At 42.6% G+C, this 67,710-nt stretch overlaps 3 protein-coding genes and 1 pseudogene across 4 annotated transcripts; all 4 read right to left on the bottom strand.

Moving 5' to 3' along the window:
- Positions 1-11,896: 11,896 nt before the first annotated feature.
- Positions 11,897-13,900, bottom strand: LOC125524570 (F-box protein At2g02240-like). The gene is made up of 3 exons (XM_048689603.2): positions 13,076-13,900; positions 12,857-12,975; positions 11,897-12,392 (listed from the first exon to the last, which is right to left on the bottom strand). Exons 1-3 carry the CDS (start codon positions 13,295-13,297, stop codon positions 11,990-11,992), a joined length of 744 nt encoding a protein of 247 aa, XP_048545560.1. The 5' UTR covers positions 13,298-13,900; the 3' UTR covers positions 11,897-11,989.
- A 1,824-nt stretch (positions 13,901-15,724) lies between these two features.
- On the bottom strand, positions 15,725-16,563 carry LOC147957489 (citrate-binding protein-like). The gene is made up of 2 exons (XM_087536898.1): positions 16,248-16,563; positions 15,725-16,145 (listed from the first exon to the last, which is right to left on the bottom strand). The coding sequence occupies exons 1-2, from the start codon at positions 16,518-16,520 to the stop codon at positions 15,753-15,755; spliced, it is 666 nt and encodes a 221-aa protein (XP_087393024.1). The 5' UTR covers positions 16,521-16,563; the 3' UTR covers positions 15,725-15,752.
- Positions 16,564-19,624: 3,061 nt separating this feature from the next.
- LOC125525846 (F-box protein PP2-B10-like) lies at positions 19,625-21,328 on the bottom strand (annotated as a pseudogene). Its single transcript, XR_015610738.1, has 3 exons — positions 20,961-21,328; positions 20,753-20,878; positions 19,625-20,287 (listed from the first exon to the last, which is right to left on the bottom strand). The product of XR_015610738.1 is annotated as an F-box protein PP2-B10-like (transcript).
- A 5,455-nt stretch (positions 21,329-26,783) lies between these two features.
- LOC125525021 (putative F-box protein PP2-B12) lies at positions 26,784-28,272 on the bottom strand. Its single transcript, XM_048690048.2, has 3 exons — positions 27,937-28,272; positions 27,767-27,858; positions 26,784-27,432 (listed from the first exon to the last, which is right to left on the bottom strand). Exons 1-3 carry the CDS (start codon positions 28,246-28,248, stop codon positions 27,000-27,002), a joined length of 837 nt encoding a protein of 278 aa, XP_048546005.1. The 5' UTR covers positions 28,249-28,272; the 3' UTR covers positions 26,784-26,999.
- Positions 28,273-67,710: the final 39,438 nt, after the last annotated feature.

Genomic DNA, 67,710 nt, shown 5'->3' with positions numbered 1-67,710 from the left:
GCTAAGCCCCCGAGTGGGAGGGTTGCTCTCCACTCGGTATGATTTTTTAAACTTAGGCGAGTACTGGACTACAGCTAAGCCCCCGAGCGGGAGGCATGCTCACCACTCGGTAGGAGTTTTTAAACTTAGGCGAGTACTGGACTACAGCTAAGCCCCCGAGTGGGAGGGTTGCTCACCACTCGGTAGAATTTTTTGAAACTTAGGCGAGTACTGGACTGCAGCTAAGCCCCCGAGTGGGAGGGTTGCTCTCCACTCGGTAGGATTTTTTAAACTTAGGTGAGTACTGGACTGGAGCTAAGCCCCCGAGTGGGAGGGTTGCTCACCACTCGGTAGGATTTTTGGAAACTTATGCGAGTACTGGACTGCAGCTAAGCCCCTGAGTGGGAGGGTTGCTCACCACTCGGTGGGATTTTTTGAAACTTAGGCGAGTACTGGACTACAGCTAAGCCCCCGAGTGGGAGGGTTGGTCACCACTCGGTAGGATTTTTTGAAACTTAGGCGAGTACAGGACTGCAGGTAAGCCCCCGAGTGGGAGAGTTGCTCACCACTCGGTACAATTTTTTAAACTTAGGCGAATCAGGTTCGCAGCTAAGCCCTCGGAGTGAGAGGATTGTTCCTCACTCGGTGGGATTTTGTTTTTTGAAACTTAGGCGAATAGGATTCGCGGCTAAGCCACCAACTGGAGGATTTTTAACACATGTATTAATTAATAACAATCATTTAGGAGACTGCAAAACCATGTCTTTGATAAACAAACTAAAAGGTACTTCTTATTACATCTCGACAGTTTGAATGCTTAAGTGTTAAAATGGTGGAGAAGCTCTGCATTCGAGGCACACGGCTCGTCTTTCTTGTGTTCCACATTCTACAGTTGATATGCACCGTTGTGGAGCACTTTGGTGATGACGAAGGGGCCCTCCCACGCGGGGGCAAGCTTGTGTGGACGTTGCTGATCCACTCGGAGAATCAGGTCCCCCTCCTAAAATGCTCGGCCTCTTACGTTCCTGGCATGAAATCACCAAAGGTCTTGCTGGTAGATGGTCGACCTGATCAGGGACATCTCTCTTTCTTCTTCTAAAAGATCATCAGCATCTTGACGGGCTTGTTGTGCTTCTGCCTCTGAGAAGAGCTCCACTCGCGGGGCATTATGGAGTAAATCAGTCGGCAGCACGACCTTGGCTCCATAAACCAGGAAGAAGGGAGTCCGGCCAGACGACCGATTTGGTGTTGTCCTCAAGCCCCACAGTACTGATGGTAACTCATCTACCCAGGCGCCAACTGCATGCTTGAGGTCTCTCATTAATTTGGGCTTCAACCCTTGGAGGATCAAACCATTTGCGCTTTTTGCTTGTCCATTCAACGGTGGGTGAGCGACTGAAGCATAGTCGACCCGAGTGCCTTGTGAAGCACAGAAAGCTCTAAACTCATCTGAATCAAAGTTTCAACCATTGTCCGTGATGATGCTATGTGGGACTCCAAATCTGAATGTCAACCCCCTGATGAAGCTGACGGCAGTGCCTGAATCGAGGTTCTTGATGGGTTTGGATTCAATCCATTTAGTGAACTTGTCGACTGCAACAAGCAGGTGAGTGAAACCACTTCTGCCGGTTCTCAAGGGTCCAACCATATCCAACCCCCAAACGGCAAATGGCCAGACGAGTGGAATGGTCTTCAAGGCTGAAGCGGGTTTGTGAGACATGTTGGAGTAGAACTGGCAACCTTCACATTTGTCGACTATTTCCTTTGCCATTTCATTTGCTCGCGGCCAGCAAAATGCAGCTCGGTATGCTTAGGCCACGATTGTCCATGAGGACCCATGGTGACCACAGGTCCCCGAGTGGATACCATTGAGAATCATTGCACCTTCTTCTGGGTAATGCATCGCTGAGCAGCTCCAGTCACACTTTCCCTATATAGTCGACCGCTTATCACGGTGAAGGCTTTAGATCGACGGACAATCTGTCGCGCTTCATCTTCGTCTTCTGATAGTTCTTTCCTGAGAATATATGCGATATACGACACAGTCCAGTCAGGAATGACTACCAAAACTTCCATGACTAGGTCAACCACGGCTGGGATTTCAACTTCAGTCGGATCAGTGGAACTCTTAGGTTGCGGGGGCTCTTCCATGAAGGGATCCTCTTGAACTGATGGTGTGTGAAGATGTTCCAAAAACACATTGCTGGGAATGGGCTCTCGCTTGGAACCTATCTTTGCCAGGTCATCTTCTGCCTGGTTCTTCAGTCGGGGAATGTGGTGGAGCTCTAGACCCTCAAACTTCTTTTCCAATTTTATTACTGCATTGCAATAACTAGTCATAGCTGGACTTCTGACATCCCACTCTTTCATCACTTGATTGACCACCAAATCTGAGTCACCGTAGACCATTAGGCGACGGACGCCGAGTGAAATGGCCATTCGCAACCCGTACAGAAGTGCTTCATATTCAGCTTCATTGTTGGAGGAATCAAAGTGAATCTGAAGGGCATAACTGAGTTTTCACCTCGCAGAATACCAAAACTACTCTAGCACCAAAACCATTCAGCATCTTGGATCCATCAAAAAACATAGTCCAATGTTCGGACTGAACCTGAGTCGGTTGCTGCTATTCAATCCACTTGACGAGGAAATCTGCTATTGCTTGGGACTTGATTGCTTTCTTTGCCTCAAACTTGATATCTAATAGAAGGAGTTCAATCGCCCACTTTGCCACTCGACCAGTTGCATCTCTATTGTTCAGAATTTCTAACAATGGAGCATCGCTGACGACTGTGATGGAGTGATCTGAGAACTAATGTGCCACTTTCTTCGAAGTCAAGTAAATTCCATAGACAAGCTTCTGATAACGCGGATACCTCTGCTTGGACGGAGTTAAGACCTCAGAAATATAATACAATGGGCGTTGAACTTATAGCCTTTATCTACTTCTTCTCGCTCGACCGTGAGTATTGTACTGACAACTTGTCCAGTGCCTGCAATATAAAGCAGTAAATGCCCTTTGCTGATTGGAGCAGCAAGCACCGGCTGGGTGGAAAGCGGGGGTTTGAGCTCTGCAAACGTTGCGTCGGCTTCAGGAGTCCACTCGAATTTATCAGATTTCTTCATCAATCAGCAAAGTGGTAATGCCTTTTCACCGAGACGAGGGGTGAACCGACTCAAAGCGGCCAAACAACCAGTAAGCTTCTGGACATTGTGCATGTGCACAGGGAGTTTCATTCAGAATATTACACCAACTTTCTCTGGATTTGCATCGATACCTCGTTCGGAAACAAGAAAACCGAGTAACTTTCCACCTGGAACTCCAAATGTACACTTCGCCAGGTTAAGCTTGATATCATACCTTCTCAGATTGGCAAAGGTTTCAACGAGGTCAGTCAGCAGGTCGGAACCTTTTCGCGACTTAACCACAATGTCATCCATGTATGCTTCACATTCCGACTGATTTGAGTGAGCAGGCACTTCTGTATCATACGCATGAATGTGGCGCCAGCATTCTTGAGACCAAATGGCATGGTAACATAGCAAAGGCACCCGAATGGGGTGATGAATGCTGTTTTTGTTTCATCGAATCCATACAGTCGGATCTGATGATATCCGGAATATGCGTCCAGAAAAGACAATCGCTCACATCCCACAGTCGAGTCTACTATTTGATCGATGCGAGGGAGAGGGAAGTGATCTTTCGGGCAGGCCTGATTGATATGCTTGAAGTCAATACACGTACAGAGTGAATCATCCTTCTTGGGAACCATGACTACATTGGCGAGCCACTCGGAGTGGTAAATCTCTCGGATGAACTCGGCTGCCAGAAGCCGAGCCACTTCCTCACCAATTGCCTTCCTTTTCTCCTCGGCGGACCGTCGGAGGTGCTCTTTGACAGGTCTTGCTTTTGGGTTGACTCGCAAACGGTGATGAGTCAGTCCCCTGGGCACACTTGGCATGTCAGAAGGTTTCCATGCGAAGATGTCACAGTTCTCACGGAGGAACTGGATGAGCGCTTCTTCCTATTTGTTGTCGAGTGTTGTTGATATATGAGTCGGAGCAGCATTGGGATCAGTCGGGTGAATATGAACTGGTTTCATTTCACCAGACGCCTTAAATGCAGACTCTGAAGCAGGCTTCTTAGTGCTCAACAAATCACTCGGATCTGCTATCTTCTTGTATTCCTCCATTTCTATTGCTGCCATCTGTTCATCGGCAATCTTCGAGCCCTTCTGAAAGCACTCTTCTGCTCGCTGCCGATTACCAGTGACTGTAATCACGCCCCTAGGGCCAGGCTTCTTGAGCTTGAGATACACATAACACGATCGAGCCATGAAACGGGCATACGCAGTTCTGCCAGGATAGCATGATAGGCACTGTGAAAATCCACGACTTCAAATGTCAACTTTTCCTTCTGGTAATTCTTGGAATCACCAAAAGCAACGTCAAGAGTGATCTGGCTGAGTGAGTCATCTTTCTTTCCTGGTATAACTCCGTGGAACCGCATGTTACTATCACTGAGTTTGGACATCGGAATGCCATCCCTCGGAGGGTCTCAGCATACAAAATGTTCAATCCGCTGCCACCATCCATCAAAACTTTGGTCAGTCATGTTTCCTTTGTATTTTCCTTAGGTTTTCCTTTGGATTTTCCTTGGGTTGCGACTGCAACCTCTCCAGGCACCGCAGGTTCTGCTTTACGCTTCTGCTTCCGATTGAAATTACCTCCTCCAGTGTCCTAGCCGACTGGTTTGCTTTTTCCACTGCGGAGTGGGTCTTCTTCTTCGCCATTGGCGTACTGAGTGGCTATCTCCATCATCCGAGTCAACGACATGTCTCCTGTCCGACCGAATTTCAGGTTGAGCTCCCGGTATCGGCCACCCTCCTTAAAGGCGCAAACTCTTGATGGTGAGACACATTCTTCACAGTGTGGTGTAAAGTGGTCCGCCTCTGGATGTAATCCCTCAAAATTTCATTCGGTTTTTGCACGCAATGTTGCAATTCTGTCAATCCTGCTGGCCGTTTGCACGTGCCATTAAACGTTCTGACAAACAGTCGGGCCAACTCTTCCCAGCTGAAAATACTGCCTGGAGCCAACTGATTCAACCAAGCTTTAGCTAACCCTTCAAGCATCAGGGGGAGATGCTTCCTGGCAACTTCGTCATTTCCTCCACCAATCTGCACAGCCACTCAGTAGTCTTCAAGCCAGGTGTCTGGCTTTGATTCTCTAGTGAACTTACTGACCCCAGTCACCAACCTGAAGTTGGGAGGGATCTCTGTAGCCCTGATGGCTCTACTAAAACACTCGGGACCAGAAACATGCACCCTGCTTCCAGTCTAGCGATCTCTGTCTTGCCCTTCTCTATGTGCACGATTCCTGTCCACCAAACCTTGCACCAAAATGGACCTTGCGTCAAACCCTGGCTCTCTTGGGTCGACTAGCCTCCTCCGCTCCTCAATGTGCAGGCGCCTATCATCATAATGCCAGGGCACGTATGATTCGCCCCTCGAAGGGGGTGTAGGCACTCGACGGCGGTCATCACGGTAGAGCCGATGATCTTGCTGCTCATGGTTCCGACCCAAATATAGCCCTTGACGATGCCCACGTCCCTCACGCCGTGGAGGCGATCTTGGGCTGTGAGCCGACTAAACAGTATCTGCCACCACAGATATGCTATGGATTCTGTTGCGTGACTGAGAAACTGCAGTGTTCTGCTCTCCTGCTGCTCGGAGCAGCGCTCTGATCTGCATCACATCTCTACCAGCTTCCGACTGGGATGGCTGAATGGATTCTGCTATACGGGTGGAAATAGTTGATGCTGTCGTCAACTGGACTCGGGGATCTGTCGCCGAGCACGGTCGTCGAATGCACGTTGAAGGTTCTCCAGTCGGGTGCGCTCAGCCAAAGTGGCCAAACGCGCCGCCTCTAAGGCCCGAGCCTCAGAGGACTCGCTGACAACGGGCGTGTGGAGGGCCTCCACATTGCGGCGGTGAAGTTCCTCCCTCCGCTGAGAAGAGAGAGTTTCGGGGTGGTATTCTTCATGAACGTGTGACGGATCGCCGCGGCCGTCATTGCCGCCACTGCGACGCATGCCAGGCGGACTACGAGGTGTGTCGACCATCAGGACTTCTGCCGCGGGGTCGATGCTGTCGTACTGGGACAGGGTCTCGACGGAGCCAGTCGATAGGTCGAACAGGCCATAGATAGATTCGTCGGGCTTGATTGCCGCAACTTGAGGGGTGGCCGACTGACGCGCCACCGCGTGCTTCACCCACCGCTGAAGCCGTGACCGACCAGATTGTAGCGGGGAGCGAAGATGCTGCGGGGGCCGACCGATACTGAGTCGACGGCTGCCGTAGAAGGACGTCGCGAACGCACGTGCAAAATTGTGTCGCCCCGCGGATGGGGAGCGCCTCGACGTCGAGAGGGGCTTCCTGAAGCCAAGTGGAGTCGTCGGCGATGAAGACGAGTGCGCCGAGATGGATCTCGCGGCCCTCAGCCAAACCTCTGCCGAAAACCATGATGAAAAGACTCGGAGAAATCGCAACCTCACCGGAAAGTCTCTAAGACACCTGCCCCATGGTAGGCGCCAACTGTCGTGGTTCTAAGTCTAACAATAAAGTAGGGGGGTAGGAATGTAGAGGCAAGATCCTAGCTACGGTGAGATTGTGCACACAAGATGTACGAGTTCCGGAACTTCACAGTGGAAGTAACAACCCTATGTCTCGGTGCCCGGAGGCTCGGTCGATTGTGCGTGAAGTTACAGGGGGTGCGAACCCTTGTGCTAGAGGAGGGATTGGCTTATATAGAGTGCGCCAGGACCCCAGCCATCCCATGTTACACAGGGTTCAATGTACATAAAGGTGAGGCGTTACTGGTAACGCCAGTAATTAAGTCATATAACTGATCATAAATGCTGCAGAGTGAATGCCTGGCCGTTGCTTATTCAGGGTGACTTTGCACCTTCTACACTCCGGGTGGTTCTTGTACGGTCGAGTGATGATATACCAGCCAAATGGAATTGGGATATCCGAGAGCAGACATTGGTCGAGTGTTCATGTATTGAGGTGATTCCAGTCGGTAGAAACTGTTGTCATTTGATTAGCTTTGACTATAGGGCAGTGTCCTTGGGAGGGGTGCCTAGATCATGTCTATTGCCCTATCCTAAGTACACGACGCCGTCAGATGGCTCACCCCCACAAGGTGGTGCCGGTGACAAGACAGTGCGGACGATCGACGATGGTTACGACGGAGACGGGAAGGCACTAAATAAACCACACCTACATATGCAAACTAAGAGTTATTTTGAGCTCAAATTGCATATAAATCAAATAAACTACCACATATAATTCCTCCCAAATTACTAAAATACACAAATTAATAACTATATAAAGCATTGCAAAAGCTAATCTAGCAATGAGAGATGAAAGGACAAAGTTGCTTACCTTTGTGATCACTATAATGGATGGGGACCTTCAAATCTTGACAAAGTTTGAGAAAAATGTGAGATGAGCTCGAGGTAGAGGGGAAGAACAAAGAGGAGAGGGGAAAGGGGAAAACACAGAGAAAGGGAGATCGCGGGTGGACGAAGGGTTGATATAGGAAGACCTTTAGCACCGGTTTGTGCCACGAACCGGTACTAAAGGTGATGGAGGGGCCCCAGACTGACAACATCTTTCCACCACTCTCTACCACTCTCTTTAGTACCGGTTCGTGGCACGAACCGGTGCTAAAGATTCACCACAAACCGGTACTAATGGAAGCGACCCAGCTAGCCGTTGGAACCGGCACTAATGGTCATATTAGTGCCGGCTCAGTTACAAACCGGGACTAATGAGCTGAACACTTGACCCTTTTTCTACTAGTGTTAAGCTTCAGTTACACAGCCCAAAAAAAGTGCTAGGCTTTGAAAATTTGCCTTTCAAATTTTGAATACACACTCTTCAAATCCTGCACCCGCCTCTGCCCATTAAAAGCCATCAATAAGCCTTTTCCTAGTAATGGAGAGATGAAACAACCACCTGGCTCTTCCCTAGTACTCCCTCCTTAGTGATCAAAACGCTCTAATATTTCTTTACGGAAGGAGTACAAGACTACACAACATTCTTATTGGTGTCATCACCCCGCTGCCCCGTCTCCCGAAGCGGGCTGACCCCTGGTTGAAGCGACGGATGGTAAATCTCCAAATCATTGTCAATGGGGACGACACCGTTTTTCTCTATTGCATTATTCACAAGCTCAGCAATCATGTTTCCGTAGCGTACATCCTACGTGTGAGTGATATGACGTGGGTGTTCATTGAAACAGGTCCAAAATACTTTGCGAGCAACAACTCCCATTTCAGCATTGCATATCACAACGACAAGATGCTACTATGCGTGGATGTGCACCACAGGTATATCACGCTGGATGATAACGGCGGTGGCGACCACAAAACACCAAGTACATGTGTCATTGCTAAGTCTTGCAGTCTTGCGGTCAGTGTTGTAGGTACCTGGTTGAACAAGACAGGTACTGTTATAGGAGTAACACAGGCAATGACCATGCACATGATTGTAATCGCTAGTAGAAAAAGGGTCTTTTGTCCCGATTCTGAAACCGGGATTAAAGGGTCCACGTGGCTGCTGCCTGGAGGTCCATCTTTAGTCCCAGTTGATACTAAAGGATCTGCCTGAAGGTCCACCTTTAGTCCCGGTTGGTACTGAAGGATTTATTTTTTTAAAAATCTGATTTTCAAATTTCTGAATTATTTTAACCACTAATCTCTAATCACCCCTCATCATTCCAAATCATCTAACTTCCCGGACGGTCACCCATCCTCCCACTCCCCCAGCCTGAGCATGCTTAACTTCCGGGTTCTATTCTCCCTCGTTTCCAAGTCTGCACTTGTTATTTTCCTGACAATAGTAAGATGTCAATCGTATTAACCCTCAGGAGTTTAACTTGAGCATGAAGTCACACATTTCACTGTTTTGAGTTTGAAACTATTGTTCTAAAAAACAATAATTATTTAGTAACACTAAAATTCTTGAATAAGTAGTTTGACCATTGTTTGACCACAGTTTGACCAAAATTCAAAAAAACTGAAATAATTATTTAGTAACAATAATATTCTTGAATAATTATTTAGTAACACTAATACTTCTTGAATAAGTAGTTTGACCATACTTTGACTAGATTTAACGAAAACTTTAAAAAACAGAAATTTGAGCATAACTTTTTTTCCATTTGGAATTTGAGAATTCTGCAAATTTGCAAACAGGCCATAGGCAGTCAAAATCGGATGCGGATTTTCGTGCTGAATATTTTGATATATTATACGTTTTTTCTAACATCATGTGCAAAAGTTATAGTCATTTTACATTTTCCCTACACTTTTTGCAAAACATGTCCAAATTTAAGTTTTTAAATTTTCCTAACGAATAGATGTAGTAACATAACTACATCGCGAAGGATTTTAACTTTCGAAGTTTTTATCATTTTCTTTTGCTTTTTACAAAACTGAAAAGGCGATACAAGCTAGGGTAGGATTTGAAAATTGCACCATTAGTACTGGTTCGTGGCACCAACCCGTACTAAAGGTTAGACCTTTAGTACCGGTTCGTGCCACGAACCGGTAGTAATGCCTCAACCCCATTAGTACCGGTTCGTGCCACGAACCGGTACTAATGGGCATCGCACCCTTTAGTCCCGGTTCGTGGCACTAACCGGAACTAAAGGTCTCATTTGAACCAGGAGTAATGCCTGTACGGTGCCCTTGCCGCTCGAACCGAGACTAATGCTCACATTAGTTCCGGTTTGTAATGCAACTGGTACTAATGCTCTTTTCTGGCCGAATCAAAGCCCTGTTTTCTACTAGTGAATGATGACATGATGCAGTGGGCAGCGAGGGATGCCACACAACCAAGGTTTTGGTTACCGAATGGGGCATTTTTACCGAGGGGGACCGGTAAACGTGGTTACCACGGTTACCACAAAATTTTGAGCAAATTTTGAACGAAAATTATAATTCAATTTTGGATTCAAATCCTTTCAAAATAGATATAGATAGCACTTGAACTTATATTTATCATAAAAGAGGTACTAGCTTAGTGGTGCCTATGCGAGTGTTGTGAGGTGCTGCCATACTTTACTATACATTGAGCGTTTGAATTCAACAAATTCAAAAACTTCGATTTCTTTTTCTTGAAATGACCATTCACCAAGGTGGCCCGAAATATGTGGTAACCATGGTAAATCTTGAAATTTTGAGTGGTAACCAAAACCCTGCACACAACTCGACATGGATGGCAGTTGCGCCACTTCGTTTTCAGGTGCGTCTCGTTCAGGTACAACATTATTGTCGGTGAGGCCATGTCATCACTCGAATCCAAGAAATCAGCAAAAGGCTGGAGGCTCCAAAGAAGAAGCAAACAGTTTGTCCTAAAGGTTAACATTATTTTCATATTTGAGAATAATTAAATGATTCAAAGATTGTGATTGTTTACTCGGTCATAGTATCCACATTTTGTTACTTTCATGTACATTTTCTACCCCCTGATGTTTCATTTGCATGCATGAAAGTTCAGTAACGAAGCACCTTATCTTTGATCTAAAGAAGCTTTGTAATGCGAGTACCATGTTGTGCTGGCTAAACCACATGGATCAGATCTCTTCATTCACCTCACGAAGGATCGATATATAATACAAGGAGGGTAATATTCCCCTCCTCATTAACTGTTTCTTCTTACAATATTGAATAAACAAAAAGGATTCATCTATCTGAATGAAATCTAAGATAGCACATTAGTTTAGAGCTCTTTTATGGTACCCTGGAATGAATATTGGCCGTTCATTCCTGATGATCCAACGCCTTAAAGGGATGTATACTGCTTGGATCGGGTTAGCAGTACAGCGTGCACTGCTTGTTTAACGTGAGCAGTATACAAGATTTGAGGGCAATTTGGGAAGATATTTTCAGCTCGTCAGATGGATTGATGCGACCCACTCGTTCTCTTTCTCATCTGTTCTGTCGCCGCCCGCATGAATCTCCGCATGCCCATGTCCCGTCCCTTCCTCGATCAGCCCGTGCTCGGTGGCTTGGAGCAGGTTTCACCTGACGTCCCCTACCCGTCCTGCTCTTCGTCGCCAGGCCGTATGTGAGGCGCTGGCTTAGACTGCTCATCGCGGCCTGACTCATGACGGTGGTGGCAAAAACACCGGACGCCGCTGACGAGCTCGCCGCCGTCGAAATTAAAGAAGGCCATGCCATACAGAAATACATCATCCCCCGCCACAGCTCCCAGGCAGCAATACGTAGGCGACAGGTGCTCACGGATAGTTTAGTAATTGGTATTCACCTTCGTATAGTTGTCCATGTCCAACACAAATTCAGGTTTTAAGTTGTAAAGTATATATTAGTTCAGTCTGTTGGCAATCGCAGTGATGCTCGGTTATTTCCAAGGAGCGGCAGTTAGCAGTAGCACTTGCAAGAAATTTTTAAGGCCACTCAGTTTCTACGATGAAATCATACCACATATACGGATATACCCAATCATGGATAACTGAACTTCTAATCCATAAGAAGGTAGCAGATGTTCGAGGCCTGCCGCAAGGTCACCGATGTGCGAGCCTGCAAGGTTTACTAGAGGAGCATGGCGATTGGACGGAGCCAACTAACGCAGTGGCAGCGGCAAGAGGGACCGAGGGGAGTTGAACAGCCGGCTGGGTCTGTGGGAACGGCGCATTGGGATTGAGGTGAACCGTGGCTGCTTGGGGCCGCGGTGTGTGGGGGAGGCGGAGTTTTAATGTGAAAACTTAGGGTCTAAATTACCCTCAAGAAATCAACGGTGAGATTAGATATATACTGCTCCCCTTCTCCTAGCAGTATAGGGTACCATAAAAAAGCTCGTAGTTTAATAACATGATGAACAAATATGCCTCCTTAATTAGTTTCCCCTGTGCACTCGACAACTCTGCGGGATGCGTTCGGCTGATCCCAAAAGCTCATTCCCTTAATTAGACTGATCTAATTCTTACACCTGATCTCGATGCCCTGCAAGATGAGACCGCTCTTACAGTACAAAGATTCAGTCTCTGACAGGCCAAAGGACACGTCGCCATCTTCACCCGCCTCACAAACAAACTCACCCAACTCCAGCTCCATCCAACCATCGACCCTTTGATGAGGGAGCGCTACGTCCTCGGGATGGATCATGTGCGGGTCACGTTGGAGGCAGACCTTGGACGCAAGAATGCTTCCTCCAACGCTCACCGATGCATTGACCGGAAAGTTGAGCCCGTCGGGCTCCTCTGCTAGCTTGTACACGATGTAAACGGCGTAAGTTGAGCCTTGGGACAGCATCTTGCTGTGTATCTTGCCGCGGATTTCCAACCAACAAACCCAGATGAGTTCAGCACTGTCGGAGAACCTGGATTCAAAAATTGGGTTAGGATCCGTAACAAAGATGAAAACGAAAACCAAACAGCTGCATAACTTTGAAGAAAACCATCTAGCATCGATCACGCGCGACCGAGTACTCAAAGAACAAACTAAGTTGCAAATTGACTTTGGTGATCAACATAACCAACTGCTAATTAATTTCGTGATGACTCCTGCTGGTGACTATTCTGTGTATTGGCTCACATTGTACACCATGGTACGTTCATATATGTCGTCAGAACTCAGAATTCAGAACTCAGGACCTTCAACCCGACTGAAATTGGACGAGTAACACCACAGGTCCACAACGAAAGTACGTACGCAACAAAAGTTTCAAAATGATGGATTTCAACTGCAATCAGATGACAACGAATGCAGGTAGCATCATTGATTCTGCAACACAAGCTAGCAGGGGAACTGCAAGGGTAAAACAAAAGGGAGGTAGGAAGGAACCTGGAGTCCTCGAGAGGGATCCAGGTCCAGTGTTGCGGTGTGTCGCGCCACGCGATGGACAGCTCCCTCGCCGCCACCATGTAGCACTTGGCGGCGGTCTCCCTGTCCAGCCACATGCTCTGCACCATCGCGAGTTGAATTCATTAGCAATCGAACAAATATAGTCCATGGGTTTGCTATTGGGCTTGGCCCTGTATACGTAGTTACTAAGTTACGTACCATGAGTCCGCCTGGGAGGAGGACGGAGCTGCCGGAGAGGCGGAGGAACAGGTCCTTCTTCCCGCACGCCAGCAGCGCCTCTCCGTCAGCGAGCGGCGGTTGGTCGGCGAGCGGCGGTAGGAAGCAGGCCCAGACGGCGTCCTTGACGAAGAAACTTGCAAGTGTTCGGTCCGCATACATTGACATCAGCCTTATTGGCATGTGAGATCTTCTCCACCGCATGATACTCCTTGAAGTTCATTACACTTGCAGTGAAGAAAAAACCTAAACTACACATAACAAAAAACAAAGCTGGCCCAACCTACACGAATGCAAACCATATTATAGTGTCCATACCAATATGGATTTCCAAAAAAAAGAATTATCACCACGATTGCTCAATCCTGCATTGAAGTAGTAGTCCCAATCTATGATGAGTCCTCTCCTTTATCAAGATTAGAAAGAGGAGTAAATCTGAACGCAAAGTATGGAGAAGACCAACCTATCTAGCTGAAAGAGGAAATTTTCAAAAGGAAGCTTCTCTAACCTGGTGTATGCAATGATGTTACTTTTAAGTGAAGGAAATCCTGGTAGTGATCCCATGCTCAAGAATGATCTTAGTTTTGGACCAACAATCCTACTACCCTTTCTGGGCTCTGTACCACATGATCGTTAGATACAGATGAACATCCATACGTTGCCTATGAGACACCTAACAACTGGTCAAATAACAACTTAAAGTTGGGCGTCTTACTGAACAACCGACTCGTATCCATCCAAGTGAAAGGCAAGGCATGGCCAGAACAACCCTGGAAGCAAAGCAATCAGACGCTTTACAAAGCCGTAAGAAACCTGAAAAGGGGATGTGTACCCATGAACTATTCAGGAATAGAATCTGAAAAAAAAACGAAATCTGATCCATGTATAATATGAGAAAACTAACTATTCTGGCTGCTGTTTGCTCTAGACCGTTCCTTGTAAATAGCCGATATCCTAATTCATCCAAGTATTGTTGGCAAGTGAAAAAAAAAAACTAACTAGGTTCTGCAGGAACTATAAATTTCTAGTTCAAAATTTTGTTAGTAGCTTGTAGAGTCACAACCATAAGTAATCTTCTTGTAGGTATATTTAATATATGTACACTACTTAAATATATAATGTCTCTTGCAGGATGCGGAATATTTGAAAAAGAAAATATGAATCAAACATATCTATACCTATACAAGGACGTGCGGATCAGAGTTGCAGGTGAGGGTGGGATTAGTCCGGCAATGCCACCATCCCGCAGATCGCTGGTGCGGCAGGGATGACAGTCTAGCAAGGACATGGCTGACCAGAGTTGCAGGCGAGGGCGGGATCTGTGGCCGATCGGAGTTGCAGGCGAGGTTGGGATCCTTCGTGTGGTCAAAATCCTCCGCGAGGGGTGTTGTCCCAATGGCGTGAGATTTGGTTCATGCTGTTTTTTTCACAGGAAGAGGAAAATATGGTAGAGCAACATTGTGGGTCTTATCTCTTTAGGTTTCTTTTTTATAAGGCTTTATCTCCTACAGCTGTGATAGGCTGCTGGCTTTCAAAGCAATGTACCTTTTAATTCTAAAAAAACGTGAAAGGATGGCTTTCAAAGCAATGTATCTTTTGATACTAAAAAAAACAATGTATGGTTAATCTATACCGTAATAACTCGGTCCCATCAGATTAACGGCTCGTAAAATCTAATTAATGTCGGAATTTTTAGGAAGTCTAGAATTAGTATAGATATAGATAGATAGATAGATAGATAGATGAGTAGTAGTAAGATGTTCATGCCAATTCTTGCATTCGAAAAGCAAACATATCTTCCACGCGCAAGCGAATATATGTCCATACCGGCATCTATTTAATTTGACCGTATAATTAACGCCCACGGTAGAGAACTAACGAACAAAAAAATGGATGTCATGTCTTACAGCTCGGCACATAAATATATCCGCGATCAGTAGTGAGACCTTGATGTCATAGATCGAATGTATCTTGCATATTTGCACCTATAAAAAATGACCCTTAAATTGCCCTCTCTATGGGCTAGGCAGCATATCCACTCGCAATTTTCGGCCCATGGTGTGGACAAAACCCACCACAGACTCAGACCAAAGTAGAGATGCTTGTATACTACTCCCGCCATTCCATAATGCAGTGTGTGTCGATTTTTTGAAAAGTCAAACTTTGCAAATTTTAACCAAGTTTATCAAGAAAACTCTTCAGATATACAATATCAAATATATAAAATATGAAACTACATCTTATGCTGAATCTAATGATACATGTTTGGTATTATAGATGTAAATATTTTTCTCCACAAACTTGGTCAAAGTTTATGAAGTTTGACTTTTCAAAAAATCTATATGCACAATATTATGGAGCGGAGGGAGTATATAGTAACTTGTGGTTGTCTAATGGTTTTCTTAACATACAGAACCGTTTACCACTAGTCCAATTTTCTGATCGTTGTATGTTACATCACAAGAAATGTTCATATCTTAATAAGGGCATTATCACAGCTAGACTTCCAAGTATGACAAGAAATGTTCACGGACACTCAAAGCAACAAATTTTATTCAACTCGTGGAAACTAATATACATAGGGCCCGTACGTGGTGTAAAAATACATGCATGCTACCGTAGACCGCAGTACCAATACGCATGCTACCCATGCATCTACTCAGTGCTTAGTGTAGAGCGTGACGTTGGTCCAACGCGACTCCATGCAGCTGGACTGGTCGTGGTGCTGCATGTACACCCCAAACTTGAAGTAGTAGGACTCGCTGGGGGTCACGCTGGTGCCGAACTTGTGCTTGCCGTCGATGTACACGGCCACCGTCGATGCCCGGACGTCGTGCACCACGTTTAGGCGGAACCACCGGTTGTAGATGTCGGGTTCGACCACCGTCCCGCTGTAGAAGCGCAGGACACCATTGTAGACGTGCAACATCAGTATCGTCGAGTGCGCGGCGCCCTCCTGGTTGTGGATCTGCATCACCGATGCGCCGGAGGTCCCCGACGGCACGTAGCCGTAGCCCTCGAACTGCCACACCCCCGACGAGTAGTCGTGGCCCTGACAGATCGAGAACAATCCATTTATATTTCTATGTGCGAGACCATGCAATTCCGATTTGGAGGTAGCGCTGCTATAGATGTTGACGGACAGTGTGCTTACCCGGAGCTTCACTTCGGAGCGAGGGTTGGTGTGGGTGGCGGTGTTGATGGGCTTGTCGTTTCGGTGCACCCAGAACGTCCGCACCCCGTTGCGGTACTGGAACCGCTGGCTCTCCGGCACGTTGGACGGGCTCTGCACCTGGAAGTCGCCATCGGTGAGCTCCACCTTCTCGAAGCCGGCGGTGGGGTTCCGGCTACCGCCGCTGGCTGCCGCGAGGAACGTGCAGCCCATGCCCACGAGAAGCACTAGCCATGGACTTGTGAGGGAGGCCATTGTCGCACTATGCCATGTAAGGAGGAAGTAGCAAGCAAGCTGACTAGCTTGTTCAGATGGATGTGGGAGAAGATCGATCGAGTTGTGAGCTTAAATAGCTAGCACTTGGCCAGTTTAGCGATCGACGTTCAGTTGTTTGACGTGCACCCTATGTATATTATATACTTTCCATGCACTTCCGTACGTAGTAGGCTAACTAATGAACCCCTTTTCTCTTTTGGATTTGTGATTTGATATTCATCAGAGAACACAAGTGTGGAAAGGGAGCAACCACCCTCGGAACGTCAGGAACAGGGCTCATGCGGACAGCGATAGTCGGTTGGCGACAACATCGGTACGTCAGTGCACACCAAACATGCTGCAACATTGTGTCATTGTTGCGCCAATATATTGCGACTCTGTGATAATCTGTGCGCCTCTAATTTTCAATACGATGATTAATTCTTGCTACGATTAACTTGTGCCCTTTTGTAGAAGAGCTCGCACTAGCTAGCTCCACTATAGATCTCAAGTTTGTATACTAGTATAAAATAAAATGATGTCTGTGTCACAGCTAAACTATATTTAAAATTATTGAAGCTAGCCACATGTAGGGTTCATGCGGACAACGATAGTCAGTTGACGAGAGCCTCGGTACGCCAGTGCATACCATGCTAGAGCGTTGTTGGACCAATATATTATGCCTCAGAGATGGTCTGTCTCCCATTTTGAATACCATGGTTATTTTTCGGTACGTTAACTTAGCCCTCTAGAGTATCTACAGCCGGACCTCTTAAACACGTCTCAAACGCTTGGACAAATCGTCCGGTCACTGACCGGTCACAAAAAACAGTCCCAACTGAAGCTCTCAAACCGTGGACAAACACCCGGGCTGACCGGCACCCCTCATATCCAGCCCAAATATAGGGCGGATATGAGGCGGCCCGGGCGAGTACGCCATGTCAGCCCGGCCCACCGCTGGTCCATCCTAACCCCACAAAATCCCCCTCCAGAGCAAACTCTAGCTCACTTCACTCCGCTCCGCTCTGCTCCTCGACGCTCCTTTTTCCCAATCCGTCCAATCCCTAGCGCTGGCGAGCATGTCCAGCACCGGCAACCACTCCGACCGTAGCTCCGGAGACGAGGACGAGCTGGCGCTCGGTATCGCGCTTGAGCGCTCGCGGGTCAATACGGGCGGCAGCTCCAGGACCGGTGCGACGCCTCCTGTCGCCCGTCGCCGTAGCGCCGACGGTGGTGCCAGCCCTTCCCACCCCGCGTGCAGAGCTGCGAGGCTTGCCCAATCTACTCCGCTCGCCTGACGGTCTCCTCCACCTCCGGCCGCTACTCCGCGCGGGCAGCGGTGAGTTCTAGTGCCCGCTCTGCCGGCGCCACGGATGCTGAATCCAGAGTCGGGAGCATGCTCCGTCCACCGTGAGAGGCAGAGGGCAAGGGAGATGGCGGCAGGACTGATGCGGCTGTGCAGTCCGCCCGCCGCCACCGCGTGATGCCGGTGCCCGACGAGGAGGAGCATCTCCTCCAGTGGGTGTACCGTCGGTCACTTACTGGGACGGAGACGGACGCCCGGCGGCCCCGGAGGACCAACGCCAAGCAGCTCCGGGTCGGCATCGAGCAATCCGAGCGGGAGGCAGCGGAGGCGACGAGGGTGGCCAAGCTCAAGTGCTAGCAAGACCGCACCGTCTGGCGCTTGCAAGGCTACATCACCATCTCCCATTCCTCCTCCTCTGACGGGTCCGACTCTGACGGCTCCGACGTCGACCCACCTCCTGCTGTGGATGCCTACAGCAGCGTCGGCGACCGGAAGGCAAAGGGCCAGCGAGGAAGTGATGAAGCTCGCCCTCTCCTTTTATATAATCTAGTTTTAGTATGTAGTTACAATGTGCCGAATCGTTGAACTGTGTGAATTATGCTTTTTTGGTGATCTTTTGGTAATGTTATGTGAATTATGCCTCTTCGGTATCGGTTTATATGTCTGTTTCCTGTCGATTTTGATCTGTTGGTGACCTACATACTATGTTACATGAATTTGTATTTGATATAGGGTGCCGGATATGAGATACGCGAGTGTGGAGGCGCGGATTTAGAGAGTGCCCGGTCAATGCCCACAGATGCGTCCTTAAAGGGTCGGATTTGTAAAGTCCGGCTATAAATGCTCTTAGGGTACACAGATGTATCTTGCTATCGGGAGAGCATCTTGCTCTTAGGATACACAGTATGTTGAGCCTCGGGAGAGCATCTTGCTATCTATCTTGCCGCGGATATACAGCCAGGAAAGTAGTATGAGTTCAGCACTCTCGGAAAACCTAAAGTCGAACACATACATTTAGGATTCTTAACGAAGATGAAGATCAAACAACATCATAATTAAGTTGGATAAAACCCATCTAGCACAGAGGGAACAAAAGTTGCAAAGCTAACTGATGATGGGAACTAACTGCTAATCCCTCCGTTTAACCTAAAACCACCACATTTATTTTCGGAGGGAGTACTTTCTTTCATGATATTTTAATTCCACTTATATATATAAGGTAGTCTTGACTCAGCATGGGTCATGATTAAATATTCTGAGTGTGTACTATTATGGAATTAGATGAGCTAGCTAGCTAGCTAGCACCATTGTTCATAAACGGAACTGGAAGGAAAAGAGTAATTAAGGGAAGGTACCTCCAGTCGGTGAGAGCGCCCCATCCGATGGACGGCTCCCTCGTCGGTCTCCCTGTCCAGCCATATGCTCTGTCTGTGACTAATTGATTAGCCCCAAAACAAAATTTGTTGTTGGGCTGGGCGATCCGCCTAACGCGTATACGTACCACAAGCCCAAAAACAAAACCACCTGGCTCTTTGCTAGTGCTCCGATCTAAACGCTCTTATATTTCTTTTTCGGAGGGAGTACAAGACTACACAACATTCTTATCGATGTCATCACCCTGCTGCCCCGGGTCCCGAAGCGGGATGACCAAGCTCATGAAGTTGTTGCGGCACACTAACAAGACAAGCGTGTGGCTCCTGCCTCCGCTTGTCATCACTCCAATCCAAGAAATCAGCAAAAGGCTGGAGGCTCCAAAGAAGAAGCAAACTTTTTGTCCTAAAGGTTAACATTATTTCCACCTTGGAGAATAATTAAATGATTCAAAGATTGTTTGTCCTAAAGGATCGATTTATAATACAGGGAGGGTAATATTCCCCTCTTTAGTAACTGTTTCTTCTTAGAATATTAAATAAACAAAAAGGATTCATCTATCTGAATGAAATCTAAGATAGCACATTAGTTTAATAGCATGACGAACAAATATGGCTCCTTAATTTCCCCTATGCATTGGTCAACCCTGGATGCGTTCGGTTAACCCCGAAAGTTCATTTCCTTAATTAGATTGATCTAATTCTTATGCCTGATCTCGATGCCCTGCAAGAGGAGACCGCTCTTGCCGTTCAAATATTCAGTCTTTGACAGGCCGAAGGACACATCGCCATCTTCACCAGCCTCACAAACAAACTCACCCAACTCCAGCTCCATCCAACCATCCACCCTTTCATGAGGGAGTGCTACGTCCTCCGGACGGATCATGTGTGGGTTACGTTGGACGCAGACCTTGCATGCAAGAACGCTTCCTCCAACGCTCACCGATGCATTGACTGGAAAGTTCAGCCCGTAGGGCTCCTCTGCTAGCTTGTAAACGGCGTAAGTTGAGCCTTGGGACAACATCTTGCTGTGTATCTTGCCGCGAATTTCCAACCAACAAACCCAAATGAGTTGAGCACTCTCAGAGAACCTGCAGTCGAACATTGTGTTAGGATCCATAACGAAGATGAAAACCAAACAACAGCATAAGTTTGCAGAAAACCATCTAGCATCGTGCGCGACCGAGTACTCAAAGAACAAATTAAGTTGCAAATTGACTTTGGTGATCAACATAACCAACTGCTAATTTCGTCATGACTCCTGTCCTGCTGGTGACGATTCTGGGTATTGGCTCACATTGTACACCATGGTACGTTCATATAGTAGTGTATATGTATGTGGTCAGAATTCAGAACACAGAACCTTCAACCCAACTGAAATTGGACGAGTAACACACCACAAGTCCACAACGAAAGTACGTACGCAACAACAGTTTCAGAATGAGTGATTTCAACTGCAATTAGATGACAAGGAATGCAGGTAGCATCATTGATTCAGCAACACAAGCTAGCAGGGGAACTGCGAGGAAACTTGGAAAAGGAGGAAGGCAAGAAACCTTGAGTCGTGGAGAGGGATCCAGGTCCAGTATTATTGCGGTGTGTCGCGCCACACGATGGACGTACAGCTCCCTCGCCGCCACCATGTAGCACTTGGCGCCGCTCTCCCTGTCCAGCCACATGCTCTGCAGCACCATGGCACCAATTGAATTGATCAGCAATCGAACAAGTTTGGTCCATGGGCTGGCTCTTGGGCTGTATACGTACCGTGAGTCCGCCTGGACGGAGCTGCCGGAGAGGCGGAGGAAGAGGTCCTTCTTCCCGCACGGCAGCAGCGGCTCTCCGTCGGCGAGCGGCGGCAGGAAGCAGGCCCATACGGCGTCCGAGTCGGCGGCAGCGCGGAAGGCCGGGGAGACCGCCGCGGCGCGGCAGGCGTCGTGCGGCGACGTGAGGGAGAGCGCCGCGGACACAAGCTCCTTCGGCAGGCGCACGATCTCGCAGGACTCCATCGGTTCCTCCTCCTCCACGGTTCGACCTACTATAGTGGAAATGCTGCCAAAGGCTTAGCGACGAAGCATTTCATTAATTTGGGGCGAAGAAAGCTAAGCAAGTTTTTCAACAAATGTTGCTCATGGATGCAGGCTCAGATGACTGAAATAAAGTTGAAATTTAAGCCCTGCGAGGCCGGCCCGGCCCAAATCCATCGTGCTTCGGACCTCAACCAACTGCACTAGCCCAACCCACTTTAAAACAATACATTAGTGTTATACTTTTGAAGTTATATGAAAAAATGAATGATTCCTTTAAAAGTGTCAACGCTTTTTTAAAATTACATGAATAAAAAAAGTAATGCATGAACACCACTTTTGCAATTAGATGACCATTTTCAAGGTACCGACACTTTAATAAATTACACAAACATTTTTCTAAAATAAGTTCAGATTTTTAAGAACTTGATTTGAAAAATTATTGGCAAGTATATATTATTTTTTAGAGTTTCCTTAGAAAATAAAATTGTTGTAATTATTAATGGGTCTAGGAGTTGTCAGCCCATTAGAAGGTCTTCATTCTTCAGGTAGAACAACTCCTCCTCGAGCTGCGGGCTCTTTGAAGCTAGAGTGTGAGAAGAAAAAAAATAGATAGAAAAAGGAAGCTCATCTGATTCTTATTGAATATCAAAAGTAAAGGAATTTGGTATTCAACCTAGTTTTGTGCAGATCCAATCTAAAGGAATATGTAGGCGAAGGAGCAGCATAGTTACGTGTCCTCCTCACTTCTTATCTCCTCCTTGATAGATATACGGTACGGGGTCCAAGTAACTTGCAGGGCCAGAAGAAAACAAGAGACAACTCCATTGCAATCGGGCACATACATGATGTTAAATAATCAAAGTCATTTCATCAATCCCTTGTACAAACACATCAGTTTGCAAAGGGACGCCACAACCATAGCCTTACCAAATTACTCATACATGATGATCGGATCACAAGATGAACTCATTAAAGAAGACATAAACAGGAATGTTTTATTTATAATATGTTTTACAATAGTTGTTGGCTAAGATACACGATTACAGGTATGACTAACTTGCAGAGGGATTACTGCAGTGATGATGGTGGCGGCTAAGGAGATGAGTTGAGAAATAGCAAGGGCGAGGGTTCGAAGATGTCGCGAATGGTGATCTCTTTGTTGGGATTATAGTGTTGGCCCCTTTATAAAGGTTGATCAGTTGGACCTTCACTAGTAGAAAAAGGGTCAAACGTGAAGCACAATAGTGCCGGTTTGAATTTCAGCCGGCACTAATGTGTACAATAGCACCGGTTCATGGCGGCGATCAATAGCACCGGTTCGTGGCGAACCTTTAGTACCGGTTCATGCCACGAACCGGTACTAAAGAGGCTGTGTCAGCCTGCGGTCAGGCTATGGCCCCACCATCACCATTTAGTACCGGTTCGTACCACGAACCGGTACTAATGAGGTTATGGCAAGCTGTTTTTAGTCCCACCTCGCCAAGAGAAAGGGACTAGGAGCGGTTTATAAGCCCTGAGTGCAGAGACGATGAAGAAGAGGCTCAATGCTCACGTTGCTTAGCTTCAAGCCTTCAGGAATATGGTAGATTGCACGCAGCTACGCGCAGTGCAGTTTACACTATTCCGAAAGGCTTGAAGCAAATTAACGAGCATTGCACCTCTTCTTTATTTTTAATAACTTATTACAACTCCGGACTTCTTCTGTTATGGCAAAAACTAATTGCACGTCGACATTTCTTTTTTTTAAACTTTGGTTATAACTCCAGACTTTGACCATCAAGTTTTGCAGAAAAGAAAAAATAGCAGAAAAGAAAAAAAACTATATAAAAAAACTACTCAAAAATAAATAGAAGAAAATAAATATAGCAGAAAAGAAAAAACTACTCAGAAATAAATAGAAGAAAAAATAAAGCAGAAAAAAAAATTATATTTACTATTTTTCAGTCATTCACAAAATGACCGTGAAATTGAAAATCAGTACAAAATGAACTCTGAAAATGTTAAATTTTGGCAAACTAGATGAATAAAACTACTCACAAATAAATAGAAGAAAATAAATATAACAGAAAAGTAAAAACTATACAAAAACTACGCAGAAATAAATAGAAGAAAATAAAGCAGAAAAGAAAAAAAACTATAAAAAAATTGGGGCGCTGGCCTGTGGGCCTGCTAGGCCACAGGCGTGCAATTACAGGCCTTAAAGGCCCAGCAACTCACAGGGCAGCGCGCAGAGTTTAGGCCCACAAGCCTGCTATATAGAGGAGTTCGAAGAGGTAGCCGCGGCTGGGTTTATAAACCAGTACGGCTGCCCTTCGCCCGGCGAGGTGGGACTAAACTTTAGGGTGGTAGCGCGAGGCCTTTAGTACCGGTTGGTGGCTCCAACCGGTACTAAAGACCACCCTTTAGTACCGGCTGGAGCCACCAACCGGTACTAAAGGCCTGCTCTTTCCGCCTCTTCGCCTGGCCAAAGTTGGCCTTTAGTACCGGTTGGTGGCTCCAACCGGTACTAAAGGCCTCTCCTATATATACAACACTTACGAAAATTCATTTAGATCTCCCCAATTCTTTCGTCTCCAACCTCTCGCGCGCCGCTCAAACCCGTCCTCGCCGCCCATCGCCCGTCGTCCGTCGTCGTCGTCGCTGTCCCCGCCGCCGCCCGTCGTCGTCGCCGTCTCGCGCCGCCGCCCCGAACGCCACGCGCCGCCGTCCGTCGTCGTCCCGCCGCGGTCCCGTACGTCTCTCGCTCTCGCGTATACCCGTCGCGCCACCATCCATCGTCGTCGCACCCGGCCCATACGGCGGCGCCACCGCCCGTACGTACGCCGCCGCCCCCGCCCCCGCCCCGTACGTCGGCGCCCCCGCTCGTACGTACGGGGCGGCGGCGTACGGGGCCGCACACATACACACATACACACATATATATATGTACACACTACACACACACACATACACACACACACATACACACACACATTTTTTTACTTATTTTCTATTTTTTAGAAAAGTTAATTTGATGATCGAATGTTTGATTAATGTCGAATGTTAGATAGATAGAAAATTGTCGAACTAGAGATTTGAACTAGTTGAATAATTAATATAACTAGTTTATTTTTAGTAAGAAAATTATTGAACTAGTTTATTTAGATATATGAGATTTGAACTAGTTCAATAATTAATATAACTAGTTTATTTTTAGTAAGAAAATTGTCGAACTAGTTTATTTAGGTATATGAGATTTGAACTAGTTCAATAATTAATATAACTAGTTTATTTAGGTATATGAGATTTGAACTAGTTCAATAATTAATATAACTAGTTTATTTTTAGTAAGAAAATTTAGGTATTTGAGATTTGATGATCTAATTAAAATATTATTTGTTAATGAGTTTTTCTGTTTATTTAATTTTTTATATATTTTGAGTTTATATAAATGTTAGATTAATGTCGAATGTTAGATGAATTAGATAGAAAAGTTAAATATATAGTAATGTCAATTGGTAGAGATGAATATAGTTAGATATATTAATGTCAAATGTTAGATGAATATATATTTGGCTAGATATTAATTAATGTTAGATAGTAATAGGTGTTTAATGTTTCACCTATATGAACATAGGAAATGTCATCTGACGACGAAAAAGATTTCATTATGTGCGAACACTGTGAAGACCAGCGCGGCCTGTGCGACAGAAATTTCCTTATTGATGGTAGGCGCTTCAGCATCAAGCTGGATGAGACATTCAAAGTTGATACAGTAAGTCACTTTGTCAATTATTATTTGAATGCATGCATCATTTGTTTCAACTTATAATTTTAAATTTTCACTATTCTACTAGCGCATCCCCTGCCATGCAAGAATTTTTGTCTTGGATAATATAGGTTTTAGTGCTATAGATGATATGGAGGTAAAGAGAGTTTACTTGAAGACGGAGCATGGGTATACTTTCAACGTCAAATTATATAATGGAGACACATACACCCATTTTGAATGCAAAACTTGGCAAGCACTATGCAAGGCTTATGCATTTGAGCCTGGTATGGTTGTCACCTTTGATATTCGTCCGGAAGATGATATTGAAGGTAATATAGACATCTGGGTCGATGTGCAAACGCCTCCAGTTCTACCATTATGTGAGTTTTTCTCAACCATGCATGCATATGTTTATGTCTTTGATACAGTTTATTCAAAAATAGTTGACAACTAATTTGTATTGTCAGCTTATTTCGGTTCAAGCAAACATGTCCGGCGCTTGGTAGACAGGACCTACTACTGCCCCGGGGCTCAACTAAACTGCGAGGAGATAAGTCATTATGTTTCATGGCTTGAGAATCTTAATACTGTCAAGACAAATTTTTTTCCTGAACTTAGAAATGTTAGTACTCAAAACGTGCGACCAATGGTGATCGTATTGAACTACGGTCACATCTATAATCGAAAGATGGTAAGATTTTAACTATTTGTCCTTAATTAGTGCATCTTTTGCATACATTATTTTTGAAGCTAAACTTTCATTGCTTAGTATATTAATTACTATACGATGTTCTTTAATAGGGACTTCCGATGACAGTTGTGGCTCAGTGGATCGAGACTAAAGGTGACATGTCAATGGTTAGCTTACGGCCAAGATATTCTACATTGCACATGAGTGCATTCAGGATTTCTGAAAGCGAAGAATGCTTAATAGTGAAAGATTGAAGCAAAATTGTTAACGATCGCAGAGAAATACTAGGGGGCAGCAAGGAGAAGCGCAACCCAAGATTAGGAGACAGATTCATCAGCATGCTCCAGTATGATGAATCAGGAGAGCTATACATGTTCTATGCTATTCTACCTGAGAGGGAGCAGCACTAGTTCATGCTCTTAATTAGTGTCTCATGTCCGTGTCCTGAACTTCGATGTTGGTGATGATTATGTTGAACTCGATGATATCTTTGCTTCTATTACAAAGTGAATGTTTCCTCTTTAAGCTAGCCAGTGTTGATGATGATTAGATAGCTAGCGGTAATGACTATGATGATTAAATAGTGGTAATTAGACGACTACGATAATTTTTAGCTAGCTAGAGTTTATTTATTTATTAATATGCGATGATGATGATGATGATGATGATGACGACGACTACAACTTATTATAACGTAAAACAATCCTAAATTAAATTGATAACACAAATTTAATTGAAAAATACAAAATAAAATAAAAACCCACAAACATTTACCAACCGGTAGTAAAGGGCTCCCGGCCCCCGGAGCTGGCTCGTGCCACGTGGTTTCCCTTTAGCACCGGTTCGTGCTGAACCGGTACTAAAGGGAGGGGGGGCCTTTAGTGCCCACACTTTAGTGCCGGTTATGGAACCGGCACTAAAGGGCTTTACGAACCGGTGCTATTGCCCGGTTCTGCACTAGTGCTTCTCGAGTTCGGTACAAGCATTCACTCGTACCGAGTGCCCTCTTGCACTCTGGTTGCTTTGTTATGCCTCCAATTCCTTCATTCCTTACTTCATTTTTATTTTTTCCTCATAAGTGATGTTTTCTTTCCATGTTTAGGTCCTGCAGAAACATATTAAACGAAAAATTTCACGATCTCTCGCATTCGTTAGTCATTAGTGACAACATCAGAGTGAATTTCTAAAAAATACTGGGATAATTATCTGATTTAGACAGCAGTGTGATGAGCGCAAAAACAACACTCATCACTCGGTGGAGGCCGTCGCCAGCCACTGGGTTGTGTGTCGCCCTGTCCATCGGGACTGGCTCGGTACTCGGTGTGGATGCCTCCTCAAATCTTATGCCTAATCTCAATACCCTGCACGATAAGACCGTTCTTCCTTCTCAAATCATTCATCTCTGACAGACCGAAGGACACATCGCCATATTCGTGCCCCTCGCAAATAAACTCGCCCAGCTCCAGCTCGATCCAACCATCAGCTCTTTTGCGAGGAAGCGCTGCATGATAGTTCCGTCTCCTGCTTCTTTGCGGGTTAGGTTGGAGGCAGACCTTGCGGGTTTGGTGAGTGCCTCCAACGCTCACTGATGCCTTCTGGACCGGCAATTCTTGGCCGTAGTAACCGTCGGTCAACCCATATGAATCGTTGGCTAACTTGTACACCATGTACACAGAGTATGCTGAGCCTTGGGAGAGCATCTTGCTATGTATCTTGCCGCGGATATACTGCCAGGAAACCAGTCTGAGTTCAGCACTCTCGGAAAACCTAGGGTCGAACACATATACGTTTAGGATTCATAACGAAGATGAAGATCAAACAATATCATAATTAAGTTGCACCCATTTAGCTAGATAGCATCGCTACAAAATGTGCACAGAGAGAACAAAAGTTGCAAAGCTCACTGATGATGGGAACTAATAACTGCTACTTTCTTTCATGATAGTTTAATTCCACATACATACATGTAGTCATGACTCAGTCATGGATCATTATCCAATGTTCTGACTATATATGTGCTAGCACCATTGTTCATTGAGCAACATAAGCTAGCTGCAACGGAACTCGAAGAACAGAATAACGGAATGAGGGAAGGTAGTACCTCGAGTCGGCGAGAGTGCCCCATCCGATGGACAGCTCCCTCGCCGGCACCATGTAGCACCTGGCGCCGGTCTCCCTGTCCAGCCACATGCTCTGGATGCGACAAGTATGATTAGCCCGAAAACCAAATTTATTGTTGAGCTGGGTGATCCGGCTACCGTGTATACGTACCACGAGTCCGCATGGGAGGAGGACGGGGCTGCCGGAGAGGCGGAGGAACAGGTCCTTCTTCCTGCATGGCGTCGACTCTCCGTCAGCGAGCGGCGGAAGGTCACGACCGCAGGGCAGAAAGCAGGCCCAGAGAGCGTCCGAGTCGGCCGCCACACGGAAGGCCGGGGAGACCGCTGCGGCACGGCAGGCGTCGCGAGGTGACGTGCTGGACAGCGCTGCCCACAAGAGCTCCTCTTGCAGGCGGGTGACCTCACAGGCCTCCATCGGCCCCTCCTCCTCTGCGGCCGGCTTGGTCGGTCTCCTCGGTTCCATTTAGTTTTGGGGGAGACGACGAAGAATTTGGAAGTAGGAACGGAAGGAAATCTATTTCATTTGGGGCGAAGCAACTGCATTTGAAAATATCAAGTCTTCTCAAGTCTTCGCAGAAAAATCCATTTGGGCCTTCCATCCAGTGATTGGTTGAGATTTGGCGGGTCGGCTTAGGTCAGCGGCTTTGTTTTACTCCATCGATTCCAGTGGATATGTTCTACTGTATATTTTTCTGAAGGGGAATAGGGTGTTTTTATTACTCAAAATCAAGTGGCAATCCACCTTACAAAGTTGTGGGGCAGCTCCCAGACCTGAATCAATCCACACGGCCGTGCGATTCTCAAACCTACCAAAACTAACTACAAAGTGGCTCACACCATTTTTTCACGCTTCACATGCGTGATCTTCACATCTCTGTCACCCTTTAGTGTTCTCGAGATAGTATCCACCATCATTGTGTATCGCGATCACCTTGCATCACCTCCGATAGCTCCCGCGGGCTCTTCTCTCTTCAGCTCGATCTTCATCAACCAAGCATCCTCTTCCACGTGGTTGGAGGAAGAAGAAGACATGATGCCTGGCCCAACAAATCTGACAGAAAACAGCAAGAAAAGAGAGCAAAGGATTTCTCCGCGATACGGTGATCAACAGGTTCGGAAAGTATATATAGATTTTTTTTATCTTGAAGGGTAAGTATAAGGTAGAAAAACAGAGTACGGGAGGTGTCCCAGGTGGGCACAACCCACCTGGGCGCGCCAGGCAAGTCTGACGCAACATGATGTATTGTGCCCACCAGGGACGCTTCCTGAAAGTTTCTTTATTTCCAAAATTCTAAAATATTCCAAAACTGATAAAAAATATTTTTGCGGATTTTCCGGAGTCCGTTTACTTACCGTATCACGTACCTCCTTATTTTCATGATTCTGGAGTGTTCGGGAAGGACTCTTTTATGTGCTCTTCCGATGATATGGTTTGGATAATATTACTTTCAACATTAATAGGCGTACCTGAGATATAATGCTTTATTCATTGCTCAGTGACAACCTTCGGGTTAGTACCTTTAGAGTTATTTATTTTGATGGCTCCAGACCGGTAAACCTCCTCGATGAAATATGGGCCTTCCCATTTTGAGAGGAGCTTTTCTGCAAAAAATCTAAAACAAGAGCTTTACCAAAGAACATATTCTCCGGCTTTAAACTCACGCTTTTGGATCCTTTTGTCATGCCATCTTTTAACTTTTTCTTTGAATAACTTTGCATTTTCATAAGCTTGGGTTCTCCATTCATCTAAAGAACTAGTATCGAATAACCTCTTTTCACTAGCAAATTTGAAATCATAATTGAGTTCTTTGATTTCCCAATATGCTTTATGTTCTAACTCAAGAGCCAAATGACAAGCTTTTCCATAAACTATTTTATAAGGAGACATACTGATACGTCTCCAACGTATCTATAATTTATGAAGTACTCATGTTGTTATTTTATCATTCTTGGGTGTTCTACAATCATTTTATGGCAACTTTATATCATTGGAACTAACCTATTGACCAGTGCCCAGTGCCGGTTACTGTTTTTTGCATGTTTTTTACATCACAGGAAATCAATATCAAACGGAATACAAACACCGCGAAATTTTACGGAGATTGTTTTTGGACCAGAAGGAACCCATTGGGCCAGAGCTGCACCTAGGGGGTGCCCCGAGGTGGGTTGTGCCCACCTCGGTGCCCTCCCGCACCCCTTCTTTGCACTATAAATTCCCAAATATTCCAAAACCCTTCGGGGTTAACCTAGATCAGAAGTTACGCCACCGCAGGGCTCCGTAGCCACCGAAAACCAATCTAGACCCGTTCCGGCACCCTGCCGGAGAGGGGAATCATCTCCGGTGGCCATCTTCATCATCCCGGCTGAAGGAAATATGCCCTAGAGGCAATAATAAAGTTATTATTTATTTCCTTATATCATGATAAAGGTTTATTATTCATGCTAGAATTGTATTAACCGGAAACATAATACATGTGTGAATACATAGACAAACAGAGTGTCACTAGTATGCCTCTACTTGACTAGCTCGTTAATTAAAGATGGTTATGTTTCCTAACCATGGACAAAGAGTTGTCATTTGATTAACGGGATCACATCATTAGTTGAATGATCTGATTGACATGACCCATTCCATTAGCTTAGCACCCGATCGTTTAGTATGTTGCTATTGCTTTCTTCATGACTTATACATGTTCCTATGACTATGAGATTATGTAACTCCCATGTGCCGGAGGAACACTTTGTGTGCTACCAAACGTCACAACGTAACTGGGTGATTATAAAGGTGCTCTACAGGTGTCTCCAAAGGTACATGTTGGGTTGACGTATTTCGAGATTAGGATTTGTCACTCCGATCGTCGGAGAGGTATCTCTGGGCCCTCTCGGTAATGCACATCACTTAAGTCTTGCAAGCATTGCAACTGATGAGTTAGTTGCGGGACGATGTATTACGGAACGAGTAAAGAGACTTGCCGGTAACGAGATTGAGCTAGGTATTGGATACCGACGATCGAATCTCGGGCAAGTAACATACCGATGACAAAGGGAACAACGTATGTTGTTATGCGGTCTGACCGATAAAGGTCTTCGTAGAATATGTAGGAGCCAATATGGGCATCCAGGTCCCGCTATTGGTTATTGACCGGAGACATGTCTTGGTCATGTCTACATTGTTCTCGAACCCGTAGGGTCCGCACGCTTAAGGTTTCGATGACAGTTATATTATGAGTTTATACGTTTTGATGTACCGAAGGTTGTTCAGAGTCCCGGATGTGATCATGGACATGACGAGGAGTCTCGAAATGGTCGAGACATAAAGATTGATATATTGCAAGCATATGTTTGGATATCGGAAGTGTTTCGGGTGAAATCGGGATTTTACTGGAGTACCGGGAGGTTACCGGAACCCCCCGGGAGCTATATGGGCCTTAGTGGGCCTTAGTGGAAAAGAGAAGAGGTGGCCTAAGATGGGCCGCGCGCCCCTCCCCTCCCTTGGTCCGAATAGGACAAGGCGAGGGGCCAGCCCCCCTTTCTCCTTTCCCCCCTCCGCGAATCCTATTCCAACTAGGATTAGGGGGGGGGGATCCTACTCCCGGAGGGAGTAGGACTCCTCCTGGCGCGCCTCACCTAGGCCGGCCGCACCCCCCCCTTGAGCCTTTATATACGGAGGCAGGGGCACCCCAGAGGAACACAAGTTGATCCACGTGATCATATTCTTAGCCGTGTGCGGCGCCCCCTGCCACCATAGTCCTCGATAATATTGTAGCGGTGCTTAGGCGAAGCCCTGCGACAGTAGTACATCAAGATCGTCACCACGCCGTCGTGCTGACGGAACTCTTCCCCGACACTTTGCTGGATCGGAGTCCGGGGACCGTCATCGAGCTGAACGTGTGCTAGAACTCGGAGGTGTCGTAGTTTCGGTGCTTGATCGGTCGGGCTGTAGAGACGTACGACTACATCAACCAAACGCTTCCGTTGTCGATCTACAAGGGTACGTAGATCACACTCTCCCCTCTCGTTGCTGTGCATCACCATGATCTTGCGTGTGCGTAGGAATTTTTTTGAAATTACTACGTTCCCCAACAGTGGCATCCGAGCCTAGGTTTTATGTGTTGATGTTATATGCACGAGTAGAACACAAGTGAGTTGTGGGTGATATAAGTCATACTGCTTACCAGCATGTCATACTTTGGTTCGGCGGTATTGTTGGACGAAGCGGCCCGGACCGACATTACGCGTACGCGTACGCGAGACCGGTTCTCCCGACGTGCCTTGCACATAGGTGGCTTGCGGGTGACAGTTTCTCCAACTTTAGTTGAACCAAATGAGGCTACGCCCGGTCCTTGCGAAGGTTAAAACAGCACCAACTTGACAAACTATCGTTGTGGTTTTGATGCGTAGGTAAGATTGGTTCTTGCTTAAGCCCGTAGCAGCCACGTAAAACTTGCAACAACAAAGTAGAGGACGTCTAACTTGTTTTTGCAGGGCATGTTGTGATGTGATATGGTCAAGACATGATGCTGAATTTTATTGTATGAGATGATCATGTTTTGTAACCGAGTTATCGGCAACTGGCAGGAGCCATATGGTTGTCGCTTTATTGTATGCAATGCAATCGCGCTGTAATGCTTTACTTTATCACTAAGCGGTAGCGATAGTCGTGGAAGCATAAGATTGGCGAGACGACAACGATGCTACGATGGAGATCAAGGTGTCGCGCCGGTGACGATGGTGATCATGACGGTGCTTCGGAGATGGAGATCACAGGCACAAGATGATGATGACCATATCATATCACTTATATTGATTGCATGTGATGTTTATCTTTTATGCATCTTATCTTGCTTTGATTGACGATAGCATTATAAGATGATCTCTCACTAAAATTATCAAGAAGTGTTCTCCCTGAGTATGCACCGTTGCGAAAGTTCTTCGTGCTGAGACACCACGTGATGATCGGGTGTGATAGGCTCTACGTTCAAATACAAAGGCTGCAAAACAGTTGCACACGCAGAATACTCAGGTTATACTTGACGAGCCAAGCATATGCAGATATGGCCTCGGAACACGGAGACCGAAAGGTCGAGCATGAATCATATAGTAGATATGATCAACATAATGATGTTCACCAATGAAGCTACTCCATCTCACGTGATGATTGGACATTGTTTAGTTGATTTGGATCACGTGATCACTTAGAGGATTAGAGGGATGTCTATCTAAGTGGGAGTTCTTTAAGTAATTTGATTAATTGAACTTAAATTTATCATGAACTTAGTACCTGATAGTATCTTGCTTATGTATGTTTGATTGTAGATAGATGGCCCGTGCTGTTGTTCCGTTGAATTTTAATGCGTTCCTTGAGAAAGCAAAGTTGAAAGATGATGGTAGCAATTACACGGACTGGGTCCGTAACTTGAGGATTATCCTCATTGCTGCACAGAAGAATTACGTCCTGGAAGCACCGCTGGGTGCCAGGCCTGCTGCTGGAGCAACACCAGATGTTATGAACGTCTGGCAGAGCAAAGCTGATGACTACTCGATAGTTCAGTGTGCCATGCTTTACGGCTTAGAATCGGGACTTCAACGATGTTTTGAACGTCATGGAGCATATGAGATGTTCCAGGAGTTGAAGTTAATATTTCAAGCAAATGCCCGGATTGAGAGATATGAAGTCTCCAATAAGTTCTATAGCTGCAAGATGGAGGAGAACAGTTCTGTCAGTGAGCATATCTCAAAATTTCTGGGTATAATAATCACTTGATTCAGATGGGAGTTAATCTTCCAGATGATTGCGTCATTGACAGAATTCTCCAATCACTACCACCAAGCTACAAGAGCTTCGTGATGAACTATAATATGCAAGGGATGAATAAGACTATTCCCGAGCTCTTCGCAATGCTGAAAGCTGCGGAGGTAGAAATCAAAAAGGAGCATCAAGTGTTGATGGTCAACAAGACCACTAGTTTCAAGAAAAAGGGCAAAGGGAAGAAGAAGGGAAACTTCAAGAAGAACAACAAGCAAGTTGCTACTCAAGAGAAGAAACCCAAGTCTGGACCTAAGCCTGAAACTGAGTGCTTCTACTGCAAGCAGACTGGTCACTGGAAGCGGAACTGCCCCAAGTATTTGGTGGATAAGAAGGATGGCAAGGTGAACAAAGGTATATGTGATATACATGTTATTGATGTGTACCTTACTAATGCTCGCAGTAGCACCTGGGTATTTGATACTGGTTCTGTTGCTAATATTTGCAACTCGAAACAGGGACTACGGATTAAGCGAAGATTGGCTAAGGACGAGGTGACGATGCGCGTGGGAAACGGTTCCAAAGTCGATGTGATCGCGGTCGGCACGCTACCTCTACATCTACCTTCGGGATTAGTATTAGACCTAAATAATTGTTATTTGGTGCCAGCGTTGAGCATGAACATTATATCTGGATCTTGTTTAATGCGAGACGGTTATTCATTTAAATCAGAGAATAATGGTTATTCTATTTATATGAGTAATATCTTTTATGGTCATGCACCCTTAAAGAGTGGTCTATTCTTATTGAATCTCGATAGTACTGATACACATATTCATAATGTTGAAGCCAAAAGATTCAGAGTTGATAATGATGGTGCAACTTATTTGTGGCACTGCCGTTTGGGTCATATCGATGTAAAGCGCATGAAGAAACTCCATACTGATGGACTTTTGGAGCCACTTGATTATGAATCACTTGGTACTTGCGAACGGTGCCTCATGGGCAAGATGACTAAAACACCGTTCTCCGGTACTATGGAGAGAGCAACAAATTTGTTGGAAATCATACATACAGATGTATGTGGTCCGATGAATATTGAGGCTCGTGGCGGATATCGTTATTTTCTCACCTTCACAAATGACTTAAGCAGATATGGGTGTATCTACTTAATGAAACATAAGTCTGAAACATTTGAAAAGTTCAAAGAATTTTAGAGTGAAGTTGAAAATCATCGTAACAAGAGAATAAAGTTTCTACGATCTAATCGTGGAGGAGAATATTTGAGTTACAAGTTTGGTGTACATTTGAAGCAATGTGGAATAGTTTCACAACTCACGCCACCCGGAACACCACAGCGTAATGGTGTGTCCGAACGTCGTAATCGTGCTTTACTAGATATGGTGCGATCTATGATGTCTCTTACTGATTTACCGCTATCGTTTTGGGGTTATGCTTTAGAGACGGCCACATTCACGTTAAATAGGGCACCATCGAAATCCGTTGAGACGACGCCTTATGAACTATGGTTTGGCAAGAAACCAAAGTTGTCGTTTCTGAAAGTTTGGGGCTGCGATGCTTATGTGAAAAAGCTTCAACCTGATAAGCTCGAACCCAAATCGGAGATATGTGTCTTCATAGGATATCCAAAGGAAACTATTGGATACACCTTCTATCACAGATCCGAAGGCAAGACTTTTGTTGCTAAATTCGGAAACTTTCTGGAGAAGGAGTTTCTCTCGAAAGATGTGAGTGGGAGGAAAGTAGAACTTGATGAGGTAACTGTACCTGCTCCCTTATTGGAAAGTAGTACATCATAGAAAACTGTTTCTGCGACACCTACACCAATTAGTGAGGAAGCTAATGATAATGATCATGAAACTTCAGGACAAGATACTACTGAACCTCGTAGATCAACCAGAGTGAGATCCGTGCCAGAGTGGTACGGTAATCCTGTTCTGGAAATGATGCTGCTAGATCATGATGAACCTACGAACTATGAAGAAGCGATGGTGAGCCCAGATTCCGCAACATGGCTTGAAGCCATGAAATCTGAGATGGGATCCATGTATGAGAACAAAGTATGGACTTTGGTTGACTTGCCCGATGATCGGCAAGCAATTGAGAATAAATGGATCTTCAAGAAGAAGACTGACGCTGACGGTAATATTACTATCTACAAAGCTCGACTTGTCGCAAAAGGTTTTCGACAAGTTCAAGGGGTTGACTATGATGAGACCTTCTCACCCGTAGCGATGCTTAAGTCTGTCCGAATCATGTTAGCAATTGCCGCATTTTATGATTATGAAATTTGGCAGATGGATGTCAAAACTGCATTCCTGAATGGATTTCTGTAAGAAGAGTTGTATATGATGCAACCGGAAGGTTTTGTCGATCCAAAGGGAGCTAACAAAGTGTGCAAGCTCCAGCGATCCATTTATGGACTGGTGCAAGCCTCTCGGAGTTGGAATGAACGCTTTGATAGTGTGATCAAAGCATTTGGTTTTATACAGACTTTCGGAGAAGCCTGTATTTACAAGAAAGTGAGTGGGAGCTCTGTAGCATTTCTGATATTATATGTGGATGACATATTACTGATTGGAAATGATATAGAATTTCTGGATAGCATAAAGGGATACTTGAATAAGAGTTTTTCAATGAAAGACCTCGGTGAAGCTGCTTACATATTAGGCATAAAGATCTATAGAGATAGATCAAGACGCTTAATTGGACTTTCACAGAGCACATACCTTGACAAGATTTTGAAGAAGTTCAAAATGGATCAAGCAAAGAAAGGGTTCTTGCCTGTGTTACAAGGTGTGAAGTTGAGTCAGCCTCAATGCCCGACCACTGCAGAAGATAGAGAGAAAATGAAAGATGTTCCCTATGCTTCAGCCATAGGCTCTATCATGTATGCAATGCTGTGTACCAGACCTGATGTGTGCCTTGCTATAAGTCTAGCAGGGAGGTACCAAAGTAATCCAGGAGTGGATCACTGGACAGGAGTCAAGAACATCCTGAAATACCTGAAAAGGACTAAGGATATGTTTCTCGTATATGGAGGTGACAAAGAGCTCATTGTAAACGGTTACGTTGATGCAAGATTTGACACTGATCCGGACGATTCTAAATCGCAAACCGGATACGTGTTTACATTAAACGGTGGAGATGTCAGTTGGTGCAGTTCTAAACAAAGCGTCGTGGCAGGATCTACATGTGAAGCGGAGTACATAGCTGCTTCGGAAGCAGCAAACGAAGGAGTCTGGATGAAGGAGTTCATATCCGATCTAGGTGTCATACCTAGTGCATCGAGTCCAATGAAAATCTTTTGTGACAATACTGGTGCAATTGCCTTGGCAAAAGAATCCAGATTTCACAAGAGAACCAAACACATCAAGAGACGCTTCAATTCCATCTGGGATCTAGTCCAGGTGGGAGACATAGAGATTTGCAAGATACATACGGAGCTGAATGTAGCAGACCTGTTGACTAAGCCTCTTCCACGAGCAAAACATGATCAGCACCAAAGCTCCATGGGTGTTAGAATCATTACTGTGTAAACTAGATTATTGACTCTAGTGTAAGTGGGAAACTAAAGGAAATATGCCCTAGAGGCAATAATAAAGTTATTATTTATTTCCTTATATCATGATAAAGGTTTATTATTCATGCTAGAATTGTATTAACCGGAAACATAATACATGTGTGAATACATAGACAAACAGAGTGTCACTAGTATGCCTCTACTTGACTAGCTCGTTAATTAAAGATGGTTATGTTTCCTAACCATGGACAAAGAGTTGTCATTTGATTAACGGGATCACATCATTAGTTGAATGATCTGATTGACATGACCCATTCCATTAGCTTAGCACCCGATCGTTTAGTATGTTGCTATTGCTTTCTTCATGACTTATACATGTTCCTATGACTATGAGATTATGTAACTCCCATGTGCCGGAGGAACACTTTGTGTGCTACCAAACGTCACAACGTAACTGGGTGATTATAAAGGTGCTCTACAGGTGTCTCCAAAGGTACATGTTGGGTTGACGTATTTCGAGATTAGGATTTGTCACTCCGATCGTCGGAGAGGTATCTCTGGGCCCTCTCAGTAATGCACATCACTTAAGCCTTGCAAGCATTGCAACTAATGAGTTAGTTGCGGGATGATGCATTACGGAACGAGTAAAGAGACTTGCCGATAACAAGATTGAGCTAGGTATTGGATACCGACGATCGAATCTCGGGCAAGTAACATACCAATGACAAAGGGAACAACGTATGTTGTTATGCGGACTGACCGATAAAGATCTTCGTAGAATATGTAGGAGCCAATATGGGCATCCAGGTCCCGCTATTGGTTATTGATCAGAGACGTGTGTCGGTCATGTCTACATTGTTCTCGAACCCGTAGGTTCCGCACGCTTAAGGTTTCGATGACAGTTATATTATGAGTTTATACGTTTTGATGTACCGAAGGTTGTTCAGAGTCCCGGATGTGATCATGGACATGACGAGGAGTCTCGAAATGGTCGAGACATAAAGATTGATATATTGGAAGCATATGTTTGGATATCGGAAGTGTTCCGGGTGAAATCGGGATTTTACCGGAGTACCGGGAGGTTACTGGAACCCCCCGGGAGCTATATGGGCCTTAGTCGAAAAGATAAGAGGTGGCCTAAGATGGGTCGCGCGCCCCTCCCCTCCCTTGGTCCGAATAGGACAAGGAGAGGGGGCCGGCCCCCCTTTCTCCTTTCCCCCCTCCTCGAATCCTATTCCAACTAGGATTGGGGGGGGGGATCCTAATATACGGAGGCAGGGGCACCCCAGAGGAACACAAGTTGATCCACGTGATCATATTCTTAGCCGTGTGCGGTGCCCCCTGCCACCATAGTCCTCGATAATATTGTAGCGGTGCTTAGGCGAAGCCCTGCGACAGTAGTACATCAAGATCGTCACCACGCCGTCGTGCTGACGGAACTCTTCCCCGACACTTTGCTGGATCGGAGTCCAGGGACCGTCATCGAGCTGAACGTGTGCTAGAACTCGGAGGTGCCGTAGTTTCGGTGCTTGATCGGTCGGGCTGTAGAGACGTACGACTACATCAACCAAACGCTTCCGTTGTCGATCTACAAGGGTAGGTAGATCACACTCTCCCCTCTCGTTGCTGTTCATCACCATGATCTTGCGTGTGCGTAGGAATTTTTTTGAAATTACTACGTTCCCCAACACCGGCGGCCACCACGATGAGGAGGGAGTAGTCCACCCTCGGGACTGAGGGTTTGTACCAGTAGCTATGTGTTTAATCTCTCTCTCTCTCTTTCTCTCTCTCTCTCTCTCGTGTTCTTGAGATGTCACGATCTTGATGTATCATGGGATTTGTTAATATAGTCGGATCATATGGTGTTTTCCCCTCTCTATCTTGTTGTGATGAATTGATTTTTTCCCTTTGAGATTTCGTGGTTATCGGATTGAATACTTCTATGGATTTGAGAACGCTTGATATATGTCTTGCAATTGAATACTCGTGGTGACAATGGGGTATCATATTGATTCACTTGATATATGTTCTGGCACTCAACTTGCGGATTCCCGCGGTGACATTGGGGTAATCTATGCATAGGGGTTGACGCACGTTCTTATCCTTATTTCTCCAGTAGAAATCATGGGGCACTCTTGTAGTTCTTTGTGTGGATTTAGTATTATGAATATGAATATGCCTTGGTGTTATTCTAGTATGAACTCTAGGATAGATCGAATGAAAAAAAATAGCTTTGCGTTATTTTAGTACGAACTCTTGAATAGATCAAGCGGAAAGAATAGCTTTGAGGTGCTTTAGTACCCTACAAACAATTCCTATCTTTTGTTCTCCGCTAATAGGAACTCGGGAGTGATTCTTCGTTACACTTTGAGGGATAATCATATGATCCAACTATGTTAGCATTGTTGAGAGATTGCACTAGCGAAAGTATAGACCCTAGGCCTTGTTTTTAAGCATTGAAATACAGTTTTTGTGCCCGTTTACTATTTGCTACCTTGCTGTTTTTATTTATTTAGATTATAAAAATATATTTATACCATCCGTATTACACTTTTATCACCATTTCTTCGCCAAACTAGTGCGCCTATACAATTCGCCATTGTATTGGGTGTGTTGGGGACATAAGAGATTGCTTGTATTTGGTTGCAGGGTCGTTTGAGAGATACCATCTTCATCCTACACCTCTCACAGATTGATAAACCTTAGGTCATCCACTTGAAGGAAAATTGCTACTGTCCTACAGAACTCTGCGCTTGGAGGCCCAACACGTGTCTACAAGAATAAAGTTGCGTAGTAGACATCACATACCCATAGGATTTTTATAAGCTGTTCTATAAGCCCAAAGTGCATCATCTAATTTCTTAGACCAGTTCTTCCTGGACCTATTGACAGTCTTTTGAAAAATTATTTTATTTCTCTATTGCTAAGTTCTACTTGACCGCTAGACTAAGGATGATAGGGTGATGCAATTCTATGGTTAACATCATACTTGGCAATCATTTTATGAAAAGCACCATGAATAAAGTGTGAACCACCATCAGTCATTAAATATCTAGGGACTCCAAACCTTGGGAAAATAACTTCCTTAAGCATTTTAATAGAGGTGTTGTGATCAGCACTACTGGTTGGAATGGCTTCTACCCATTTAGTAACATAATCAACAACAACCAAAATATGTGTATACCCATTAGAGGAAGGAAAAGTCCCATGTAATCAAATCCCCAAACATCAAATGGTACAATAGCAAGTGAATAATTCATAGGCATTTCTTGACGCTTACCGATATTACCTATTCTTTGACATTCATCACAAGAAGGGACAAACTTACGAGCATCCTTGAACAGAGTAGGTCAATATAATTCAGACTGCAATACCTTGTGAGAAGTTCTATCTCCAGCATGATGCCCTCCATAAGCCTCAAAGTGACATTTCCGTAGGATTTGTCCATGTTCATGCTCAGGTACACAACATCTAATAATACCATCTACTCCTTATTTGTAAAGATGTGGGTCATCCCAAAAGTAATGTCTTAAATCATAGAAGAATTTTTTCTTTTGCTGGTATGTGAAGCTAGGTGGTAAATATTTAGCAACAATGTAATTAGCATAGTCAACATACCAAGGAGTATTATTAGCAACATTTATTGTAGCTAACTGTTCATCAGGAAAGCTATCATCAATAGGTAGTGGGTCATCAAGCACATTTTCAAGACTAGACAATTTATCAGCTAATGGGTTCTCAGGTCTTTTTGTATCAATGATGTGTAAATCAAATTCTTGTAACAAGAGAACCCAACGAATAAGTCTAGGTTTAGCATCTTTCTTTTCCATAAGATATTTAATAGAAGCATGGTCTGTGTGAACAGTTACTTTGGAATCAACAATATAAGGTCTAAATCACAACCAAACACCACTGCTAAGAATTCCTTTGCAGTAGTGGCATAGTTTCTTTGAGCATTGTCTAGAGTTTTACTAGCATAAAGATTAACATTAAGTTTCTTATCAACTCTTTGTCCTAGAACAGCACCAACAACATAATCACTAGCATCACACATAATTTCAAAAGGCAAGTTCCAATCAGGTACTTGAACAATAGGTGTAGATATTAAGGCTTTCTTGAGTGTTTCAAAGGCTTCAAGACAATCATCATCAAAAACAAAAGGAATATCCTTTTGCAAAATATTAGTAAGAGGCCTAGAAATTTTAGAAAAGTCTTTGATAAATCTCCTATATAAACCAGCATGACCTAGGAAACTACGAATACCTTTGATATCCTTAGGACATGGCATTTTCTCAATGGCATCAACCTTAGCTTGGTCCACTTCAATACCTCTTTCAGAAATTTTATGACCCAAGACAATGCCTTCATTAACCATAAAGTGGCACTTATCCCAATTCAAGACAAGATTTGTTTGTTCACATCTCTGCAAAACTCGCTCAAGATTGCTTAAACAATCATCAAAAGAATTCCCATAAACAGAAAAGTCATCCATGAAAACCTCAACAATCTTTTCACAAAAATCAGAGAATATAGCAGCCATACATCTTCGAAAGGTAGCATGTGCATTACATAAACCAAAAGGCATGCGTCTATAAGCATAAGTTCCAAAGGGACAAGTAAAAGTAGTCTTTTCTTGATCATGTTGAGAAACAGGTATTTGTGAAAAGCCAGAATATCCATCAAGGAAGCAAAAATGTGTGTGCTTAGATAATCTTTCAAGCATTTGATCAATAAAAGGCAAAGGGTAATGATATTTTCTAGTTGCTTTATTTAATTTTCTATAATCAATTATCATTATATAGCCTGTAACAATTCTTTGTGGAATAAGCTCATTCTTATCATTAGGAACAACAGTTATACCTCCTTTCTTAGGAACACAATGAACATGACTTACCCATCTACTATCAGCTATGGGATAGATTATACCTTCTTCCAGAAGTTCTAATATTTCCGTTCTTACCACTTCTTTCATCTTCGGATTTAACCGACGTTGGTGATCAACAACGGGTTTAGCATCAGGCTCCATATTAATTTTGTGCTAACATAGAGGGGGACTAATGCCTTTTAAATCATCAAGAGTATATCCATTAGCAGCTTGGTGCTTCCTTAGAACTTTCAATAATCTTTCTTCTTCATGTTCTGAAAGGTTAGCACTAATAATAACAGGATATATATATTTTTCATCAAGATAAGCATATTTCAAAGTGTCTGGTAATTGTTTTAATTCAAACACAGGATCACCTTTAGGTGGAGGAGGACCTCCTAGATTTTCAATAGGCAAATTTTCTTTAAGTAAAAGACGTTGTTCAAAGAAAATCTTATCTATTTCATTTCTTTCATGCATATGTGAATCATTTTCATGGTCTAGAAAATATTCTTCTAAAGGATCAGTAGGAGGAACAACAATAGAAGCAAGACCAATTAATTCATCCTTAGTAGGCAATTCTTTTTCATGGTGAATTCTACTAAACTTGGAAATATTAAACTCATGAGACTCATCACCAAAGCTAACATCAACAGTTTGTTTCTTACAATCTATCTTAGCATTAACTGTGTTCAAGAAAGGTCTACCAAAGATAATGGGACAAAAGTCATCTTGTGGGGAACCAAGAACAAGAAAATCAGTAGGATATTTAATTTTCCCACACAATACTTCAACATCTTTAATAATCCCAATTGGTTATATGGTGTCTCTATTGGCAAGATTAATAGTAACATCTATTTCTTCTATCTCAGCAGGTGTTATGTCTTTCACGATTTCTTCATATAAAGTGTAAGGAATAGCATTCACACTAGCACCCATGTCACATAAACCATGATAACAGTGATCTCCTATTTTACCTGAAATAACAGGCATGCCAACCACAGGTCTATGTTTATCTCTTTTGTCAGGTTTAGCAATTCTAGCAGCTTCTTCACAGAAGTAAATAACATGCCCATCCATATCTTCTTCTAAGAGATCTTTAAGCATAGCAATACTAGGTTCAACTTTAATTTGTTCGCCAGGTTTAGGTGTTCTAATATAATTTTTCTTAACCACAGTTGAAACTTTAGCATGTTCATTTATCCTAATAGGGAAAGGTGGTTTCTCAATATAAGCAGAGGGAACAACTAGATCAACATTATAGAGTATAGTTTCTTCTTTAATTGGCACTGGGTTTTTAATTTCTTGTTTAATAGGTGGGTGATATTTAAACCACTTCTCCTTAGGGAGTTCAACATGAGTAGCAAATGATTCACAAAAGGAGGCTACAATCTCAGAGTCAAGTCCGTATTTAGTGCTAAACTTTTGAAAAGCATCGATATCCATAAAAGATTTAACACAATCATATTTAATTTTAATACCTGACTCTTTACCTTCGTCGAGTTCCCAATATTCAGAGTTGCATTTAATTCTTTCCAAAAGATCCCACCGGAAGTCAATAGTCTTCTTCATAAATGAACTAGCACAAGAAGTATGAAGCATGATTTGATCATTACGAGAAAGCAGAGCATAAAAATTCTAAATAACAATTTCTCTTGAGAGCTCATGATTGGGGCATGAATATAACATTGACTTAAGCCTCCCCCAAGCTAGAGCGATACTTTCTCCTTCACGAGGCCAAAAATTGTATATATAATTCCAATCACGATAAACTAGATGCATAGGATAAATTTTTTGGTGGAACTCCAATTTCAAACGATTTCACTTCCATGATCCAATATCATCACATAGCCTATACCATGCCAATACTTTTCCCTTAAAAGATAAAGGGAAAACCTTTTTCATCACTTCATCCCTGGGTAAACCTGTAAGCTTAAACAATCCACAAATTTGTTCCTCATATATCAAGTGCATATCAGGATGTTCGGTTCCATCTCCTGCATAAGGATTAGCTAGCATTTTTTCTATCATACCCGAAGGAATTTCATATTCAATATTTTCAGTAGGTGCATTAGGTTGAGGGGTGGCTAATTGTGGTTCCGGGCGAGGTGAAGATACCCAGAACAAACCCCTCAAAGGATTGTTTTCCATAGTAACAAGTGACAATAAATTTCAGCATACTATATAAATGTTTCCTTACCAAATTCCACTTACCAAAGGCGGCACCAGAAAATAGCCTTGATGACCCACAATTATAGGGGATCAATTGTAGATCTTTTCGATAAGTAAGAGCGTCAAACCCAACGAGGAGCAGAAGGAAATGACAAGTAGTTTCCGGTAAGGTATTGTCTGCAAATGCTGAAATTGTAAGTAGCAGAGTAGTTTGATAGCAAGATAATTTGTAACGAGCAAGTAACGATAATATTAACAAAAGTGCAGCAAGGTAGCCCAATCCTTATGAGGCAAAGGACAGGCCAAAACGGTCTCTTATGATAAGCAAAGCGTTCCTGAGGGTACACGAGAATTTCATCTAGTCACCTTCATCATGTTGGTTCGATTTGTATTTGCTACTTTGATAATTTGGTATGTGGGTGGACCGGTGCTTAACCCTCCCGCAAGCATCCGCAACTATGAGAAAAGTATTAAGAATAAATTCTAACCATAGCATAAAACTTTTGGATCCAATCGGTCCCTTGTGGATTAGCGCATAAACTGGGGTTTAAGCTTCTGTTACTCTTGCAACCCATCATCTAATTGCTACTCCACAATGCATTCCCTTAGGCCCAAATATGGTGAAGTGTCATATAGTCAACGTTCACATGACACCACTAAGGGAATAACAACATACATACTATCAAAATATCAAACACATATCAAGTTCACATGATTACTTACAACATGATTTCTCCCGTGACCTCAAGAACAAAGGTAACTACTCACAAATAATAATCATGCTCAAGATCAGAGGGGTATTAAATAGCATAATGGATCTGAACTTATAATCTTCCACCAAATAAACCATATAGTAATCAACTACAAGATGTAATCAACACTACTAGTCACCCACAAGCACCAACCTATAGTTCCGGTAACAAGATTGAACACAAGAGATGAACTAGGGTTTGAGAGGAGATGGTGATGTTGAAGATGTTGATGGAGATTGTCCTCCCCAAGATGGGAGAGTTGTTGGTGATGATGATGTCCATGGTTTCCCCCTCTGAGAGGGAAGTTCCCCCGGCGGAATCGCTTCGCCGGATGGCAAAAGTGCTCCTGTCCCAGTTCCGCCTCGAAAGTCCTCTTCTTATTTTTTCTAGGTCAAAAGGACTTATATACCAAAATATGGGCACTGGAGGTGGGCCGAGGAGGCCACAACCCACCAGGGCGCACCTGGGGGTCCTAGCGCGCCCAGGTGGGTTGTGCCCACCTGGTGGTCCCCTCTTGTGGTTATTGGCTCTAGTATTTCTTAAATATTCCATAAAAAATCTCCATGAAATTTCAGCTTATTTGGAGTTGTGCAGGATAGGTAGCCTGATATAGCTTTTTCAGGTCCAGATTTCCAGCTGCCGGAATACTCCCTCTTGGTGTGTTCCTTGCAAATTATGAGAGAAAAGGCATTAGAATTACTCCAAAAAGCATTATTATGGATAAAAACATTATAAATAATAGTAAGAAAACATGATACAAAATGAACGTATCAGAGACCAAGAGCCAGCATTTCTTAGTTTTTTAAAAAGAGGTCAGGACCTCTTTTTCAAATACTACGCAAAATACCACAATTTTAGAGAGACTACGTTTTATTAATCTGCAGTAAATTTTTTATCCAGACACCTCAAAGTATTCAATACTGATATTTTTTCCAGAAACCATAGTATTCCCAGAAAACATCGAAAATACTTTGCTCCCAAACGCAACCATAAATTGTATTAGTGGCTTTTTTAGGTAAACTTATATCGGTGTAACCTCTTTCGGACCTTTTTCGGCCCCGACCCATCTTCCGAAATATATTTTTGCAGTGATAATGGGCCACTGCTATGTACTGCTCGTTGCGAGCAATGCGGCTCCTATCGCCTACAGGCCCAGTTGAATCACTTGCATGGTAGGCCGGCACAATAGGGTTTCACGCTCACTCGCTAGCTGCTGCATTTGGTCACCTGCTCATTCGTATTTTGTTTTTTTCTCTCCAAAAAGCCATTATGGTTTTTCCTTCTCTTTGTTTTTCATGAATTTGAAATTTTCAAAATTATTTACGAATTTGGAAGAGGTTCATACATTCAAAAAAGCAGTTCAAAAATTCAAAAAAAATCACATATTTTAAAAAAGTTCACCATTTAAAAACACAAATTTGAAAAGATGTTTTTAATTTTGAAAATTGCTTGTAAATTCAAGAAACGCGAATTAAGAAATATTGTACAAAAAACACACAATTTTTTTTGTAAATTGTAGAATATTTTTAAAATATGTGAACAAATTTAAAAAACTATAAGATTTTTTGAAATATGTGAATTTTTGAAAAAAAGAATGGAACAAACAAGAAAACTGGAAAATGAAAAGAACATAGAAAAATGAAAAAAAATATAGAAAAATGAAATCCAGGAAAGAACCAGTTTAGGAACCTTGTACAAGGTCCGCAAACCAGGAGGAACATTGTAAACGGTTCCCAAACCAGGTTCCTAAAAACAATTGTTACACTAGCTTCTATTCGGTTCTAATGAGTTTGCCCATCTTCCTAGCATAGTGAGCGTTCGTGGCCTTACTGCTTGCAATGAGAGATACACATCATTTGTGATGATAATTTCTTCAGCATGCTATCCCTCTGCTAAATTGATCTTCTGATCATACTACTACCTCCGTTTCAGTTTACAAGTCCTACGCGTATATCTAGGTTGCTAATTTTATCACCCTAATATAAACTATATAACACAAAAATTATACCTTTTGAAAGTAGAAACTCCGAAGTTTATGTTGATATATTTTTTATAATATATGACTTATATTAGGTTGATCAAATTGACGACCTAGGGGTACGCGCATGCCATGTAAACTGAGAGAGAGGTAGTAATAACCAATCATGGTTGTTGTTTCTAGGCCATGCTCCAACTCAAATAGAAAATTAGTGGGTCGGCCCAAGAGAAGAATCACACCAATGCCTATCTGCTTCATGCCCTGCCTTTGTCTTATATTATTATCTATTTAATAATAATAATAAAGTAAGGAGTTCTTATATTGTTATCTACTTAATAAAGTAACTCCAATTTTAACATGTTATATATGAGAATTGATTAAAAAAAGTGTAGAATTTGAATATGATGTTATTTTTACTTGTTTAATATTTTTAAAATATTATATGGGAAGCAAACTTATAATTTATAGCGCACAATCTGTTTTCTTTCGTGCCGGCGATGATCTAGATTGAAAATAAACACCCACTAAAACCCTATAGAGACGAAAGAAAACATCGATAACCACACATGCACACCTCTAAGAAACCTAGCAGGGGGGAAACAACAAATTTCTCATTCCGGGAGCGAGAGAGGGGGGAGAGGGAGAGAGGGACGTCTTAGGATTAACGACATTCAAACATATTTTGGTTTGTGTGAACACTGAGGCCACCGTTGGAGAGGGTGAGAAGGAGGATAAGCGGCATCAAATGTGATGCGTCGCTAAAATAAAGGATGTTGATCTATTGTGGTCTTGAGTGATGATTATCGAGTTAAGGATGTGTGTTACTTTTTCTCCCCTTACAATGCACAAGCTCTTTTGCTATTAGTCTATCATTTTTTTAGAATACGTGCATGCCTTATTCACTAAAATGAACATAGCACACCTTATCTAAATAATAACACTCAGTCGATTTATATTTGTTGCACAATCAATTCTGAGTTCTTATGTGCCTTGGTGGATGTTGTTGCAGCTGTGTGTGGTCTCGGTAGAGGAATACGAGGTAGTAGTAAAGAGAGTGAGAGGGATTGAGATGCTTCTTCTGATTAAATAGGGGTTGGTTATGCTGGGTTCTTTGGCAGTTTACACATGGGTTGATTGCCTACTCTACTGATTAAAAACATGCATGCCTTATTCACTACCATGAAGGTAGTACGCCTTCCCTAAATAATAACAACCAACTATTTCCAATTGTTGCATGGTCAAGTGCGAGTTCTTGAGTCCCTTGGTGGATGTTATTCATGAAATGCATGAAAAAAACATTGGTCTAGAATTTATACAATTTGAATACGGTAAACAATGTCAGAAAAGTATAAATTTGGCATGGTGCTATGATATGACATCAGGTCTCTTTTTTAAAATTTTAAGTAGTTTCAAAAAAAATTGATTATATATTGCTTTCTAACTAGAGCATCTCCGACGAATCATCGTATATTTCAAATGGAAAGTGTGAAGATTGAAATCCACATCAAAGTTTATTCATCACTTGAACTTGACATTTATACTATATCTTGATATTACACTATTATGCACTAGTTAATTGTCAGCATACATATTCTAGTGGTTCAATATCAATTGTGTCCGACATAAATATCACACCCGACATATTCTAGATTTTGAAAAGATTAGATTTGTTTTGAGTATGGGTAGGGAAAGACAAGGAAGGTATCGATTTACGTGAGGTTTTGATAATATTTGATTTTATTTCAATATGGGTAGTAGAACGAAAGTTTTGTTTGGTTTAGTTAAGGTTTTGATTTGATTTGAATGAGTTAATGCAAGACGTGGTGGTGGGGGGAGTTTCACGTATGAATGTACAATCCCCAACTCACCTTCGATAGTAAAGAAATACACATTTATTTTCCAAATAATGAATATATAAAATATCCAAACGTTTGCTAGGAAAATTTCAAATTAACCAATTTTTACGTTATTGGTAATTATTTTTTATGAAATTTAAATATGACCACTGAAAATAAAACTTATTTGATTTGATATATCTATTTATTTTAGAAATGAAAAATCGATCTATTTTGAACTTGTGCATAAAAACTATTGATATTCATTATTTAATGATACAGACTTACCAATGGCATGCGACAAAAAAATTGCATGCCACTAGTGATCCAATTACTTGTAGCGACTAACTAGTGGCTTACACATATACACATATGAAAGTGGAACACTACCAGTGGCGTGCGTCATTGGATGCACGTCAATGGTCATGTGTGCGCGTACATGCGCACGCCAATGGTTATGCCAGACACGCCTCTGCATATGGGCAACATGTCTGCTAGTTATGAGAGTAAATTGGGCACCTCTAGAGCTGCAAGAAAAGTTTGAGGCTGGTGAGCCTTTTGAGATCGAATCATTGTTTTGGTTGAATGAAGATTGATTCGAGAAATAATGGGCTGGATATGAGCGCACGTTATGTCACTTGATCAGAAAACAAGTTGATCTTAAGCCAACACTAACTCGCTTGATAATTTATTACCTTATATGATGTATACGTGATTTCTATTCCTCCTATTGCAAGCGAACATGTAAGCATAATTAAGCACAGAGCAAATGTAGGTATTTGTATGGTAGATGGCCAGGAGTGTGAATGTAAGGTGCTCGGGCACCATGGTGCCAGGTTTTTGGAATATAAAATAAATCAAAATCCATTTTTAAAACTTTTGAAGATAATTCCGGGCGAACTCGTATGTGTCCACTATGGATCCATGAAATTTTGTTTTGAAAATAACAATGTGTAAGCTGTACAATTTCTTTTTCTGGCCCAACGACAAAAAAGGCTGAGTTGAAATTACATATTTGTCTCTTTTTTTTGTCACATGTGAAAGCAAAATTTTATGAAATTTTGCAGATGCATAATGTACATGTGTGTGTGTGTGTGTTTACAAAAAAAAAATTGGGTGTGTCTAGGCACATCTAGATGTGCTCTAGTTATTGCACATCTAAATGAGTGGATCAAGCATAAAGAGAAAAAGAAAAAAGAGAAAGAAAATATTCACACGAATCTCAATGTAAGATCAATGACATATGACTTAGATGTGCAATACTTATGGCACATCCAGATGTGCTTTAGCAAAACTAAAAAAAATTCAGCTTTTTTGTGTTGTAGAAAATGCTTTTTTTTAACGGGCACCCACCATCTGCAATTTTCGAGATGGCCAGGCCCTATCTCGAATATCCTAAGGTTATGGTCTACCTTTGATGTCGAAATTTCTTTGTCTTATTTTGCTCGAAAATAACTCGAGATCATTATATGCTGAGTACAAACCATTTATACAATTTACGCTTAACGGGGTCACTTGAATTTTAGCTTTTTTAGTGGAACTTAAATTTTAGTATGAGTCAACAAAATCTAGTTTTTTTTTTCGGAAAACCAAATCTAGTTAACTCTGCTCGAACTAGACTCGTATATAGTGCTAGGCACCGCCAAGGAACATGGGTAGGTAGCAGTAGCACCACCTGTGCTCCGCTTATTTTTTGTCAACGGCTGCAACTGGAAGCTCCGTCCATTCTCACCTGCCACACGCTCACGAGAATTCCTGCTTCTGTGGCGGTCGTCATCGGTGGCAAAGCTTGAAGAACAACACGTCGATCTACTGCTTCAGAACCACAAAGTAGTTCAAATCATGGCCGATCGACGGGAAAATAAAGGAACTGCACCCCATTCCCCATGTGCAGGTGCTGGTGCTGGAATAAATGTACAGGGGAGCCAAGAAATGGCAGAACGGCAGAGGCAACATGTGTGATGTTCTTGGATCAGAGACCACAAGCATGCTAACGGTGTGACGAATCAAAGACAAGGGTCCTCAAAACCACATCATCTCACTAGTGTATTTAACATGCTAAATAGTACAATCTTTGACCAATAATAGTAATCAAGGTGACATTAAGCATGCTATTCTACTTCCCGATGGACCCTAAACAGCAATCATCAGGCCACAAAACTTCATCCAAAAATAAACATGACATTTAACAACCCCAAAAGATCGTTTTCCAGCTCCAATATATACAGTGGTGCATATATATAGTCCGGCCAACCAAGTGGTCTCAGCGATTTTAAGGGCGGACGTACGCTCTTAAACTCACATGAATTTGCCCATTTTAGGGGCGGCACCACCAACCAAAATGAATGAACATGGTAGCACCGCATGGTGCGTGCAGCAGCTCCGCTTCATTTTTGTGCACGACATCACCCGGAATGGCCTCGTCAGCCCCTGTCGCTGACCGGCGCCATCCAGGACGGGACCAAACCGTGCATCCAGCCAAAACCATTTTTTTACATCAATGTACTCTTTATTGCAAGTGATTACCATAGTGTCCAGCGAAAACTTTGAAAAGGAGACGGAGCGCATGTACGTCAGGCAGCTAAAAAGAAGTTTTGGATCGGTTCATTCAGGACCGCTAGATCCTCATCCAATGGCTAAAAATTGATTGTACAATGTTTATCTTTAGAGTCAATTACACCGGTGATGTTAAAACTTGGCGTGAACAATCACTTTAGTGCTATAACTTGCGGTATACATCTAACTAGTATAAAAACTTGGCTCGGCCGTGTAAATACGGTGCAAATCGTGTTTGGATACAAAAGTGACGTTGACTAGGCTTGCTTGCATGGAGTGGGTCCCGCTGTCAGCCATCGGATGACGTGTGACCTGTTATTTTGCAAAAAAATAAAAAATCAAACCCTGTAGGTTAGCTAGCTTCCGCGCAAGGTTAACCACCACACCGACCAAACTTTCTTGTATTCACAGGATACTTCATGTATATATCCTTTACGTCTATATGTGGGCTGCACTCAGTGGCGCTCATTTTTTATAGTTGATTTTCAATAAAAATATATGTATATTATAATCATGTGTCACAAAAAATATACATATTTATAAAATAAATTAAGTTATAATACTGAAATTTTATATAATGCATGAATATTTTATTGAAACCATGAACATTTTTAAACATGTGTGGCCATTTATTATATATATAATATAAATTCCATTTAATGTTTTGTTAATTATGCAAATTATTACGTGAATAATTTTTTAATTCACATTCGAATATATCGATAAAATTTTATTTAATAAGTGAATAGTATTTATTTATATATATAGTATTGTACATGTTATAATTTATTATGTATGATTATAATTTAGATATATTACTACATGAATATTATTACGTGAACATATAATTACAAGTTTACATATATTATGTAAACTTGTAAAAAACAATAGTAGAAAATGGGCCGCACGGAGTGCATTCCGCTATAAGATTTAAAAGGATATAAAACAAGAAAGAAAATACTTAAAGCACGAACACTTTTATATACTGCATCAATCAATATTTTGTCAAAACTCTGAAGATTTTCAAACTTTTATAAGCATTTATTGAAACATACGGAAAAATATAAAACTAATTTGATATATTTTATTCAATATGCATATTATTACATGAATATTATTGTAATTTGTAATTTAATCATATGAATACTTTTTAAATTAATACTTGAATATTTTATAATACAATTTAATTTATTTATATGTATATTACTTATAATATAGGACTATATTATATATATATATCCTAAAAAATTCAAAAACAAAGGTGCAAAATGGGCTTTATTTGTAGGCAAACACTATAATCACCCGGCGGATCACAGCCTCGCGTCTGCCGTCTTCTCTACACGCCATGTTGCAGTTGTTGCTTATGTGGGTAGATCGAACGGCCAATAGCATGCCCATCTAATGGTCAACGAGACGGCATATCTTTTATTATTTTCCGCCCGCCGAGCCGTAGCATCGTCCTTATTTATATTTTTAAAAAGTATTAAAACATTTATATATTTCATAAATCTTACTTCAAATATATGCATACTTTTAAAATAATACGTGAACAATTTGGAAAATAATTTATTCTGTATTCTGTTAATATTCGTACCGCAAGAATAATTACACTTTATTTTTATTAGTGAGGTCAGAATTTAAATACCTTTACAACTTTCCAAAAAAGAGAAACAGGTGCAAATGGGCAAGTAAAAGTAGTCTTTTCTTGATCATGTTAAGAAACATGTATTTGTGAAAAGTCAGAATATCCATCAAGGAAGCAAAAGTGTGTGTGCTTAGATAATTTTTCAAGCATTTGATCAATAAAAGGCAAAGGGTAATGATCTTTTCTAGTTGCTTCATTTAATTTTCTATAATCAATTATCATTCTATAGCCTGTAACAATTCTTTATGGAATAAGCTCATTCTTATCATTAGGAACAACAGTTATACCTCCTTTCTTAGGAACACAATGAACAGGACTTAACCATCTACTATCAGCTATGGGATAGATTATACCTGCTTCTAGAAGTTCTAATATTTCCGTTCTTACCACTTCTTTCATCTTCGGATTTAACCGACGTTGGTGATCAACAACGGGTTTAGCATCAGGCTCCATATTAATTTTGTGCTGACATAGAGTGGGACTGATGCCTTTTAAATCATCAAGAGCATATCCAATAGCAGCTTGGTGCTTCCTTAGAACTTTTAGTAATCTTTCTTATTCATGTTCTGAAAGGTTAGGACTAATAATAACAGGATATTTTTTTCCATTAAGATAAGCATATTTCAAAGTGTCTGGCAATTGTTTTAACTCAAACACAGGATCACCTTTAGGTTGAGGAGGACATCCTAGAGTTTCAATAAGCAAATTGTGTTTAAGTAGAGGACGTTGTTCAAAGAAAATCTTGTCTATTTCATTTCTTTCGTGCATATGTGAATCATTTTCATGGTTTAGCAAATATTGTTCTAAAGGATCAGTAGGTGGAACAGCAATAGAAGCAAGACCAATTAATTCATCCTTACTAGGCAATTCTTTTTCATGATGAATTCTACTAAACTTGGAAAAATTAAACTCATGAGACTCATCACCAAAGCTAACATCAACAGTTTGTTTCGTACAATCTATCTTAGCATTAACTGTGTTCAAGAAAGGTCTACCAAAGATAATGGGACAAAATTCATCTTCTGGGGAACCAAGAACAAGAAAATCAGTAGGATATTTAATTTTCCCACACAAGACTTCAACATCTCTAATAATCCCAATTGGTTGTATGGTGTCTCTATTGGCAAGTTTAATAGTAACATCTATTTCTTCTATCTTAGCAGGTGCTATGTCTTTCATGATTTCTTCATATAAAGTGTAAGGAATAGCATTCACACTAGCACCCATGTCACATAAACCATGATAACAATGATCTCCTATTTTACCTGAAATAACAGGCATGCCAACCACAGGTCTATGTTTATCTCTTTTGTTAGGTTTAGCAATTCTAGCAGCTTCTTCATAGAAGTAAATAACATGCCCATCCATATCTTCTTCTAAGAGATCTTTAACCATAGCAATACTAGGTTCAACTTTAATTTGTTCACCAGGTTTAGGTGGTCTAATATATTTTTTGTTAACCATAGTTGAAACTTTAGCATGTTCCTTTATCCTAACAGGGAAAGGTGGTTTCTCAATATAAGTAGAGGGAGCAACTGGATCAACATTATAGAGTATAGTTTCTTGTTTAACTGGCATTGGGTTTTAATTTCTTGTTTAATAGGTGGGTGATATTTAAATCACTTCTCCTTACGGAGTTCAACATGAGTAGCAAATGATTCACAAAAGGAGGCTACTATCTCAGAGTCAAGTCCGTATTTAGTGCTAAACTTTTGAAAAGCATCGGTATCCATAAAAGATTTAACACAATCATATTTAATTTTAATACCTGAATCTTTGCCTTCATCGAGTTCCCAATATTCAGAGTTGCGTTTAATTTTTTCCAAAGGATCCCACCGGAAGTCACTAGTCTTCTTCATAAATGAACCAACATAAGAAGTATCAAGCTGAAGGAAATATGCCCTAGAGGCAATAATAAAGTTATTATTTATTTCCTTGTATCATGATAAATGTTTATTATTCATGCTAGAATTGTATTAACCAGCAACATAATACATGTGTGAATACATAGACAAACAGAGTGTCACTAGTATGCCTCTACTTGACTAGCTCGTTGATCAAAGATGGTTATGTTTCCTAACCATAGACATGAGTTGTCATTTGATTAACGGGATCACATCATTAGGAGAATGATGTGATTGACTTGACCCATTCCGTTAGCATAGCACTTGATCGTTTAGTTTGTTGTTATTGCTTTCTTCATGACTTATACATGTTCCTATGACTATGAGATTATGCAACTCCCGTTTACCAGAGGAACACTTTGTGTGCTACCAAACGTCACAACGTAACTAGGTGATTATAAAGGTGCTCTACAGGTGTCTCCAAAGGTACTTGTTGGGTTGGCGTATTTTGAGATTAGCATTTGTCACTCCGATTGTCGGAGAGGTATCTCTGGGCCCTCTCGGTAATGCACATCACTTAAAGCCTTGCAAGCATTGCAGCTAATGAGTTAGTTGCGGGATGATGTATTACAGAACGAGTAAAGAGACTTGCCGGTAACGAGATTGAACTAGGTATTAAGATACCGACGATCGAATCTCACGCAAGTAACATACCGATGACAAAGGGAACAGCGTATGTTGTTATGCGGTCTGACTGATAAAGATCTTCGTAGAATATGTAGGAGCCAATATGAGGATCCAGGTTCCGCTATTGGTTATAACGTGTCTCAGTCATGTCTACATTATTATCGAACCCGTAGGGTCCGCACACTTAACGTTACAATGACAGTTTGATTATGAGTTTATATGTTTTGATGTACCGAAGGTTGCTCGGAGTCCCGGATGTGATCACGGACATGACGAGGAGTCTCTAAATGGTCGAGACATAAAGATTGATATATTGGAAGCCTATGTTTGGACATCGGAAGTGTTCCGGGTGAAATCGGCATTTTACCGGAGTACCGGGAGGTTACCGGAACCCCGGTAACCTAATGGGCCTTAATGGGCCTAGTGGAGGAAGTAGAGAGAAGGCCAAGGGTCAGCCGCGCGCCCCTCCCCCCCCCAAGTCCGAATTGGACAAGGAAGGGGGGCGGCGCCCCCCCTTTCCTTTCCCCTCTTTCTCTCCTTCCACCCAAGTCCTAGTCCAACATGGAAAAGGGGGGAGTCCTACTCCCGGTGGGAGTAGGACTCCTCCTGGCGCACCCCTTGCCTGGCCGCACCTCCTCCCCCTTGCTCCTTTATATACGGGGGCAGGGGGCACCCCATAGACACAACAATTGATCATTCATCTCTTAGCCGTGTGCGGTGCCCCCCTCCACCATAATCCTCGATAATATTGTAGCGGTGCTTAGGCGAAGCCCAACGACGGTAGAACATCAAGATCGTCACCACGCCGTCGTGCTGACGAAACTCTTCCCCGATATTCTGCTGGATCGGAGTCCGGGGATCGTCATCGAGCTGAACGTGTGCTAGAACTCGGAGGTGCCGTAGTTTCGGTGCTTGATCAGTCGGGCCGTGAAGACGTATGACTACATCAACCGCGTTGTGCTAACGTTTCCGCTTTTGGTCTACGAGGGTACGTAGACAACACTCTCCTCTCTCATTTCTATGCATCACCATGATCTTGCGTGTGCGTAGGAATTTTTTTGAAATTACTACGTTTCCCAATAGTGGCATCCGAGCCTAGGTTTTATGCATTGATGTTGTGCACGAGTAGAACACAAGTGAGTTGTGGGCGATATAAGTCATACTGCTTACCAGCATGTCATACTTTGGTTCGGCGTTATTGTTGGATGAAGCGGCCCAGATCGACATTACGCGTACGCTTACGCAAGACTGGTTCTACCGACGTGCTTTGCACACAGGTGGCTGGCGGGTGTCAGTTTCTCCAACTTTAGTTGAACCAAGTGTGGCTACGCCCGGTCCTTGCGAAGGTTAACACAGCACCAACTTGACAAACTATTGTTGTGGTTTTGATGCGTAGGTAAGAACGGTTCTTGCTAAGCCCGTAGCAGCCACGTAAAACTTGCAACAACAAAGTAGAGGACGTCTAACTTGTTTTTGCAGGGCATGTTGTGATGTGATATGGTCAAGACATGATGCTAAATTTTATTGTATGAGATGATCATGTTTTGTAACCGAGTTATTGGCAACTAGCAGGAGCCATATGGTTATCGCTTTATTGTATGCAATGCAATCGCGCTGTAATGCTTTACTTTATCACTAAGCGGTAGCGATAGTCGTGGAAGCATAAGATTGGCGAGACGACAACGATGCTACGATGGAGATCAAGGTGTCGCGCCGGTGACGATGGTGATCATGACGGTACTTTGAAGATGGAGATCACAAGTACAAGATGATGATGGCCATATCATATCACTTATATTGATTGCATGTGATGTTTATCGTTTATGCATCTTATCTTGCTTTGATTGACGGTAGCATTATAAGATGATCCCTCACTAAATTATCAAAGTATAAGTGTTCTCCTTGAGTATGCACCGTTGCAAAAGTTCTTCGTGCTGAGACACCACGTGATGATCAGGTGTGATAGGCTCTACACTCAAATACAACGGGTGCAAAACAGTTGCACACGCAAAATACTCAGGTTAAACTTGACGAGCCTAGCATATAACAGATATGGCCTCGGAACACAGAGACCGAAAGGTCGAGCGTGAATCATATAGTAGATATGATCAACATATTGATGTTCACCATTGATACTAGTCCATCTCATGTGATGATCGGACATGGTTTAGTTGATTTGGATCACGTGATCACTTAGAGGATTAGAGGGATATCTTTCTAAGTGGGAGTTCTTAAGTAATATGATTAATTGAACTTAAATTTATCATGAACTTAGTACCTGATAGTATCTTGCTTTTCTATGTTTGATTGTAGATAGATGGCTCGTGCTGTTGTTTCGTTGAATTTTAATGCGTTCCTTGAGAAAGAAAAGTTGAAAGATGATGGTAGCAATTACACGGACTGGGTCCGTAACTTGAGGATTATCCTCATTGCTACACAGAAGAATTACGTCCTGGAAGCACCGCTAAGTGCCAAGCCTGCTGCAGGAGCAACACCAGATGTTATGAATGTCTGGCAAAGCAAAGCTGATGACTACTCGATAGTTCAGTGTGCCATGCTTTACGGCTTAGAACCGGGTCTTCAACGACGTTTTGAACGTCATGGAGCATATGAGATGTTCCAGGAGTTGAAGTTAATATTTCAAGCAAATGCCTGGATTGAGAGATATGAAGTCTCCAATAAGTTCTATAGCTGCAAGATGGAGGAGAATAGTTCTGTCAGTGAACATATACTCAAAATGTCTGGGTATCATAATCACTTGACTCAACTGGGGGTTAATCTTCCTGTTGATAGTGTCATTGACAGAGTTCTTCAATCACTGCCACCAAGCTACAAAAGCTTCGTGATGAACTATAATATGCAAGGGATGGATAAGACTATTCCTGAGCTCTTCGCGATGCTAAAAGCCGCGGAGGTAGAAATCAAGAAGGAGCATCAAGTGTTGATGGTCAATAAGACCACTAGTTTCAAGAAAAAGGGCAAAGGGAAGAAGAAAGGGAACTTCAAGAAGAATAGCAAACAAGTTTCTGCTCAAGAGAAGAAACCCAAGTCTGGACCTAAGCCTGAGACTGAGTGCTTCTACTGCAAGCAGACTGGTCACTGGAAGCGGAACTGCCCCAAGTATTTGGCGGATAAGAAGGATGGCAAAGTGAACAAAGGTATATGTGATATACATGTTATTGATGTGTACCTTGCTAATGCTCGCAGTAGCACCTGGGTATTTGATACTGGTTCTGTTGCTAACATTTGCAACTCGAAACAGGGGCTACGGATTAAGCGAAGATTGGCTAAGGACGAGGTGACGATGCGCGTGGGAAATGGTTCCAAAGTTGATGTGATCGCGGTCGGCACGCTACCTCTACATCTACCTTTGGGATTAGTATTAGACCTAAATAATAATTATTTGGTGCCAGCGTTGAGCATGAACATTATATCTGGATCTTGTTTGATGCGAGACGGTTATTCATTTAAATCAGAGAATAATGGTTGTTCTATTTATATGAGTAATATCTTTTATGGTCATGCACCCTTGAAGAGTGGTCTATTTTTGATGAATCTCGATAGTAGTGATACACATATTCATAATGTTGAAATCAAAAGATGCAGAGTTGATAATGATAGTGCAACTTATTTGTGGCACTGCCGTTTAGGTCATATCCGTGTAAAGCGCATGAAGAAACTCCATACCGATGGACTTTTGGAACCACTTGATTATGAATCACTTGGTACTTGCGAACCGTGCCTCATGGGTAAGATGACTAAAACGCCGTTCTCCGGTACTATGGAGAGAGCAACAGATTTGTTGGAAATCATACAAACAGATGTATGTGGTCCAATGAATGTTGAGGCTCGTGGCGGATATCATTATTTTCTCACCTTCACAGATGATTTAAGCAGATATGGGTATATGTACTTAATGAAACATAAGTCTGAAACATTTGAAAAGTTCAAAGAATTTTAGAGTGAAGTTGAAAATCATCGTAACAAGAAAATAAAGTTTCTACGCTCTGATCGTGGAGGAGAATATTTGAGTTACGAGTTTGGTCTACATTTGAAACAATGCGGAATAGTTTCACAACTCACGCCACCCGGAACACCACAGCGTAATGGTGTGTCCGAACGTCGTAATCATAGTTTATTAGATATGGTGCGATCTATGATGTCTCTTACTGATTTACCGCTATCGTTTTGAGGTTATGCTTTAGAGACGGCTGCATTCACGTTAAATAGGATACCATCGAAATCCATTGAGACGACGCCTTATGAACTGTGGTTTGGCAAGAAACCAAAGTTGGCGTTTCTAAAAGTTTGGGGCTGCGATGCTTATGTCAAAAAGCTTCAACCTGATAAGCTCGAACCCAAATAGGAGAAATGTGTCTTCATAGAATACCCAAAGGAGACTGTTGGGTACACCTTCTATCACAGATCCGAAGGCAAGATTTTTGTTGCTAAATTCAGAGTTTTTCTAGAGAAGGAGTTTCTCTCGAAAGAAGTGAGTGGGAGAAAAGTAGAACTTGATGAGGTATCTGTACCTGCTCCCTTATTGGAAAGTAGTACATCACAGAAACCGGTTTCTGTGACACCACCAATTAGTGAGGAAGCTAATGATAATTATCATGAAACTTCAGATCAAGTTACTACCAAACGTCGTAGATCAACCAGAGTAAGATCCGCACCAGAGTGGTACGGTAATCCTGTTCTGGAAGTCATGCTACTAAATCATGATGAACCTACGAACTATGAAGAAGCGATGGTGAACCCAGATTCCGCAAAATGGCTAGAAGCCATGAAATCTGAGATGGGATCCATGTATGAGAATAAAGTGTGGACTTTGGTTGAATTGCCCGTTGATCGGCAAGCAATTGAGAATAAATGGATCTTCAAGAAGAAGACTGACGCTGACGGTAATGTTACTGTCTATAAAGCTCGACTTGTTGCAAAAGGTTTTCGACAAGTTCAAGGGATTGACTACGATGAGACCTTCTCACGCGTAGCGATGCTTAAGTCTGTCCGAATCATGTTAGCAATTGCCGCATTTTATGATTATGAAATTTGGCAAATGGATGTCAAAAACTGCATTCCTGAATGGATTTCTGGAAGAAGAGTTGTATATGATGCAACCAGAAGGTTTTGTCGATCCAAAGGGAGCTAACAAAGTGTGCAAGCTCCAGCGATCCATTTATGGACTGGTGCAAGCCTCTCAGAGTTGGAATAAATGCTTTGATAGTGTGATCAAAGCATTTGGTTTTATACAGACTTTTGGAGAAGCCTGTATTTACAAGAAAGTGAGTGGGAGCTTTGTAGCATTTCTGATATTATATGTGGATGACATATTATTGATTGGAAATAATATAGAATTTCTGGATAGCATAAAGGGATACTTGAATATGAGTTTTTCAATGAAAGACCTCGGTGAAGCTGCTTACATATTGGGCATTAAGATCTACTAGATGCCACACCACACCATGGGCAACCGCCCCGACATGCCACCGCTCGCTCTCAAGTTGCAAACGCCGTATAATTCGGATGCATGCAGCCCACGCTACTCAAGGAAAACACACGTAGACCACGAATGCGGCACCACATCTGGGGCTGCCGCCCCTACTATTGTGCGTCGACCGGGCCAACAAACTTGCCACCCAAGTGGCCTAAGGTTGCCCCCCAAGCAAAGGCCAAGACGATGCCACGCCCCAAGGAGCCGCCTCGAGCATCACTTTCCGAGGCCACCACCTCGGCACACATCAGTCATCCGCAGCAAGCACAAGCTAGCTCACCCAAGCAATGCACCAAAGGGAGAAGCGAGGAAGGCGTCGCCGTTGCCCGCTCTAGAAACCATCTAGAGCTTACGTTTTCACCCAGAGAGACCAAGAAACAAATAGTCGTCAACCCGTGCATGCGCACGGTCTAGTGATTTTGAAAACATGAATTTTGAAATAATCGAAGATCTTTCTCTGTTAATATAGTAGGAGTTCAAAATATATTAGAACTTGGAATGCAACTTTTGAATATCTCCCAACTAATAATTATGAACCATGGAAATATGACTAACACTATGAGACAATTAAATTGGAGAGTGGAAATATGACTAACATTTAGAAGGAACCACATGCCCAATAGAAAAGAATGAGTATCACATTTTAGAGTTCATTGTATTAAAACTTAGTTAGTTTGATTGTACATAACATATTCCTTAAGGAGAAAACATGGAATCATGTATGGTTATTATAGATCAGGAATCTAGTTGTTTATCTTCAACTCGAAGGATGCGGGTCAATAAAATCATTAGCGGGCCCTTGGACCTTTGTTATGATTAGGTTCAAAAATTAATCCAATATAAAAATTATTATTGCGTCAAAAAAATAGTACAAAGTTTATTTTTTCTAGAGAAAGGTGCTCTCTTTCCTCAGCCTAAATTCAGAATGAAATAACGTGAATGAAATGTCTCTAAGCGTAGCCCCATCAAAATCCTTTTGCAATCAAAATGTGGTTCCTTAAGTTTTGATTTTAAGTTAGCATGCATGATTGATCAATCTCACTCACTGCATGCTCTGGACATCACAAATAGCTTGCTACACCTGCAAGAAATATCCTTGCAATATTAATGCACTTAAAAGCCTTATTAGCACATAAGTAGAAAATTACAGAAATTCACAACAGAAAAACTAATGCGAGAATCATATGCTGCCATAACCTGATTTCTTTTCTTGCATGCGAAGTTCTGATATGAGGAGATCGTATCAATGTGGTAGATTTGGCATTATTGCAATACATATACAAAGTTTGAAAAAAAGTACCTTATGATATACTGATGTGCAACAACAATGAAGATCATGCTCTCGAGCAATCTATCTATCTTGAACATCAGATGCTTGTAATTATCAATGTCTTCAAATCCTGAGTAGCGATTTATAATTAAGCTTCTGTAATATTATTTTTCAGGTAAGTTATGATCAACAATTATCTTGCAAATTGTTAACTAAGCACTCTTTAATACCAAGGGATAATATAGAAGCATATAAAGAAGGCAGTATAGCTGGACACCCATATTCAGAATGCTGTGAATCATCCATCATGCATAACAAAGGTCAAATTTTAGGAGTGCACTGTTTGGTTGAAACATCTATATACAGCAATTTTTGTAGTCTGAACCAAAACAACACAACAGAAAGCAAAATAAACATTACATACCTGCTACTTTGTCTACTCTTCGATTGATGAGGTGACATATTTTTCAATCTGTAAGCTTGTGTTAATGAAGTTCAAGTTATCCATGACACATTTAGAGGAACTAATAGAATAGAATAAATGGAGTACGTGAACCTATAGGAAAAATGTATAGCCAAAACACAAAATACAATGATTCTTATATTAGATGGAAAAAAGATTACTCGTAGCTTATAAAAGGAGCTTATAGTGAATACACTAATATTTTGTATAAAAGTTCTAGCTATTTAAGTGTTTATAGAAACTTCTCAGAAGAAAAATCCCGGCTCTTGAAAAGAAACGTTTTTTTGGGCATTCATTGGGAGAACAGCTTTCCAAAACAAAAGAACAGGCGTAAATATTTAATACTCCCTCTGTAAAGAAATATAAGAGCATTTAGATCACTATTTTAGTAATCTAAACACACTTATATTTGTTTACCGAGGGAGTAGTGAGCAATAGTAGGTCAAACGTGTTACCGTCTCTGATACTTTAACCAATATGATGTGGCCTAGAACAGACAATAGCAACTTGTGAAGGTCTATGAGATCATATAACCACCTATATATGCTTAGATAATCTAGTTTGCAACTAACATATGATTACCTCAAAATAACCCTAAGCCCGAGACCATACAGATGGTTTCTCACACACCTTTGGACCTAGAAGTTTTTAGCCCGGCATAGAAACTGTAAACAATCTACAACATAAGAAGGCTGAAACTTGATCTGAACAACATCAAGGTAAGCACTGTGAATCATGAACTAAACTTCAAAACCTTTCACTACAATGGTTTCTTTACTTGAGAAACGATGCACCAACCGCTGATTTGGTCTGTAGGGACGAAGGCAACAATAACAGTTAGCACTTGCTGCATAATATGGGGAGAAATAGGACGACATGAAGATGACAAAACTTGACATTTTCTGTTTTCCATACAAAGCTACTTTTTAACACTGTCGAGGAGGTGAACTGATTGTCGTTCAGCTTTACCATGAGGTTAACTTGAGCATCTTTTTCGATCTCCCGTATTGCTTAAAATAGATGCTGCTAAGGTGCCATGTTTTTGACCTTGTGTATGCATATACATTCCATGTCTGCAAATAAGAATATATAAAACAAAAGTGCAGACAACACTATAAAGAAAAAATCACCAGAACAGAGTATGGTTTGTGCTTTTATGATGCACGTGTCCTATTGGATAACTAGATAAGCATAAAACTGAAAGTATAGATCCAACTACAAACTTTTAGTTTTTCCTATAAGATTTAAGAAGCAGAGAGATGTAGATTGAAGAAACGCTAAAAAACGACTAATTCAGTTTCCAACAAAATAAGTAGAGGTTCTTGAGTTCACTCTGCAGAAGCCATAAGTACGGCCACATCTTTCTTGAACTGAATCCCCTAACTGTATTGTATGGCACCCACAGAACTTAACCATCGTATTAATACGTATCTAGATAGGTCTGAAACAAAACATTTATCATCTAAATCATCAAAACGAAACTCTAAGGTTTTACTTGTTCTTTGAGACCATGTCTCACAACATCATAATAATCACTAAAATACAAACCTATTGCATCCTTGCTAGCTCCTTAATTACCTCTACTGCAATCAGTCTACCATAGTCGTTTGGCTCTGCAGCTTTCCCAACAATGGCATCTATTCGATATGATTCAGGTAGCATGGGTGGATGCATGAGATAATTGCTGCTACTCATCTGGCTTAGGCCCGTGGATTGCTGACTGCCACTACTCTCTTGCTGCTACTCAACACCAGGTGACGTCATCGTCAGCCAGACTTAGCATGACATGTCTAGTGAACTACTTGCGTGATCAACCCCCATCTTCTGCTACTCCTCAAATTCTTCTGTAAAGGTTACAGAGGCACTTACCTTCCTCCAGGAGAGGATCCTCACGTAGATTTAATTGGTACGATCTCCCAGGAGGATCTGTTGTTGTTCATGATATTAGTAGGAGGAGGAAATCAAGAGAACGCCTAGAGGAATCCATTGTTGTTCTTCCTTTAAGGGCCGCAGCGCCATAAGACTACCGTACTGTTGGGGAACGTAGTAATTTCAAAAAAATTCCTACGCACACGCAAGATCATGGTGATGCATAGCAACGAAGGGGAGAGTATGATCTATGTACCCTTATAGATCGCAACGGAAGCGTTGACACAACGTAGAGGAAGTAGTCGTACGTCTTCTTCCCGATCCGACCGATCCAAGCACCGTTACTCCAGCACCTCCGAGTTCTTAGCACACGTACAGCTCGATGACGATCCCCGGGCTCCGATCCAGCAAAGCTTTGGGGAGGAGTTCCGTCAGCACGACGGCGTGGTGACGATCTTGGTGTTCTACCGACGCAGGGCTTCGCCTAAGCACTACAATGATATGATCGAGGTGGAATATGGTGGCAGGGGGCACCGCACACGGCTAAGGAACGATCTCAATGATCAACTTGTGTGTCTAGAGGTGCCCCCTGCCTCCGTATATAAAGGATCCAAGGGGGAGGGGCTGGCCGGCCATGGAAGGCGCGCCAGGAGAGTCCTACTCCCTCTGGGAGTAGGATTCCCCCCGCCCCCCCAATCCTAGTTGGAATAGGATTCATCAAGGGGGGAAAGAGAGAGAGGGGGGCCGGCCACCTCTCCTAGTCCTAATAGGACTAGGGGAGGGGGGAGGCGCGCGGCCACCTTGGGCTGCCCCTTTCTCCTTTCCACCAAGGCCCACTAAGGCCCATATGACTCCCGGGGGGGTCCGGTAACCTCCTGGTACTCCGATAAAATCCCGATTTCACTCGGAACACTTCCGATCTCCAAACATAGGCTTCCAATATATCAATCTTTATGTCTCGACCATTTCGAGACTCCTCGTCATGTCCGTGATCACATCCGGGACTCCGAACTAACTTCGGTACATCAAAATGCATAAACTCATAATAACTGTCATCGTAACGTTAAGCGTGCGGACCCTACGGTTCGAGAACAATGTAGACATGACTGAGACACATCTCCGGTCAATAACCAATAGCGGGACCTGGATGCCCATATTGGCTCCTACATATTCTACGAAGATCTTTATCGGTCAGACCGCATAACACCATACGTTGTTCCCTTTGTCATCGGTATGTTACTTGCCCGAGATTCGATCGTCGGTATCCAATACCTAGTTCAATCTCGTTATCGGCAAGTCTCTTTACTCGTTCCGTAATACATCATCCCGCAACTAACTCATTAGTTGCAATGCTTGCAAGGCTTAAGTGATGTGCATTACCGAGAGGGCCCAGAGATACCTCTCCGACAATCGGAGTGACAAATCCTAATCTCGAAATACGCCAACCCAACATCTACCTTTGGAGACACCTGTAGTACTCCTTTATAATCACCCAGTTACGTTGTGACGTTTGGTAGCACCCAAAGTGTTCCTCCGGCAAACGGGAGTTGCATAATCTCATAGTCATAGGAACATGTATAAGTCATGGAGAAAGCAATAGCAACATACTAAACGATCGGGTGCTAGGCTAATGGAATGGGTCATGTCAATCAGATCATTCAACTAATGATGTGATCTCGTTAATCAAATAACAACTCTTTGTTCATGGTTAGGAAACATAACCATCTTTGATTAACGAGCTAGTCAAGTAGAGGCATACTAGTGACACTCTGTTTGTCTATGTATTCACACATGTATTATGTTTCCGGTTAATACAATTCTAGCATGAATAATAAACATTTATCATGATATAAGGAAATAAATAATAACTTTATTATTGCCTCTAGGGCATATTTCGTTCACGTACTACCTCCAATCTACAGCCTGCGGCCTAAGCAGCTATGGTGGTTGTTCAATCCAACTCAAACTCTTATTGATGCACCTCCTTCTCCACGACATCGTCCATCGTGGGTTGCAGTTTGACCTGGCATGGAAGCTGAGGAGATTGAAAGGATCTCCATCTCCGCTAGACCAATGAAGATGGATTGCAACCAATCCTTCTCGGGGAAGAGTTTAGAACCAATGGAATTGGGGAGAGGTTTGGCTGGCTGGATCGTTTATCTAGATTCATTGTCGCGTGAGGCTGGTTTTCATCTCTACAACCGTGGAAGCCTTGTGGGCCCTATGATTAAAGGTTGGTTTTCATCTGTACAATCATGGCAGGATTGTGGGTCCTATGATTAATCTTGTTAGTCAAGGATTATATGAGTTAATCCACATCGTAAAAATTTGGTCCCACCGGATGAACGGTTAGTATTTTCTAATTAACGAGGTAATTTTTTCGGAGTCTCTAATTAGTATTGGTATAGAGTTAATCCACACCGTAAAAATTTGGTCCCACCGGATGAACGGTTAGTATTTTCTAATTAACGTGGTAATTTTTTGGGAGTCTGTAATTAGTAGAGGTATAGATAGAGATAGATCAAGACGCTTAATTGGACTTTCACAAAGCACATACCTTGACAAAGTTTTGAATAAGTTCAAAATGGATCAAGCAAAGAAAGGGTTCTTGCCTGTGTTACAAGGTGTGAAGTTGAGGAAGACTCAATGTCCGACCACTGCAGAAGATAGAGAGAAAATGAAAGATGTTCCCTATGCTTCAGCCATAGGCTCTATGATGTATGCAATGCTGTGTACCAGACCTAATGTGTGCCTTGCTATAAGTCTAGCAGGGAGCTACCAAAGTAATCGAGGAGTGGATCACTGGACAGCGGTCAAGAACATCCTAAAGCACCTGAAAAGAACTAAGGATATGTTTCTCGTATATGGAGGTGACAAAGAGCTCATCGTAAATGGTTACGTTGATGCAAGCTTTGACACTGATCCGGATGATTCTAAATCGCAAACCTGATACGTGTTTACATTAAACAGTGGAGCTGTCAGTTGGTGCAGTTCTAAACAAAGCGTCGTGGTGGGATCTACATGTGAAGCGGAGTACATAGCTGCTTCGGAAGCAGCAAATGAAGGAGTCTGGATGAAGGAGTTCATATCCGATCAAGTTGTCATACCTAATGCATCGGGTCCAATGAAAATCTTTTGTGACAATACTGGTGCAATTGCCTTGGCAAAGGAATCCAGATTTCACAAGAGAACCAAGCACATCAAGA

This window comes from Triticum urartu, chromosome 7A (genome assembly GCF_056163025.1).
Source record: "Triticum urartu cultivar PI428250 chromosome 7A, HENAU_Tu73, whole genome shotgun sequence".
In the NCBI taxonomy this organism is placed as follows: domain Eukaryota; kingdom Viridiplantae; phylum Streptophyta; class Magnoliopsida; order Poales; family Poaceae; genus Triticum; species Triticum urartu.
Note: the sequence above shows the minus strand (reverse complement) of the source record. Positions and strands in the feature narration are given on the sequence as shown.

Bases quoted from the DNA above. Each gene is read 5' to 3' on its own strand.
- LOC125524570 (XM_048689603.2), bottom strand. From the start codon at position 13,297: ATGCGGTGGAGAAGATCTCACATGCCAATAAGGCTGATGTCAATGTAT. The intron at 12,976-13,075 runs GTACGTAACTTA...GCGATGGTGCAG, and splicing joins TCCTCCCAGGCGGACTCATG to AGCATGTGGCTGGACAGGGA. The intron at 12,393-12,856 runs GTTCCTTCCTAC...TTTTGAATCCAG, and splicing joins ATCCCTCTCGAGGACTCCAG to GTTCTCCGACAGTGCTGAAC.
- LOC147957489 (XM_087536898.1), bottom strand. From the start codon at position 16,520: ATGGCCTCCCTCACAAGTCCATGGCTAGTGCTTCTCGTGGGCATGGGC. The intron at 16,146-16,247 runs GTAAGCACACTG...TCGATCTGTCAG, and splicing joins GCTCCGAAGTGAAGCTCCGG to GGCCACGACTACTCGTCGGG.
- LOC125525021 (XM_048690048.2), bottom strand. From the start codon at position 28,248: ATGGAACCGAGGAGACCGACCAAGCCGGCCGCAGAGGAGGAGGGGCCG. The intron at 27,859-27,936 runs GTACGTATACAC...TGTCGCATCCAG, and splicing joins TCCTCCCATGCGGACTCGTG to AGCATGTGGCTGGACAGGGA. The intron at 27,433-27,766 runs GTACTACCTTCC...GTTCGACCCTAG, and splicing joins GGCACTCTCGCCGACTCGAG to GTTTTCCGAGAGTGCTGAAC.